This window comes from Oreochromis aureus, linkage group 3 (genome assembly GCF_013358895.1).
Source record: "Oreochromis aureus strain Israel breed Guangdong linkage group 3, ZZ_aureus, whole genome shotgun sequence".
Taxonomy (NCBI): Eukaryota; Metazoa; Chordata; class Actinopteri; order Cichliformes; family Cichlidae; genus Oreochromis; species Oreochromis aureus.
The window spans coordinates 91,679,402-91,751,490 of NC_052944.1; the positions used below are offsets into that span (position 1 = coordinate 91,679,402).

At 43.1% G+C, this 72,089-nt stretch overlaps 1 protein-coding gene across 1 annotated transcript; it reads right to left on the minus strand.

Annotated features, from left to right (window-relative positions):
- Nucleotides 1–40,152: 40,152 nt before the first annotated feature.
- Nucleotides 40,153–57,253, minus strand: LOC120434635 (myelin-oligodendrocyte glycoprotein-like). The gene is made up of 5 exons (XM_039602878.1): nucleotides 57,112–57,253; nucleotides 44,965–45,303; nucleotides 44,691–44,792; nucleotides 41,407–41,454; nucleotides 40,153–40,262 (listed from the first exon to the last, which is right to left on the minus strand). The coding sequence occupies exons 1-5, from the start codon at nucleotides 57,146–57,148 to the stop codon at nucleotides 40,153–40,155; spliced, it is 636 nt and encodes a 211-aa protein (XP_039458812.1). The 5' UTR covers nucleotides 57,149–57,253.
- Between the last annotated feature and the right edge of the window lie 14,836 nt (nucleotides 57,254–72,089).

Here is a 72,089-nt window from a genome sequence, read left to right on the forward strand (position 1 = left end):
CGAGCACCCAGCCCTGGACACAGAGAACCACAATGCACCGGTGGGTGGGGGCATCAGCCACTGGCAGGGAGTATGGTGGGGGGAGACAGGCCCCCCCACCTCGAGGGGCCTGAGATGTTCCCAGAGAGATGGAGACCCAACCTGAAACATAGTGTTAGGGTTCAGAAATTGAGGAGGAAGACCAAAAATAATGACCACTGATCCTGCCGGGTGCAATTAAACGACATTTTAATGAATACACATGTGGAGTCCAACACTGTGCAGATTCAGTGTTGAACTGTCTTACAATAGTCAAAACCAAGGCTTTATAGGGTTGGGGTGATACTGCTCCCCCCCCCCTCTCAGACACAATACAGCATACGTCAATCCAAAACCACAAATGTTCAGTTAACTTTGACATAGTTTAAAAAGAACATTGTCTTCGCGTCGAAGCCAGGTGTCTTCCTGTTGTCCCCGGACGCTCGCTTATGTCTGGAACATCGGGCACACGTTCTGCACAAACTGTCACTCATGCAGGCACAATTTTGCAGTCGCAAGCAAAACATGATTAAACTCTTACCTACTCAAATGAGTCTATCTAATATGTGTGTATGTATGTGGGTGTATGTGTGTCAGCTTCAGCTGCCCTTTGTTTCACCTCTCAGCTCCCCAGCTAGACCTTGTAACCTTTCCACTAGACAGAAGGCCAGCACGTACACAACTGAAACTATGTGTGTGTATGTGTGTCTCGTCCTTAAATGCTCTCTCATCTCGCCCTTTGCACTTCTGACCTTTCACCAGAACAGAGGCTCATCCTTACATGTAATACCCCAATTGGAACTATATATGTAATATGTTGAGTAAATGTTTTAATCAAGAGCCTCTACTAAAAGCTTAATCCAAAGATATAAATGCATAATAAAATAACCTGCTCTTAGCTTGCACTCAGACTCTGCTTTCAGTTTCACTTTTGCAAAGCATGGCGTTTCCTGTCTCCTTTTGCACAGAGTATATTTCCTGTCCCTGCAGTCTGCACAGAAACATTTAAGATTATAGGAGCATTGAAAAGCATTTAGAATTATAGATTCAACTCAACAGTTTAAAGTGGTTCTTACTGGACCTGTAATAAAAGCTTAATTGGGTGCCAATATGTTTAAACATCTAAATGCAATATCAATATTAATAATTAATGGAATAGTAATAATGATCATAAAATAGCAGCAAATAATAGCAGCATAATATTTTACTATTCCTGACAATAGACATAGACAAACAGGCACACACAGACACAAACATGCATTCCCACCCTCATGCACACATATACAAATACTCGGCACTTGCCCAACATGGAGACAAACAGAAATGAACACTGTACACACACTCAAACTCGCCAAACATACTCTATACCCCAGGTCCAGGTACTATCATCCCCATAGGGGTAATCTGCCCCCAGACCCAGGAGATGTTTCCCTTTGCTCTGGAGTGGAGACAAGCAGACCAACCCCAGTCCTGCAGCAGCAGGGGGGCCCAGCATCCCAGACCAGACGGCCAACTCCTTCTCCCGGGCCCCCGCCCCAGATGGCAAACAGAGAATGGGGTGTGAAGACACCATACCTCACTCCGCCCACTCATATGTGGTGGTGATGCGTGCTTTTCTAAATTGCATTTAAAACATGGGAGGGGCATGGTGCTCTCTGTATCAGCTGTTTGTAACTCTCAACTCTTTCAGCTTCTGGAACAAGTTTGTGTGAGCCGCAGTCAAGGAGCCACCAGAGGACACCTGCTAACCATCGGCATTATGGGTAGTGTAGTAGGAGACACTCACCTGACATGAAATACTGCCGGAAATGAAATAAAAGACCTCCAGAAACCACAAGAAGAACCAGGAGAACCAGGAGAGCTTTGGCCCAGGATGGAAACCGTTCTGTGGAGAAACACAAAGAACAACATGACCTTTGACCTCTTAGTGAATGACAGTAATTCATTTAATGAATGGGCCTCTGCATCACTCAAAGAGCCAACAGGCTCTGACAATGTTAAAATAATAAAGTTTTATCTGAGTGATGTCACATGTGTCTACAACAGGTGTTTGTTGCTGACCTTTGACCTGCAGCTGTACGTCTGCCAGTCTCTTGTAGCCAAATCTAATGTCTGTGGCAGAACAGGTGTAGGTGGCGCTGTCAGACAGTTGGAGGTTGGTCAGGTTCAGGCTGAGGTCTCCAGTTTGCAGAGCGTCAGTCTTCATGGATGTTCGGCCGCTGTAACGCTGGTTTTGATCTTTCAGTTCGTCTCCTTGAGGCTGACGCTGGTGGACGGTTGGAGGACTGAGGTCGGAGCGACTCCACACCACTGTGGGGTCGAGCAGTAGATCTGTGGGAAACTGACAGGGCAGGACAAACGAGTCCCCCTCATACAGCTCCACAACTGAGGCATGCTGGGAAACTGAGGACACACAGACAGAGACTCCATGAGTCACTTTGAGGTAAAGATCAAGTTTAGACACATTTACAGAAACCAGGAGACAAAACGACAGAAACATTCAACATTTTAACAACTCACAGATAAAAAAGGAAGAGGCAGGAAGTCCAGAGAATAATAATAATAAATATAATAATAATCACAATGATCCAATAGCAACAATAAATCATTGATCAGACGAGATCGAGCATGCTCAGGGTAGTATGGTGGTAAGCTACACTGTTAAAGTCTTTCATTTTGATCATGTGCAATATTTATGTGCTGTTCCTTTTTTCTGTTCAACATTTTTTCTTCCTACATGTTTTATGTTTTCTCTCCCACAAATCCAGCCACTTTTAATTATGCCCAACTAACTTTCAGTCATATAATACTGTCTCTCATTCACACAACAATATCCACACGAGATATTTACTTCCCTTTGAGGAATGTTATCATTTAAATTGGTTAGCTGGAATATTTGTATCAGAAATCAGGCAAAAAGCATTCAAGTAATGGACTGCCTCAGCAGACTTGAAGCAGACTTATGTTTATTATAAGAAACCTTTAATTGATGTCAAAAACACAGCATTAAAGTTGCCTCAGATTTCCCTTTGGATCTTCTGCGAAGTATAACTTCAGAAAAAAGGAGTAGCTATCCTCATTGACAATCGAATTAAAGTCACTCACAATAGCACAATCAAGAACCAAAGGATTCTTTGTAATTATCAACATCTTTATTGAAAACCTTCCACTGACAATAATGAATTTTGAAGTTTCCATCCATTTATATGGCTCAATAAAGAATACCACATCATTTTCCCATAGATTCTTCAGTATACTTAATAACCTGCCTATCTCAAAACTCATAACAAGAGGTGACTTTTAATGCTGTGTCTGACCCAGTGATGAACAACTACAAAGCAACAAGCAACACCCAAGCATTGCACTCAGCGTTCATTTTAAAACAATATATGTCTAATTTTCAGCTTAGTGATAGTTGGAGGATTCTTCACCCACATGAACAACAATATTCAAGTGCATCACACTTTCTCTAGAACAGTTTTTTTCTCATTAGAAACTCTCTCCATTCAGACATTTCAGAAATGCAAATTCTACCAAAGACGATCACTCACCAGGTCCCGGAATCTACTACCAGATAGCATGTTAATAAGTCTCTGCTAAGTGACCAAGAATTTATTGATTTCTCAGAAAGGAGTGGAAATCCTTTCTGGAAATAAATGATTGTCTGAACACCTCTTTGGGAAACTGGCAAAGTAGTTTTAACGGGATTAATTACTTGATATTGCTCGCATTGAGCGACTCAGACTTGATAAATTCCAGCACAATAATAAATCAAGAAAATATCTCTTAAACATAGTAGCAAAAAACATTATCAAAGACTCAGCAGGGAAGCCCTTCCACAGTTCAGCAGATATAAAAAAATTATTCATGGACTTTCAAAAAACAAAAAAACTGTACTCTTCAGACCATAAGCCAAATAATGATGATATTCATAAATTCCTTGGGGGAATGTCCCTTAAGAGGGTCACTGACCCAAGTGATTAGGTAGATGATCACTAGTAGGTCAACAGCCCTCTTAAGGGACAACTGTCACTGGGGCTTAAAATCTTGGACTCTCCACCATTTGGTCTTAGAACTTAAGAAGCTTCTCAGATGAGAGGTGAAATGTCTTCAAGAAATGCCCCGCTGGAGTGGCTTTGTACAGATGGCAATACCCAGATCACACGGTGGTAACTGGCTCTCCAGCCTTTGAAGTTCAAATTGGTGCATAGACCGTTTACAGGCCAATTTCTTCTCCCACTCGTGGCCAGAGATGGGCAGTAATGCGTTACTTGTAACACGTTACTGTAATCCGATTACTTTTTTCAAGTAACGAGTAAAGTAAGGGATTACTATTGCAAAAACGGTAATTAGATTACCGTTACTTTCCCATAAGAACGCTGCGTTACTGCGTTACTAAACCGTGATTTTTTTTTTTTGCGAGAATGTCTCATGACAATGACGTAAGCGAGTGCGACGTTCGTGACAACAGCTGTGTGCAGATCAACAATGGATAATATATCGGCTGTGTCCGAATTCAGGGGAAGGATGCTCATAAGGACACTACCTACCTACATCACAAGGTAGTGTCCTTAGACGGACGGGTAGTCAGGAAGTGAGCGGCTTGGACAGCCCCCCTTTTTTCTCCATAGAAACTTTATTGAACAATGAGTATCCAACATAACAGAAGGGCTGTGGACAGCCTCCTAGCCTTCAACTCCGCCCTTACTTGCGTGTTTTTCCGGACGCTAGCGCCACAGCGCGAAAACTTTAAAATGGACCCAGAAATGTCGCTCCGTTGTTTGGACAATTTTATTTCTCGAGGAGCTAGAAAAACCTTATCGTCGTCGCCCGCAGGTTTTGTACCTTAGGCTCATCAGAGACAATCATATCCAGGTAAAATAATTTCCTTTAATCTACACGCATTTAGGAATTACTTAGCTAATTACACGGATAATTGAATTATTGCTGGTGTTGTGCCAAAAAAGTGTTCGCCTGCCAAAACTGATTTCCAATGTTTCCGAGTGTAATATGTGTAATATCTTTATGTATGTTGGTAAATAGACTTCGGTGAACATGGTTTACTAAGGGGTTTTATACATACAATAATTACCTGTTGTTCAAGTATCTTTATAACTCTGGTTATAATGTAGGTACAATTGATATATTTGTTGCGCTGTCTGCTGTCCTCTTGGCCAGATTACTCTTAAAAAATAAATTTCTAATGTCAATAAGATTTTTTTTTTAACTGGATAAATAAAGGATATATAAAAGTCACTGCCAAAAACTCATTGCAGCTTCTACCTTGTTACTGGAATGTTGCTGGTGGCTCAAAGTGACTTGATATCACTAATGAGGGAAACATTTGACATATGTTTCACGTATTATAGACCAACAAGTTATTCATAGCAGGTTAAATACGAGCAATCAGTTTAGGGCAAAAACCGGAAATCAGTTTTTGGCAGACGATCATTTTTTGCCACAACGTCGGTCATTCTCACACATGTACTGTATCATACAAAATTTATAAACTAAATATCTTTGAAACGTATAGAATCTAATCTTTTGTTTGTTTTTTACATAGCACTTTATCAAACTGTTGTCTGCTACAGAGTTACAAGTATTATACTAATAATATAGCATCCACCATCTCCCGCTTGCATATTTCTGAAAACATCTTAGTGGTGTGGCAGCCATGAGTGAGCCCTGCAAACCCTGTGGATGGATGATGCCGTGGACAGTGGGAGGAAGCATCCTAAAGCTCTCTTTGCAGACCACCCTGTGTGATTCTCCACTCGCCGACCAGAAAAGACAAACCGCAGGTCTCAGTTGCAGCAGCTCATCCACGTCTGATCTTCAGCAACACTGCCAGAGACTTCCTGTAATACAGGATGGGGGTTAATAGGACCACACTCATATGAATATGATGTGTAAATTGATTTATTCTTGTATATCCACGCTGTAGCGGCCCAATTCTTCACCCCAGTGAAGAGGTGATCGTTTTCTCCTCGTTTTAATAAATTAAGCCGTTTGGTCTTTGTTCCCCACAACATATCACCAATTCGAAAAAATCAAAATTAGCTGTATGTAAGCGGCAATACATGAAAAACCGCAGGACCCGCGATACAAGCTGGTTTACGGTTATTTAAATAAAAGAAACATGTCTATGCAGATGCCCAAAGCTTAACAACACGACCACTATAACAATTTAACTTTTGTACAACCAGATTTTCATATACTTACATTTGAAAGTGTTTTCCTCTCCTGCTTCGACCACCATCGTTATCAGAAACAAATCTCCTCTATGACCTGCAATGAATCCTGGGATATAGTAGGACATGAAGGATACATCGGACCATCCTTAGGATTCAGGGCAAAGTAGGACGCATTTGTCGCCACATTTTGAGTGCTCTTTGAATTCGGACAGCCTTTATCGCGTTGCCGTGACGTCATTGCCTCCAAATATGGCATTGGCGCATCCTTCCCCTGAATTCGGACACGACTAACCCTCAAATTCGCGGAGAGGTAGGACGCATTTGTCGCCACATTTTGAGTGCTCATTGAATTCGGACAGCCTTCGTCGTGTCGCTGTGATGTCATTGCATCCAAATATGGCGTTTTAAGCATCCTTCCCCTGAATTCGAACACAGCCATCGAGTGGGGAGAGAGTATGAGCATGCAGCGTTTAAAGCGTGGAAGTACTGACCTTACTTTGAGTTTGATTCCATAAAAAGTGACAAAAACATTAGCGTCCGTTGTGCGTGAGAAGAAAACTTCTTTTTACAGCAAAAAAAACCCCTAAACAAGCACCGAGTGCACTACCACGGAATGGGAAATTCACAGAGAAACTCACGGATTCTTCCACTGACCACTGCGGCACACCTGCACCAGCGTAAACCTCCGCCTACCCCACTCCTGCTTTACAGGTGAAAATAGAGCAACAGGACCGCTAGTCTTTGATTTTATTTATTTTCTGCTGTGTTTTACTTGCATCGATTTGAAAGACTGAGTGTAAACACAAAAAATATTTTATTTTATGTGCTGGAATGTGCAGAAAATAGGTTTAAATGTTAAACAAATTTCTTCCAGTCAGAGAATGTTGCAAATAATTTAATTTTTGCTTGATGCATAAAGTTAAAAGATTAAAACTGATAAAACGAGTTTAAAAAAAGAGACTTTTCCATTTGATTACATTTTGTATGATGGATTATGCAGAAAAAGTAGAATTGGGCTGAAAGATCTATCACTTTATCACCTATTCAGGTTGTAAATCGTGTTTTTAAAAAGTAACTAAGTAACTAAGTAATTAATTACTTTTGAAAATAAGTAATCAGTAAAGTAACGGGATTACTTTTTTGGGGAAGTAATCAGTAATTAGTTACTGATTACTTTTTTCAAGTAACTTGACCAACACTGCTCGTGGCACAGTGGGAGGAGTAGGTCCAATGCCAATATATTCCTTACGACCCTAACTGTTGCCAAGAAGATGATATTTTTAAACTGAAAATCAAAATATAACACAAACATTGCACTCGAAAAATCTTCAAACAGATTTTATATCCTTAAAAAAATGTCTGTCTCGCCACATATGAAAACCTCAATAAATAAACTACTGAAGTTGTTTGTCTGTGAAGGTTCTCAGTCATCCAGGTCATCGTAGACTAAGGAGCTTGGAAAGAAAAGCGTCTGGACTTCTTTAAGTTGCTTGAAGACATTTCACCAGAAGTCCAGACGCTTTTCTTTCCAAGCTCCTTAGTCTACTGAAGTTGTTTGATTTCCAATACTCAAAACACATAATACTGCAATTAGAACTGATATCTATATATGTACTAGTAATAAGGCATTAACTATATTATTACTATAATTATTACTATTTGAAAAATAAATCATTGTCTTTTATCAGTGTGAGGAGACTCAATCCACAAAGATTAAATCTACTAATCCACATGTACAGTGGCTTGCAAAAGTATTCGTCCCCCTTGAACTTTTCCACATTTTGTCACATTACAGCCACAAACATGAATCAATTTTATTGGAATTCCACGTGAAAGACCAATACAAAGTGGTGTACACGTGAGAAGTGGAACGAAAATCCTACATGATTCCAAACATTTTTTACAAATAAATAACTGCAAAGTGGGGTGTGCGTAATTATTGATTAACTACACATGAAATCAAACACTGTGAACTCTGGACTTTAGATCAGAAACAGATGAAGGTTTTATGACAGTCAGAGAAATCAAAGTAAAGTAAAACATTAAACAACATAACAGCACTGACTGAACAAGAGGAGAAATAAACACGATCCAGACGCACACTGAGGAGGCAGCAACCACAATAAACTCACAACACAAACTGAAACGAGTCACAGGAAATAAACCTGAGACAGGAACACAATGAAAAAGTCCAAACAGTGAAGCAGCGATGAAACAGAAACACTGTTCAGTAATAATCAACCTCAGAAACACAACAACCAATCCCAGCGACCACCACAGACACACAACTGTATTTCTAGCTTAAAATCAAAGCTGAGTTTGTAAAAGTTTCTTTGTTCAGCAAGAACCGACTTTTATTCATAAAAGTTACAGAAATGAACAAAACTCATTAAAATACAGAGTTTAACAAATCAGCTGTTCAGTAATTCGACTCCAAAGAGGCCACACAGCTGGACACCACCCCTGCAGACACAGGTGGAGACGCAGCAGGACACCACCCCTGCAGACACAGGTGGAGACCAAGGTTATTATCGTTAACGAAAACTAACGAAATAACGAAAACTAGAAGTGAAAAAACATTTTCGTTAACGGAAATAAAAATAAAAACAAAAAAAGGAAAACTAACTAAAACTGTAATGAGTGTTCACAAAACTAACTAAAATTAACTGAATTTATAGCAAAAATGTGTTTAGTTTTCGTTGATGTGTGCGTGTCATACAATAGTCAAGGGTGAAAATGAAGTTTAGTTTCCAGGTTTTTTTTCTTGCTGTGTCTCATTATGCCAGCAGGTGGCAGTACGTTAGTCGAGTCGTCTGTGTTGGTGCTCCGTCCACGCGCAGAATCATGTCAGGAAAAGTCTGGAGAAAGCACCAGCTTCCAATTTGGGATTACTTTGAATATGATTGTGTTTTGGATAAAGCAAGTGTCTTGTAGTGGAAAGAGACAAATTATGAGGGACATTTCTAAAGGGAAAAAAATCCCACAAACCTTAAAGTGCACTTGAAAAGCTCACACAAGAAGGCTAACCTAGCTTACCTTGAGAAGGTAAGGGAGCACATTCAACCCTCATCCCCAGAAACAGAAGCTAACCCCAGGCAAGGCAGCGTGATGCATCCCGAGACAACAGGACTGGGATATCTACATAACTGTGTGAGTCAATTGCCTTCAAAAGGTTTATCAATTCACTTGAACCAAAATTACGAACACCGGTGCTGCAAGAGTTAATAGTCTCATTATGGCCAAGATATACATTTTATAGTTGCCTGGTATCAGCGGTTGTTCATCTGCCTTTATTTATTTATTTAAAGAACCCATAGGTGGGAATGTGAGTTGTCTGTCTCTGCGTGTTAGCCCTGCGACAGACAGGCGACCTGTCCAGGGTGCAGGGTATGGTAGCTGGAATAGCAACATACCCAAGGATAAGCAGAAGAGAATGACTGATATGATGAAACTGGGATTTTGTTACACTTAATTATTGCAAACACAACTAAAACTATAACTGAAACTAATCAAAACTAAACTGAAACTAAGGATTTTCAAAGAAATAAAAACTAAACTAAACTAGCAAACAATTGGTAAAAACTAATTAAAACTAGGGATGCAACGATACCAATTTTTTCAAACCGATCCGATACCGATACTTGGATCTGAGTACTCGCCGATACCGAGTACAAAAACCGATACTTCTACCACACACAAGTTAAACTTAACCAGTAGTAAAGAAACGACCCCAGACAACTCTTTAACACAAACGAAACGTTTACTGAACGTAAGGGCAGAGACAAATACTGTACAACACATCCCTTTTTTAAACTCAAATGATATTCCAATTCCTTAACCAAATGAAATACACTGTATAAATGAAATAATTCCCTTTCAAATTATATTAAACAACCCAACTTATGTTATCACCTTTTGGTAAGTGACTCACTAATATATACTCCAAAACACGTTATATAAATCCACTAAACATACAATATTCACACATGGGCCCCACACACACTCACATTCACACTTGTTGCAGGCCTGTTTGCTGCTCACGCGGACGATGGAGAAAAATCCTCTTCTCCCCAGTAAGAGCACAAAAGTCTGACTTACAGTTCCGTTGCTCGGTAGGTCGCCGTTCACCAGTCCCACACTAAATCCACTCCCTGCGGACCCGATGCTGTCTCTGCTACAGCGCGTTAGCCAGTCACTGTCCAGCTCTCCGACAGTCCTGCCTCCGTGGCGCAACCAAGCAGTCCGGGCTAGCCTTTGGCCTCGGCGGTCATGGCTGGAAACACAGTTTTCCACGGTGGTGCGACCGTTGAAACAAAAAGTCACTTCACCCACACTCTGTTGCGAAGCTCTCACACGGTTAGCTTTCTAGTCACACACTCTTTTGTGCTAGTTAACCTCAGCAAAACTAGCCGAGTCTCTCACTATGGTTCAGCTAACCTCGTGCATCTCTCCATGCTGTTCTCTTCTGTGAACTGTGAACACCTTATGTGGCGTTCAAGTCCATGGGAATTATGAGTATCTACTACCAAATTCCCATCCGGGCTACATTAGTATCGGTTCATGGTATCGGTTGACTTTTACGAGTACGAGTACGCACACATTTTACAGTATCGGCACCGATACCCGATACCAGTATCGGGATCGGTGCATCCCTAATTAAAACTAATATAAAATTGAAAATCTGAAGTCAAAACGAAATAAAAATAAAAACTAATGAAAATTGCAAAACTATTAAAACCCTGGTGGAGACGCAGCAGGTGGAGACTTGTGAGTGAGCAGGCCGCGGTGCTTTACAGTCTCTAACATGTTGTCATGTTTCCATTCGTGCTCCTCAGTGATCTGCACTCAGGGCCCCGTGATGATAAACTCAGCTCTGAGTTTTAGGAGCTTTTCTACATTTATGAGAAAGAAAAAAGTGAAATCTCGCATTTACAAAAGGATTCAGAGCTTTTCTACAAACACCTGAAACTGAGCTCAGATGCCTCCCGTTTCTCTCGATGCTCGCTGGCCTGTTTCTGCGCCCTGATTGGATAAAAGCTGTCATGAGTCATTCTCTGCTGACCTGTCAGAGATCAGAACACGCAGCAGTAACTGTAACTAAACGATGGACAAACACCACAGTTCAAGTGTCTGAGCGCCACAGCCGCGCTGACCACACTCCTCTGTGCTCGCCTCTAAGGTGGGAGGGACCAAGGAGGAGAGGGAAGGAGGCGAGGATTTACGTAGTGAGGAATAAGGAGGTGGCAGCACACACACCACCTGTGCTAAAGTGTGTGTAATGGAGACCAGGGGGTCCATTACCCTTTCCTGCATTTGTATTAATTTGAGTGATTGTTATTTAGAAAATACATTTAAAAATACATTTGAGGTTAGTGATTCTCATCAGGGTCCTTAGGTAGTATTTAAGTGAACTGCTTGTGAAAGGTGCAGAGACAGGAGGACTGGCCATCATACCTGTGTCAGGAAAAAGAACCTGAGTTAGACCTGTTCACATTTTATCTTTGTTCTGTAACCTAAATTATTTGTATATGTATTAAGAGAAGTATGTTAACAGTACTCATCTTTCCTGGTTGCTTCTTTTGCAGGATGTTGGGTTCTTTGCTGTGCTGGTGTGTAAACGTGTGTTCTCTTTAATAAAGTCTCCCAGTTTGTGGATACATTTTATTCCAGTCTCATGCCATTTTGTTTGAATTGACACATGACCGCCGGCCAACACTGACGGTGTAGCTCAGCTGGGACCTGCTGTGAGCTCCTCCATCACCTCCATGCTTTCTACTGACTGAACGTCTGGCACCAGCAGGAAACAGGCCTCCGTCACCTGCAACAACACAGGAAGTGGACACTTCATACTTCACTAGCTGGGCCCACGTCCTCATGTTAGGTTTGACAGCGTTTTAGTAGGTAAAGGTGAATGCTTGGGCATGAATTGAGCTGCGGTTTGGGGAAGGCCTCTGAGGGGACTGGCGACGGCTCCTGTGCCTGGCAGATCCCCGTGCACTAAATAGAAGTGAAGAAGTTAAAGTATTGAAAACAAGGAGGGAGGGTGGGGCACGTAAACGAGAATGAACAGCTCGCAGAACTGGGGGAACCTATATAGATGACAACCGGAAGGAGAGTGTTTGGAGGCGTGGTCCAGCTCCTGAAAGTCCAATACATAATCTCCAAATGTGAGTGAAGCGCAGCAGCTGATGGAGATGAACGTTTCTTCACAGATGTGAAAATGGGAACGAAAACAAAGACAAAGTGCAGTTTAGTGCTGTTGTGGAAATTTTAAATAAACTGCAAACACCTGGTGAGCGTCTATTGAAGTGGGTTTAATTACATATTACAGTGTGGAAAGAAACGCTCTGATAAAACGCCAAAGTGGTCTCTAGAGATGGCCGCCGCCCTGACCTTCCACAACACATCACGTGAGTCTATAAATTCAGTTCAGCTCATCCTTGAAACTTTCCCTTCAAACAATTACAAGTATGCTGTCACCTCCCTACCTCCCAGAGGCAAACCCCAGGCCCCACACACGCGACGCCTGGATGTCTCAGGCATAATCACAATGGCCTCACTGTGTGTGTGGAAACATAAGACGCAGATGTGAAGCTATCCTAAGTGACAAAGTGATATTGTTAAAATATGTGATTAATACCTTCGTGCCGTTCTATTTGCCCCATCCAGATGTTTACCATCAAGGACAGTGAATATGACTGAACCTGTGGATAAATTAATAAAACAAACATAAGCTAACTTTGATGTTAGTGCTTCTTAAAGTCTGGGGTAAAACCCAGAAGTAGCCATGTGTTTCCACACCGCCACCATACATCAAACACTTCTGAGCTAAATTTACAACAGAGTGATAGTCCTTGTTTTCTATCACATTTACCTCTGAAAGAACAACTTCATTCTCTGGGTGCTCCCAAAATGTTAAAAGCATAGTAAAATCCCTCAGTGAATTAAAATGACCCCCAAATCCTCAGGCACTGACATGCTAGAAAAGCAGTCTAGCTGCCATACAAAATGTACACTAGTAACCGTTAGTCAGGTAGCTGTGAAACTTGCATACTGTAATTACTTCAGTCACTTTTAATCAGGATCAGGACTCTAAACGAATTTGTGATGTTCAGAGAGTCATGTAAATGTATCATTACCAATGACCACCTTAAGTTAAAAACACACTAAACCTCTTAGGCAAAACCAGCCTGACTGTTTAGTCGAGTGTTGTCTGTGTTCCATGGCTGATCCCTCTTTGGTGACACAGAGTCTGCTCTGCGGTCACTGAGTTGGAGTTTGTCACGCTCTTGTTGGAGGAGGCCGCTCTTCCACCCCTCACTCTCTTATTCCAACGCAGGTGTATGATGAGAGGGCAGAGCACGTCATACACCCTGGTTGTCTTCCTCAGTGTCAAACGCAGCAATCTTTCTAACCCTCTGAGTTATTGCTGTGGTTCTGAAATCTTCTTGTAATGACTAGCAGGACCACAAATGGTATCAACCTTGACCTTAACCTCTGTCTGGGTTGTCAGCTGTGCCTGGAATGGTCCCCGCTTCCTGCTAGTTCTCTGAAAAAAACTTCTCATCCAGTCTCAGTTGGGAGTTCGGGATACCTCCTTTAATAGAAGGAAAAACTTCTAACCATTTGGAAAGCACATCAACCATCATCAAACCACATTTTACTTCCAGCGAACTTTACTTATGGGTTATCAAAAGCCTTATCTGAGCATGGATGAAAATGTTTGACCCCTTTCTGATTTCCTATTTTATGCATGTTTGCCACCAATGTTCCCTCTAATTTTTCATGTGTCTGAGCGACCACAAACTCCCTGAGCGATCCCTTGGACCACTGTGACCAACAGCAGACATGTGCACTGTGGTCACGCCAGCATCGAATCCATCCAAGTTACATGGTTTATTAAAATAATCAAATTACAGCATTTACATTTATGTTAAACTACTTTTAATTAACTGCTTTAGCCCACTTACAATGAAAATTAAAAAAAAAAAAAAAAATCTTGTTCATGACCTGTGTAGTATGTTAACACTATTGGAAGTAAAAATAACTTGAACACCATTTTGAAAACACAACTTTCTAGTTTTATTTATTGTATTTTTTTTTAAATAAAGCTCCGACTTTTATTATGAGTCTGTGGTCTGGGAGAGCGTCCTGTAACTCTCTGTCTGCAAAATACAGTATATAATGACCAATGTTGGGCAATTAATTATATAGTTACTTCTTCAAAAAAGTTACAGAGTTTTGCAAACAACAAAGTATTTTGCAGCTGTTTACCTAAAAATGCAGCCAAGGCGTTTTTTTAAATAAACATTTCAAACTATTTACAGAACAATCAGCTGTTCTGCATCAAATCTGATGCCACACAAATTATTTGTGCCACTCCAAAAAATAATTTCTGTCCACTATGAGATAAAGGAGAACAACAGCCTGATACCTGCAGGCCTGACAACAGGAGATGTATCACTGCTGTAACACCTGTAACATTCAGCAGTCGCCTCATTGTTCTGACACACACAACAAAACTATTGACTACACTACACACTAACTACACACTAACTACACAAGATTTGTGCTAAACGTTGCAAATCTCTCACATCTCAAAACACCACCGTCACTCCTAAAACTTCCCCCCTTCCTAAACAACTGTTTCCATATCATTTTTTGATTGGTTGACATGGTACATTTTTCGACCAATAGGAAAGGGTGGGGGGGTTGGTTTTGTTTTTGCTCACAGGCGGAGAGTGCTTTCGAGCGTTTTCCTTATAAAATGCTGTTTTTGCCATTTCTTCCCGCAGTAAATATAAACAACGATAGTATTGTTTGGCGACCGTGGCTCAGGGGGTTGGGAAGGGCACCTGTAACCGGAAGGTCGCCGGTTCGATTCCCGGCCTCTCTGTCCTGGTCGTTGTGTCCTTGGGCAAGACACTTTACCCTACCGCCTACTGGTGTTGGCCAGAGGGGCCGATGGCGCAATATGGCAGCCTCGCTTCTGTCAGTCTGCCCCAGGGCAGCTGTGGCTACAACCGTAGCTTGCCTCCACCAGTGTGTGAATGAATAATGTCATTGTAAAGCGCTTTGGGTGCCTTGAAAAGCGCTATTTAAATCCAATGCATTATTATTATTATTATTATTCAGGAAGAAAACCAAACATTGCATATATTTTTATCATAACTCTGGTTTTACGTGGCCTATCAACACAATTTAAAAACTGGTATAAAGTCCACACTTTTCCGTCAATTGTTCCGTCTGTCCTGTTCACATCTCCAATGGTTGTACACGTTGTCATTAACATGTCTTCATTCCACATCAACCACGCCGCTTTGCTGGCTAAAACACCGGTGTCGGTACAAAAGGACGCTGTCATAGCCTGTCAACGACGTTGATTAGCTGCGTATATACTGTAGCGGGCCAGGGCTGTTCGGGATTTGTTCTGACAGTTATGTTTTGTTGTCATGTTTCCATGGTTACAGGTGAGGCGCTCTCTCGGGACTGTGTGTTTTTCCGGGTGAGAGAGCGCCTTTTCTTTTGTGTTGTTGTTGTGCTAGTGCTGCTCTGAGCAGTTTGCTAGCGGCTGTGTTCTCCAGTAAAATCCAAATAAACGGCTGTGCTCCCTGGCTAACACGGCGGGAAGCAAGACCGAACAAAACCTCTGTCTCCTCCTTGTCTGAGCTCGCCACATTCGTGTCAGAAGTGGGATTGCTCACCCTCGCCGTAATGGAGAGAGACATTCGGAGGCTGGAGCAAGCTGTCGAGGAGAGCATCCGCTGCTTGGGAAGCTGGCGATTGAAGAGAGAGGAAGCGAGCGGCCATGTAAGTCCCCCGATGGGTCCCGATGGCGCGAGCGCACCGCGGCGGCGGCCCGTCACGACAGACGCTAGGGCAATGCTTCATGGGCTGCCTCTGTCAACCGACACACAACCGCGAGCAGTTATGCCTACAACGCCAGCTAAGGTGCCGAAATACAACGGTTTAACCCCGCTAGAGCCCTACCTCTCACAAGTTCGGCTAGCCGCAAGGCATAGTGGCTGGAGCGACGAGGAGGCTGCTACACACCTAGCACTAGCATTGGAGGGAGATGCACTGCAGATACTCCTTGACCTAGCCCCGGCAGAGCAGCATGAGCTCCAGGCCCTCACCACGGCACTCGAGAGGCGATTTGGGCAGCGGCACTCCACTGATCAGAGCAGAGAGCAGCTGACCAACCGGAGCTGTCGGCCGGGGGAGAGCCTGGGCACCTTTGCAGCGGACGTGTTGCTGTATGTTCGTCGTGGCTACCCGGAGTTCCCAGCAGCAGCCCGTGAGGAGCTTAGCCTGCATGCTTTTCTGCGAGGACTTTCTCCAGAGCGACTACGCCAACACGTCCGCCTGACCATACCTCAAACTCTCCGTGAGGCGCTCCTTGAGGCTGAAAGGGCCGAGCTGGTGCTCACCTTGCGACCTAACCAGCAGGTGCCCCCCCCAAACTACCCCCAAAGCAGAGCCGCAGACTGCGACGGGGAGGGGGGGGTCGCGGAGATATGCCAGCTGCAGCCCTCAGTGCCCCAGAGGCATCCTCGTCGACCGACCAACCGCTGCTACAGGTGCGATGAGCCTGGTCACGTGGCGCGTGACTGCCCAGCATCTGCCCCGAAGGCCAGAACTACGCAGCCTCAGGGAAACGGGGTGAGAGCGGTGTAGCGAGGGGACCACCGCTCCAGCTTCCTGTCCCCCTCCAAGGGCAATGCACGGTGGTGGGCCGAGTTGGGCACCTCAAGGGACTCTACCTGAGCTGCTGTGTTGAGGACCAGCCATGCAGGGGCCCTGGTGGACACGGGGTCTACCATTTCCCTAATATGACCTGGCGTGCTCCCTGGAACATCCGGGCCACTGGTGAAGGGTTGGTTGCCCACCGACACCCAGCTGATGACAGTGACGGGGGAGAGAACTGATATGCGGGGGAAGAAACCATTGCGGATCCGGGTGAGGGATCTGGAGCTGGTGCACGACTTCTGGCTTGCTGACATTCAAGACCAGTGCATCATCGGCCTTGATCTGCTGACCCGCTGGGGGGCCTGCGTCGACACCGCAAAGCTGGCTATCACTCTTGGCACAGAGACTCTTGCCCTCCAGTGCGGTCAAAAGCAGGGAGCGGAGGGGAGCAGAGCCAGAAGAGACAGGCGTTGGGCAGCTGGCGCTCAGCAGGTTTTGGGTGCCGGTGACTCCGGGTCATCTCTACTCACCTCAGCCCCAGCCTCTCAGCCCGACAAATCTCCCTCAACCGAGACAGCCGAGGCTGTTGGTGACCTGTGGCAGCGCAGCAGCGTAGGTCTCAACGTTGACCAGCGCCAGCGGTTGAGGTGCCTCCTGGACGAGAATGTGGACATCTTTGCCGCCAGTGACAAAGACTGCAGGCAGACGGGGCTCGTCCAGCACACCATCGACACCGGCTCTGCTCAACCCATCCGTCTGCGTCCACACCGGCTGCCCCTCTCAAAACGGCAGGTGGCGGAGGAAAAGATCCGTGAGATGGCTGTGGCTGGGGTGATCGAGCCGTCCAACAGCCCATGGGCGGCACCCGTGGTCCTGGTGGGAAAGAAGGATGACAGCCCGAGGTTCTGCGTGGACTTTTGCCGTCTCAATGCAGTCACCAAAAAGGACTCGTACCCGCTCCCACGGATTGACGAGGCCCTGGATTACGTTACCGGCTCCAGGTGGTTCAGCTCCCTTGACCTACGCAGCGGTTACTGGCAGGTGGAGCTAGCCCCCAAAGTAAGGCCTAAGACTGCATTCACCATTGGACAGGGGCTGTGGCAGTTCAGGGTCATGCCATTTGGGCTCTGCAATGCGCCAGCGACGTTTGAGAGGCTGATGGAGAGGGTGCTCGTGAACATCCCTCGTAGCCGCTGTGTTGTGTACCTGGATGACCTGTTGGTGCACGGTGGCGATTTCGACAGTGCACTGTCTCACCTGAGCGAGGTCTTCAGTGCCATCCGTCGAGCTGGGCTGCGGCTCAACCCTGCGAAGTGCCGGCTGTTGGCGAGAGAGACCACGTTCTTAGGCCATGTGATCAGCGCTCAAGGTATCACCATTGACCCCGCAAAGGTGGCTGCGGTCCGGGACTGGCCGACTCCCTCGAACATCAAAGAACTGCGGAGCTTCCTGGGCCTGGCCTCCTACTACCGTCGGTTCATCAAGGGGTTCGCGATGATAGCCAGCCCCCTCCACCGCCTGACTGACAAGGGCCAGACGGGGGTGTCGGGACAGGACCCCGAAGTGAAGGCCTACTACTCCCAGTACAACAACCTGGAGACCCACGACGGCCTCCTGTACTGGAGATGGCGGGCCCCCGGTCAGGGCAGAGATCTCCTGCAGCTGTTGGTGCCTTGGTCGCTGCGGTCGCAGGTGCTCGAGCTTGTCCACGGCTCGGTGGGGGCCGGCCACTATGGGAATGCCAAAACTTTCCGCCGTCTCAGGGGACGGTTCTACTGGCCTGGCTGTAGACGGGATGTGGAACTTCACGTGCACTGCTGTGACACCTGCACGGCACAGAAGGGCCCGACTCAACGCTCCACTGCCCCCCTTCAGCAGTACCTGGTGGGGGCCCCAATGGAGCGAGTGGGAGTGGACGTCCTAGGGCCTTTCCCTGTTACGGAGTCAGGGAACCGGTATGTGTTGGTGGCTATGGACTATTTCACAAAGTGGCCGGAGGCCTACGCGTTGCCGGAACAGAGTGCAACGACGACGGCGGAGAAGCTGGTGGAGGATATGTTCACCCGTTTTGGGGTTCCGGCTGAGCTCCACAGTGACCAGGGACGTAACTTCGAATCGAAGGTCTTCGGGGAGATCTGTCGGCGGCTGGGGGTGGAGAAGACGAGAACCACACCGCTCCACCCGCAAAGCGATGGCTTGGTCGAGCGCTTTAACTGCACGCTGGCCACCCAGCTCGCCATTCTCACCAGCCGTCACCAGCGGGATTGGGACCGACATCTGCCCCTGGTCCTTTGGTCGTATCGGACTGCGGTCCAGGAGTCCAGCCAGTGCACACGTGCCGCTTTGATGTTTGGGCGGGAGCTCCGGACGCCTGTGGATCTGGTGTTCGGGTCCTCCCCCGAGCCGGAGATTGACGGTGAGCCAGAGATGGACTACTACAGGAGGCTGAGGGAGCGGCTGCTGGTGGTTCATGACTACACCCGCCAGGCCCAGGCCAGGGCGGATGCGACAGAAAAGAGCCTACGACACCAAGTGCCGGGGGTTTCGTGCCTGGCGCCAAGGTTTGTCGCCTGGCGACTTGTATATATATTTATTCTTATTCTTCTTATTCTTCCTATTTTTATTGTTGTTCTTTTGCACTGAATGGAACTGGAGCCTCATCGTCTCGTCTCTCTATATACTGAACTGTTGTTACGGCCCTGGGCCGGCGGTGTACGTTTGTTGTGCTCTGTCTTTAAGACTCCACAGGTCTTAAAGACAGAGCTGGCGGCGGCTGATTGGTTCCTGATCATGTGGCTCTTTTCAAAATCCCTCACCAGCATTTGTGCCGGGGCAGCCACTGACAGCAGCAGCGGACCCGACCCTGGCTTTCAAAACCTGTAACATTCGTTTTTGAGATTCTCGTGACTCACCGAGCTTTGTATATAGTGTGTATATTAGTTTTCACTTGTAAATAGCACATTGTAAATAGCACTGAAACAGAAAGGGTGAGCTGCCTTATTATTTTTTCCTTGTACTGTTTTCTCCTGTTTATTTCAGTTAGGTGTAGTGTTTGTCTTTTGTTTGGTTTTTGTTTCACATAGGGTTTTAGACAACACCTCCTCTCCTGACTTAGCTTGTTTTGTTTGTTATTTTGGCCTTGTTCATCCAGGAGTTTCACATTGAATCTGCTGGATCCATGACTGGTCAGAGCATCCTGTAATGACAGCGCAGGGACTGGACCTGAAGGTTAGATTAAGGTCAACATTATAAACTAATCTTGTGTTGGTTTGTATACAGAAGTCCAAAGAATACAAAAGTCCACAGAGAAACCAGGAGCACATGAGGGAGAATCACAAGGAAGTGGGAACATCAGCTTTCACAGTGAACAAAGGAAAAATCTGTGAATCACTGACAGTATGTTGGGCAGCTGAAGTTTTACCAGGCTTGTGTTCAGCAGTAGAAATGCTCATGGGGAGTAACTGTGGGTTAAGAACACAGTGGGTCTAAACACTTTTTTTTGCTCTAAGGTTGCAGTGACAGTTGATTTGTGGACACATGGAGGTTTTAATGTCTATTATACTCCCTACAGGAAGTGCCCCACCTATTTTAATGGTTCAGCCCATATAAAGTTAGCTGGGGGAGTTCGGCTCTTAGTTTTTCTCATCATCACATGTTCTTTATCCGTCTCCACAGCAGCACTAACTAACAGTTTGTAGCCTCAGTATCTGAATGATTTCTCACATGTTATCTCACCATGTAAACCACAGCAGCCACTGGGGACATTTACACACTTCTTACAACCAGCAGATTTTACAAACACAGTTTATTAGAAAACATGTTTTACCTTTGACTGGTACATAAATATGAACATTTCACAGGTTAATGTTGGGAAAACGAGACAGAACACCATCACAGACTTTTGATATAATATTAACAGAAACAGGCTCTTTGTAAAAAAGTTCATCTGGATTTGAACATAGTTTCATACGTCGGGAATATCAGGCTGAAGTTTTCTGTATTTAAGCGTTAACATGTCTGAAACTAGTCTGATGATTTTTAAAGAAAGTGTCTCGTGTAGAGCTGCAACGATTCATCGAGTAATTCCAATAATTCGATTATAAAATTCTTTGCTTCCATGTTTCACAGACCTCCAATAGAAACGTGTTTATGAGCAGCGTGTGAATAAAAGTCTGAGCACATTAAGCCCACACAGCCTCCAGTGTTAAACACAAACACTGATAACAGCAGCAGTGATGATGATGTCACAGTTTAACATGGAGGTGGAGTCTGTTTACACAGAGAGGCGGAGTCTGTTTACACACTAAAATAATGGAATGTTAACAATCTATTCAAATCTGGCTCACATCCACCCAAGTCTTCAAAGTCGACTTCATGATTTATTGATGGAAACTGAGAAAAAGCCTCAAACTTAGAAACTAGGATTGGAACAAGTGTGCTGTGGATCATCAACATGTAGAAAGGAGCACATGAAGGTTTCAAATATCAGCTCACATCTGACCTCTGACCTCACTTTCAAGGTCAACAGATGGATCTGAAGGTCAAAGTGATAATAATGCTCTTTAGAGCCATTTAGGAGCTCTGAGCTCTTTTTCAAGGTCAAATAAGGTCAAACTTCCATCAAATGTCTCATGTTTCAAACTCTGTTTATAATTCTACTGTCTTTGTTTCTAATGGAACATTTACTTTATTAAACAATGAAATAGTGACATGTTCTACATCCACTTCAATCACAATCATAGAAAATGTCAAATAAATGTGCTTGTGTTGTGTCCATGATGATGTTAACAAACAAACTGTGACAGAGCCTCAGACGTGATGAAGAAGCTGAATCAGCAGAAAGAGCAGAGCAGGAAGCAGCATCATCCACACAGGTGTGTCTCAGGTGAGTCCTGCTCCCACACTAAACACATCCACATCATATTAGCATGTGCTAACATGTGCTTCTGCTTTATTTCAGTCTGATATGTTTCCAGTCAATATGTCTGCTGTGTGTCTCTCAGCACTTGCACTAAATCTTGCCGTGTGTCTGTGATACTGCGTGATGCTAACAGACTGTAACGTCAGTGAGTCTGTGAGTATCTCTGTCACCTACAGCTTCCCCTGTGGAGCTCATTTCAAATGCTCAGGTTTACACTCAGGAACAGGAAATGCTGCGTCTGCAGTTTGTCTCCTTCAAACTAAAGTGTCTCAGACACGTGCAGCACGTGAGCACAAAGATGTTTTTGGTCACGTGGTGGGCACGAGGAGCTCTCAGTGAGTTTGGAGCTGAAACATCTTTGACTCCCAGAGTTCAACTGTGAAAGTGAAACAAGCAAACATGGATATTTAGGAGCCTCAGACGGTGTGATGATGATCATGAACCCAGGAAAGAAACAAAGAGAGAAAAGAACAGATTGGAGATCAGAGCTGAACACACACTTTTTTAAAAGCATGCAGGAGCCGTGAGGACGAGCACGGATTCATTCATTCATATCTGCACTGTAATCTGAACTCTCTCTCCCTCTCTTTCTAATCTCATGTCTGAAGGTGAGAAGGACACCGTCTCCCTAACAGAAAAGCTTCTCCACCCACACAGCTGAAGAAGAAGAAGATATTTACAGTGTGTACAATGGCATCACTCTTCCACACACAGACAATCACTTGTTGATGCAGCGTGGTCCAGCTGGGAGTAAGGAGGTAGGAAAGCTGAGCCAGTGTTCCCGCTTTAAAGAAGGCACCTTCAGCCAATCACTGACTCCACCCACAACTCAGCATAGTGACAAATACTCAGTACAGGCTAAACAGCACCACCCTCAGGCCAACATGGAGAAAAACATTCACACTGAAACAAGACAAATGATGATCTGGGCTCCAAACATTCATATCCAACACATGTAAAGCCTTCAAACGTCATCTGCTAATGTTTCTGTTTATTCTATGATTATTTTAAAATGAGCTCACAGCCACCTGTCGTCCTGCTGAGCTCCACCAAGGGGCCACTTTAAGGACCTGTCAGATAATCTTATTAGTCAATCATTATCTTATCATTTTACAATTCTCTTTAAACTTTCAGCAACAGCCGTTTAACTTCAGTGATCCTCAGAATGTCTTTGATATCCAGGAGTTTTACCCACGTCCAGTGAAAAATGACAATCTGGACAAATGAAAAAATCCACACTTTTTCTTCTTTTAAGTGTCAGCTAATTTCAAATGCAGCGTTTCTATCAGCTCAACAAACATCAGCAAACACACAAACTGTTTGTGTGCAGTTTGTCTCACAGTGTGTTGCAGCTAAAGGTCCAGCTGCTGTATTTCACAGGGAGAGAAAAGAAAGAAAAGAAAAGCTGCTGTAGGAGAGGAACCCAAGCTTTGGCATCGCTCTGAAAACTATCGCTGATCCTTTTACTCGCTGGCTTTCAAATAAAAGTTGAAATGAAATTTGTGGCGTTTGCAGGATCTAATCAATCACACAGGATCAGGGGATAAGACAGCAGAGCAGCTGATTTTACACCTGAAGATAAAACTGTAATATTAGAAACATATGAAGATATTACACACACAATACAGACTGCAGCTCAGACAGCTGCTGGAGACAGATGTGTGTGTGTGTGTGTGTGTGTGTGTGTGTGTGTGTGTGTGTGTGTGTGTGTGTGTGTGTGTGTACTTTAACTCCTTTATTTCACACAGACAGCTTCAGCATTTGTTCTGCTTTCTCTGCTTTTATTTGAATGTAACAGAAAAACACGACTAGAATTTACACAAACGTGTTTACAGGCTGACTTTAATGTGTTTCTACACATGCTTGTCCTCTGGTCATGTGATCATGTGGTTTGTAGGAACGCTCCTCCTCCTCAGAGGATCCAGCTGTGCTTCCTCTCCTCTCTCCTCCACCTGTTACAGTGAGGGAACGTCCTCCATGATGGAGGAGCTGCTGGAAAGTGCTGAGAGTTTCCTCCAGAGTGAGACCTCTGTCACAGTTCAGAGGATCTACGGCAGCAGAGACCTTCATGGACACTAAAAGTCTCAAACACACAACAACAACATCACACTGACTCCACTCTGACATCACTGATCAATAATCAAAGAACACACAGATCAAACTGATTGATCAGCCATCAGAGGAGTCGGATCAATGGAGCTGCTTCGGTTCCTGATGTCCCCTGTTTGATCCTGGACCTGAACTCTCCCTGCAGAGGAGACACAAGACAGTCAGACACACACACACACACACACACACACACACACACAGATAAACAAACAAACCTTTGACTTTGAGAAGCACTTTTTTGTCTCTCCAGATTGTCCCACAAACGTCACATCTGTATCTCCCACTGTCTCTCTCTGTGGGGTGTTTCAGGGTCAGACTGAGGTCTCCAGTTTTCAGCAGGTCTTCATTCATCTTCGTTCGGTCTCTGTAATCCTGGTGCTGTACTTCAGGCTGGTCAGAGCCGTTCTCATACAGGTGGACTATGATCAATGGTTCAGGTTCAAGACGTTTCCACTCCACTGTAGCACCTCCAGGCAGGTTTTGTGTGGTTCTGAAGGGCAGCTGGACAGACTCCGCCCCCTCCTCCACCTCCACCTGACAGACTGAGAGGACAACAAACACAACATGAGCTGTACAAAGTGTGATTGGTGTTGACAGAGCAGCATCATGTGACTCTTGTTCTGCACTAAATGAAGCGATGGAGTGGCGCCTCCTTCAGGCAGAGAAACAGCTCATGGAGAAAATAATTATTAGAGCAAAAACAAGGTGGAGCTGCAAATAAGGCCGAGAGGAACGCTGCAGAAAACTGTTCATGTGTGAATTCATCACTTCATAGATTTATTTGAGCACTAAAATCAGAGCTGCTTCTATTTCTAATATGACAGCTGTACATTAGAGCTGGAACACTTTAAATGTGAGCCATAAAAACATGATACTCTACAAGTGCATTCAGCTCTGACACTGTCACATCATGAAGGAGACGTGGAAATCACTTTGTTACACCACTCTACAAACTCCTGCAGAGCGGGCCCGTGGTGTTGTGAGGGGCCTGACAGCAGTGACAGGAGAACTGTGTTGTCTGCATATTTAACCAGGTGACAGTTGGGCTGTGTGGATTAGCAGTCATCGGTGTAGAGGATGAAGAGCAGGGGGGAGACCACACAGCCCTGGAGACCGGAAAGACAGTTGTTGATCTGAACTTTCTGAGTCCTGTTGGTCAAAAAGTCCAATATCCACAGGATTAGCTGATCATCCAGGTGAAATCAGGAGGAGCAGGAGCAGGATATGAGGCTGCAGAGTGTTGAACGCTGATGAGAAATCAGCAAACAGAAGTCTGGTGGAGGAGCTCCAGATGTTTGTGGATGGAGTCCAAGATGAAGATTTTTGCATCATCGACGCCTCTGTGTGCACGGTAAGCAGTGGGTCCTTCAGGGGATCAGTTGCTCTTACGATGTGCTGTTTTATGATCTTCTCCATGGCCTTCATCACCAGGGGGGTGAGGGCCACAGGACGAAGATCATTCAGAGACTTTGAGCCATCATGGACTCCCACTCCTTCCATCCAGCAGCTCCAAAATGTCTGCTCACTCATCTTCTTACTGTCTGTGCTCTTCTTTCATTTCACTCATTATATATGAACGGCTCCTAAATCACACTGGATATGGATTTTCTGTCCATCCACACTAATTCTCTTCATTCTCACCTGATTGTTTGGATGCTCTTTGATAGCACATTGAAAATCCTCACAGTGACTTCTATTGCCACACTGACTGGACAAATACAAAGTTGAAGGCTTCATGTGTTTGGCACCAATAATACTTTGGTAGGTCTGAATTGTGTTTTGAACCATCTCTCAGGACCAAAGTCTTTTTGCTTCATTCACAAAGAGCTGAAGGCTTTTTACCTCACAGTTTGTGCTTTGATATTATTGGATGATGGACTATGGAAAACACAAATGTGCACTTCTTAATGGCTCATATGTGCTGTGAAAGAGCTCTTTGTCATCTTGAAGCCTTTTCAATAGTTTTTCTTTGGCTGTTTGTAAAGTTTTCTGTGTGAACTCTCAGGAATCTGGAGCAGTCTAATAGAAGTCTACTGGGGTATAGAGGGAGGAGCTTCTGTCAGACTCTTTCTGATGAGGAACTGAAGCCGCTCTCATGGTCTCATCAAATCCATCAGACTCTGCTGAGAAAAACAGTCATGTGACCTCTCAGAACAAACAGCCTGTTAGTTTCCTGCTGCCTCCATCACTCACTTTCATTCACTCTCAATCACACTAACATGTTAAAGCAGCGCTATAGCTCACCTGGCTGAGCAGGTGGACTGAAGGCGGGCTTACTACAGGTGCCTGTGTGTCCCTCACTCTCCCCACTTTCCTGTCTACTCTCTGCACCTATATAATAAAGGCAAAATGCCTCCAATAGAAATCTTTGCAAACACAAAGTCCCACAGCAGCCCCGTGTTCTCCGGCTAAAATGAGAGTTTTTGTCAGTGGAGTCTGGTGGCTTTAACCACACAAACATTACAGCTGCGCTCAAATATCACAAAAGAGCTGTGACAGCAGAGAAACACATGAAAATCCTCCAAATATCATCTAGAAATAGAAATCTGTCCACTGTGGGACATGTGAGGCTGACATTAATATGTCTTAAAGTGGGAGATGAAGAAATGATTCCAGGGCCCAAATCATTGAGACAAACATCAATCCACACTTCACTTTGTTTCATGTCTCTAAAGTGGGAATATTTCAGTGTGATGAACAAACGGCCTCCAACAAATAAAGCTGATTTTCTTTTCCTGTCTTTTCTCCAGCGGCCTCAGCTTCTTCCTCTTTCCCCTGTCTTCTTCTGCAGACGCCTCTCTGTAGCTTCAAGCTGTTTCTCTTTACAAGGAGAGCTACAAACCTTTGCATCCAGCCACAAACACCCCATGGGCTCCTCTGGATCATCACACTCATCATTTTCACAATAAAAAGCCTCATATTTATGGCTGCTCCACCCTGACATGTGACAACATCCAAATGACTGGATCAAAGTGTTTGAATGATCTCAGCAGCTTTAAAACTATTGATATTTATACATTTACATTGATTTGGACTAAACTAACAAAACTATTGATTTGATCCAAACTCAAATCATGCCAGAGGCTTTATTTTGAAGTTAGGATCATTTTAATGGTCTTCTTAGTCTGTTCATTTAAACACACAGTTGCTCCGCCTGACATTTTTGGCTTTTAGATCAAAACATCAAAGAATTTATTTTATTTGAAAGAACTGAAAATAGATTCAAACTAAAAGCTTTTAGAGAATAAACTCCTACGTGACCTCTGACCTTTGACCTGTATCTACAGCACTGACCTCTGACGTTCAGCTCCACCTTTCTCTTCAGCAGGATGTTTCCCTCCCTGCTGTAGACGGTGCAGGTGTAGGTGTAGTTGTCTCCATCTGTGGGGTATTTCAGGGTCAGACTGAGGTCTCCAGTTTTCAGCAGGTCTTCATTCATCTTCGTTCGGTCTCTGTAACCCTGGTGCTGTTCTTCAGGCTGGTCAGAGCCGTTCTCATACACGTGGACCTTTGTGTCATAGACCTTCCACTCCACTTTAGCGTCTTCAGGCAGGTGAAGTGTGGTTTTGAGGGGCAGCTGGACAGACTCCACCCCTGAATCCACCTCCACCTGGGGGACTGAGAGGACAACAAAGCACAACATGAGCTTGGATGGAGACATTTGTGTTGAGTCTAACAGGCTGAATGCTGCTGCTTCACTGGGAGCTCACTGTTAGATAGAAAGTGGTCAGTGTGAAGAGGAGACGCAGCAGAAAGATGAAGACTGACAGGAAGAAAGCAGTGAACAGACTGTTGGAGCTGCTGTTAGTGGGACAGGACTTTATTCAGTCTCTGAGGACCAGATTTGACTTGATGAAGCAGAGAAACACAGTCTGAGTGTTTCTGTCACACTCACTTCATCACACAGCTCAGTTTGACAACATTTGGAAGAATTTGATAGAAGCCTTCCTTTAGTAAAAGCACCAATAAAACACCATGAAAACACCTCACTACACACAAAACTGCAGTACTGGCAAATTGGACATAAAGTATGAAAAGTCAAAGTACTTATTGTGCAGAAAAATGTTCCCATCAGTGTCTATGGATCAATATTTATGCTGCACATGTTTAAGGCTGAGCTCATTTCAAATCCTTTCTATTGTGTTGAATCTGCAGTAATGCATCATATTCTATAAAATCATATGTTTGTAGTGGCTGTCCTGTGAGGACCACGTATCTCTAAATAAACAGCTGTTAATGAGCTCACAAACACAGGCCTACAGCTGGATTTGAAAAAGTCCATTCAATAGAAAATCAACAATCACAGCTGGAATCAATACTCCATTCATACAAAACTGCTCAAAGAAGTCCTGACATTAATTAATGCTTCAATCTCTAATAATTTGATATGTATCACAGGCCTTCAAGCTGACAGTAGGTAAAGCGTTACTTAAAAAGCCATCTCTAGACCCAGCTGTCTTAGCTAATTATAGGCCAATCTTCAACCTTCCATTCATATCATAATATCCTATTAGCGCGATTAGAGCACGCTGTAGGTATTATGGGTACAGCACTGCAGTGGTTTGTATCATATCTATCTAATAGACTCCAAATTGTTCATGTAAATGGAAAGTCTTCACAAACTGAGGTTAATTATCGAGTTCCACAGGGTTCAGTGTTAGGACCAATTCTGTTTACATTATACATGCTTCCCTTAGGCAGTATCATTAGAAGGCATAGCATACATTATCAGCTGTTATCAGTGTTGGTCAAGTTACTTGAAAAAGTAATCAGTAACTAATTACTGATTACTTCCCCAAAAAGTAATCCTGTTACTTTACTGATTACTTATTTTCAAAAGTAATTAATTGCTTAGTTACTTAGTTACTTTTTAAAAACACGATTTACAACCTGAATAGGTGATAAAGTGATAGATCTTTCAGTCCAATTCTACTTTTTCTGCATAATCCATCATACAAAATGTAATCAAATGGAAATGTCTCTTTTTAAAACTTCTTTTATTAGTTTTAATCTTTTAACTTTACGCATCAAGCAAAAATTAAATTATATGCAACATTCTCTGACTGGAAGAAATTTGTTTAACATTTAAACCTATTTTCTGCACATTCCAGCAGATAAAATAAAATATTTGTTTGTGTTTACACTCAGTCTTTCAAATAAATGCAAGTGAAACACAGCAGAAAATAAATAAAATCAAAGACTCAGCGGTCCTGTTGCTCTATTTTCACCTGTATAGCAGGCGGAGGTTTGCCCTGGTGCAGGTGTGCCGCAGCGGTCAGTGGAAGAATCCACGAGTTTCTCTGTGAATTTCCCATTCCGTGGTAGCGTACTCGGTGCTTGCTCGGAAGTTTAGGGTTTTCTTCGCTGTAAAAAGAAGTTTTCTTCCCACGCAGTGAACAGCGGACGCCAATGTTTTTGTCACTTTTTACGGAATCAAACTCAAAGTAAGGTCAGTACTTCCACGCTTTAAACGCTGCACGCTCATACTCTCTAACGCACTCGATATATTATCCATTGTTGATCTGCACACAGCTGATGCCACGAAAGTCGCACTCACTTACGTCATTGTCGTGAGACACTCTCGCAAAAAAATCACAGTTTTAGTAACGCAGTAATGCAGCGTGCTTACGGGAAAGTAACAGTAATCTAATTACCTTTTTTGCAATAGTAATCCCCTCCTCTCCGTGAATTGCTACCTTATCGTGGTGGAGGGGTTTGTGTGTCCCAGGGATCCCAGGGGCTATGTTGTCTGGGGGCTTTTGCCCCCTGGTAGGGTCTCCCATGGCAAATTGGTCCTGGGTGAGGGACCAGACAAAGAGTGATTCAGAAGACCCTTATGAAGAGAATCTCGAGGGAACAGTTTACCCTGCCCGGGATAGGGTTACCGGGGCCCCGCCCTGGAGCCAGGCCCGGGGAGGGTGCCTGAGGGCGAGTGTCTGGTGGCCGGGCCTTAGTCCATGGGGCCCGGCCGGGCACAACCCGAAGAGGAGACATGGGCCCATCCTCCCGCAGGCCCACCACCTGCAGGAGGCGCCATAGGGGTCGGGTGCATTGTGTGCTGGGCGGCGGCCAGGAGCGGAGGCCCTGGCGGACTGATCCCCGGCTGCCAAGACTGGCAATAGGGACATGGAATGTCACCTCTCTGGTGGGGAAGGAGCCTGAGTTAGTGCGTGAGGTTGAGAGGTACCGGCTAGATATAGTCGGGCTCACCTCTACGCATGGCTTGGGTTCTGGAACCAGTCTCCTGGAGAGGGGCTGGACTCTGTCTCAGTCTGGAGTTGCCCCTGGTGAGAGGCGGCGGGCTGGGGTGGGTATTCTAATATCCCTCGGCTTGCTGCCGATGCGTTGGGGTTTTCCGGTGGATGAGAGGGTTTGTTCCCTGCGCCTTAGGGTCGGGGAGCGGGTCCTGACTGTCATCTGCGCTTATGCGCCGAGTGGCAGTTCAGAGTACCCAGCCTTCTTAGAGTCTCTGGGGGGGGTGCTGGAAGGTGCCCCATCTGGAGACTCTGTTGTCCTGCTGGGAGACTTCAATGCTCACGTGGGTAACAACAGCGAGACCTGGAGGGGCGTGATTGGGAGGAACGGCCTCCCTGATCTGAATCTGAGTGGTGTTTTGTTATTAGACTTCTGTGCAAATCACAGTTTGGCCATAACGAACACCTTGTTCGAACATAAGAGTGTCCATAAGTGCACGTGGCACCAGGACGCTCTAGGCCGCAGGTTGATGATCGATTTTGTAATCGTATCACCAGACCTGCGACCATATGTTCTGGACACTTGGGTAAAGACAGGGGCTGAGCTGTCAACTGATCACCACCTGGTGGTGAGTTGGATCAGGTGGCGGGGAGGGGCGCTGGACAGACCCGGTGCACCTAAACGCGTGGTGAGGGTGTGCTGGGAACGTCTAGCAGAGGCCCCAGTCCGCGAGATCTTCAACGCACACCTCCGGCAGAGCTTCAACAGCATTCCGAGGGAAACTGGGGACATTGAGTCCGAATGGACCATGTTCAGCGTCTCCATCGCCGGGCTGCTGCATTGAGCTGCGACCGCGAGGTGGTTGGTGCCTGCTGTGGTGGTAATCCCGAACCAAATGGTGGACACCAGAGGTGAAGGGAGCCACCAGGCTGAAGAAGGAGTCCTATCGGGCTTGGTTAGCCTGTGGGACTCGGAGGCAGCCGACAGGTATCGACAGGCCAAGCGGAATGCGGCTCGGGCAGTGGCTGAAGCAAAAACTTCGGGTGTGGGAGGAGTTCGGGAGGCCATGGAAAAAGACTTTCGGACTGCCTCGAAGAGATTCTGGCAAACCGTCAGGCGTCTCAGGAGGGAAAGCGGTGCTCTACCTGCATTGTGTATAGTGCTGGCGGAGCGCTGCTGGCGTCGACTGAGAAAATTGTCAGGCGGTAGAAGGAATACTGAGGACCTCCTTAATCCCACTGACACGTCTTCCGAGGAGGAAGCAGAGTCTGGGGATGAGGGAATGACCCGCCAATTTCGGGGGTGAGGTCACTGAGGCAGTTAAACAACTCCTTGGTGGCAGAGCCCTGGTGTTGATGAGGTCCGCCCGAGTTCCTGAAGGCTTCTGGACGTTGTGGGGCTGTCCTGGTTGACACGCCTCTACAATGTTGCGTGGAGATCAGGGGCAGTACCCTGGACTGGCAGACCGGGGTGGTGGTCCCCATCTTTAAGAAGGGAGACCGGAGGTGTGTTCCAACTACAGGGGATCACACTCCTCACCCTCCTGGGAAAGTCTATGCCAGGGTGCTGGAAAGGAGAGTTCGTCCGCTAGTCGAACCTCGGATACAGGAGGAACAATGCGGTTTTCGTCCTGGTCGCGGAACACTGGACCAGCTCTTTATCTTCTCAAGGATACTTGAGAGTGCATGGGAGTTTGCCCAACCATTCTACATGTGTTTTGTGGACTTGGAGAAGGCATTCGACCATGTCCCTCGGGGTGTCCTGTGGGAGGTGTTGCGGGAGTATGGGGTGTCTGGCCCATTGCTACGGGCCATTCGATCCCTATACAACCGTTGCAAGAGTTTGGTTCGCATTGCCGGCAATAAGTCGGACTCGTTCCGGTGGGTGATGGGCTCCGCCAGGGCTGCCCTTTGTCACCGTTCTGTTCATAATTTTATGGACAGGATTTCTAGGCGCAGCCAAGTGGCGGAGGGCTTTCGCTTGGTGGCCTCAGAATCTCATCTCTGCTTTTGCGGATGATGTGGTTCTGTTGGCTTCATCAGGTGAAAGCCTCCAGTTCGAACTGGAGCAGTTCGCAGCCGAGTGTGAAGCGGCGGGAATGAGGATCAGCACCTCCAAATCTGAGGCCATGGTTCTCAGCCGGAAAAGGGTGGAGTGCCCACTCCGGGTCGGGGATGAGTTCCTGCCCCAAGTGGAGGAGTTCAAGTATCTCGGGGTCTTGTTCGCGAGTGATGGGAGAAGGGAGCCGGAGATCGACAGGCGGATTGGTGCTGCGGCTGCAGTGATGCGGACGCTGCACCGGTCCGTCGTGGTGAAGAGGGAGCTGAGTGTAAAAGCGAAGCTCTCAATTTACCGGTCGATCTCGTCCCTACCCTCACCTATGGCCACGAGCTGTGGGTAGTGACCGAAAAAAGAGCGAGATCGCGGATACAAGCGGCAGAAATGAGCTTCCTCCGAAGGGTGGCTGGCCTCTCCCTTAGAGATAGGGTGAGAAGTTCGGCCATCCGGGAGGGGCTCAGAGTAGAGCCGCTGCTCCTCCACATCGAAAGGAGCCAGTTGAGGTGGTTCGGGCATCTGACAAGGCTGCCTCCTGGGCGCCTCCTGGGTGAGGTGTTCCGGGCATGTCCCACCGGGAGGAGGACCCGGGGAAGACCCAGGACACGCTGGAGAGATTATATCTCTCGGCTGGCCCGGGAACGCCTTGGTGTTCCCCCGGATAAGCTGGAGGAGGTGGCTGGAGAGAGGGAGGTCTGGGCTTCTCTGCTTAGGCTGCTGCCCCCGCGACCCGGTCTCGGATAAAGTGGATGAAGATGGATGGATGGATGGATGGCAATAGTAATCCCTTACATTACTCGTTACTTGAAAAAAGCAATCGGATTACAGTAACACATAACCGCCCATCTCTGGCTGTTATGCAGATGACACCCAACTCTATCGTTGCTAAACTCTGCATCCACCTCACTAACAGACATTATTCTCTGCTAACATTATCCAAGTTTACAGCTCGTGGCTAAATCCCACAAGGTCACCTCCACATCCCTCCCCCACAGTCTCCTGATTGGTCTGAATGTTCTTGATTGGCTCACTAACAGCCAATAAAATCTCATCTACAGAATTACAGTAGTAGTTAGGAAACTGTACATGCTGCTTTTAAGTGCAGAGCAACAAACTATTTGAACTGGTCCAACTTTATTAACACAGACAAAGATTTGTGGATCAGCTGCTGTTTGCTGCTATAGATATAATCCAGCTGATGTGGGAGAACTACATGTGACACTTTGATGCAGCCATGAATCTGACTGATTTCTTTCCATTTTCAAAGGTTGATGCATCAGTTAAAGTCCTTAAAAAGCTCAGAAATAAAGAGAAAGGTTGGTGAAAGCAAAGAGAGGCACTGGCAGCATTTAAGACACTAAACAAGAGAAACAGATCAGAGAACATCAGACTGAATAAGTGGAATAAAGTGAAACAGAGAACTAACGCTCCCTAAGAATGGAGCTGTCAGAGGAAGAGAGCAGCAAACTGAAAGTCTCTGTTAGCTGCAGAGCTCTGAAACTTCACACAGCTTTGGATGATAACATGGAGAAAGGATGTGGAGATTTTCACAGTTCTGCTAGAAATCATCTTCTAGTTATTGTGACTCAGATATGACTGATTATAGATGAGGACCAAAGAAGGTTTTTACTGAGATTTGAACTGACTTAGCTTAGCCTGTGTTTTAGCCACATGCTAAACAAACACATGTTCAGAAACTAGAAGATGTTACCTTTCAGATGAAGTCTCACACATGAACTTTGCTCCTACAGTTCATCTGCTGAAGCTTTTACATTTGGCTGGAAATCAAAAACCAAAACAGCCACAAACATCAGACATGCTAACACTGTAACATTATTGGATGGAGCCCACTGAGACTGAACCACCATCATGAGTCTGACCTCTGACCTTTGACCTGTATCTACAGCACTGACCTTTGACTTTCAGCTCCACCTTTCTCTTCAGCAGGATGTTTCCCTCCCTGCTATAGACGGTGCAGGTGTAGGTGGAGTTGTCTCCATCTGTGGGGTATTTCAGGGTCAGACTGAGGTCTCCAGGTTCCAGTAAGTTTCTCTTCATCTTTGTTCGGTTCTTGTATTTATCGTCCTGTTCTTCAGGCTGGTCAGAGCCGTTCTCATACACGTGGACCTTCTTGCCATTTTGTCCTTCCACTCCACTTTAGCGTCTTCAGGCAGGTGAAGTGTGGTGTTGAAGGGCAGCTGGACAGACTCTTCCCTGAATCCACCTCCACCTGGGGGACTGAGAGGACAACAAAGCACAACATGAGCTTGGATGGAGACATTTGTGTTGACTCTAACAGGCTGAATGCTGCTGCTTCACTGGGAGCTCACTGTTAGATAGAAAGTGGTCAGTGTGAAGAGGAGACGCAGCAGAAAGATGAAGACTGACAGGAAGAAAGCAGTGAACAGACTGTTGGAGCTGCTGTTAGTGGGACAGGACTTTATTCAGTCTCTGAGGACCAGATTTGACTTGATGAAGCAGAGAACACAGTCTGAGTGTTTCTGTCACACTCACTTCATCACACAGCTCAGTTTGACAACATTTGGAAGAATTTGATAGAAGCCTTCCTTTAGTAAAAGCACCAATAAAACACCATGAAAACACCTCACTACACACAAAACTGCAGTACTGGCAAATTGGACATAAAGTCTGAAAAGTCAAAGTACTTATTGTGCAGAAAAATGTTCCCATCAGTGTCTATGGATCAATATTACTGCTGCACATGTTTAAGGCTGAGCTCATTTCAAATCCTTTCTATTGTGTTGAATCTGCAGTAATGCATCATATTCTATAAAATCATATGTTTGTAGTGGCTGTCCTGTGAGGACCACGTATCTCTAAATAAACAGCTGTTAATGAGCTCACAAACACAGGCCTACAGCTGGATTTGAAAAAGTCCATTCAATAGAAAACCAACAATCACAGCTGGAATCAATACTCCATTCATACAAAACTGCTCAAAGAAGTCCTGACATTAATTAATGCTTCAATCTCTAATAATTTGATATGTATCACTGGCCTTCAAGCTGACATGACAGTAGGTAAAGCGTTACTTAAAAAGCCATCTCTAGACCCAGCTGTCTTAGCTAATTATAGGCCAATCTTCAACCTTCCATTCATATCATAATATCCTATTAGCGCGATTAGAGCACGCTGTAGGTATTATGGGTACAGCACTGCAGTGGTTTGTATCATATCTATCTAATAGACTCCAAATTGTTCATGTAAATGGAGAGTCTTCACAAACTGAGGTTAATTATCGAGTTCCACAGGGTTCAGTGTTAGGACCAATTCTGTTTACATTATACATGCTTCCCTTAGGCAGGATCATTAGAAGACATAGCATACATTATCAGCTGTTATCAGTGTTGGTCAAGTTACTTGAAAAAAAAAGTAATCAGTAACTAATTACTGATTACTTCCCCAAAAAGTAATCCTGTTACTTTACTGATTACTTATTTTCAAAAGTAATTAATTGCTTAGTTACTTAGTTACTTTTTAAAAACACGATTTACAACCTGAATAGGTGATAAAGCGATAGATCTTTCAGCCCAATTCTACTTTTTCTGCATAATCCATCATACAAAATGTAATCAAATGGAAATGTCTCTTTTTAAAACTTCTTTTATTAGTTTTAATCTTTTAACTTTATGCATCAAGCAAAAATTAAATTATATGCAACATTCTCTGACTGGAAGAAATTTGTTTAACATTTAAACCTATTTTCTGCACATTCCAGCAGATAAAATAAAATATTTGCTTGTGTTTACACTCAGTCTTTCAAATAAATGCAAGTGAAACACAGCAGAAAATAAATAAAATCAAAGACTCAGCGGCCCTGTTGCTCTATTTTCACCTGTATAGCAGGCGGATGTTTGCCCTGGTGCAGGTGTGCCGCAGCAGTCAGTGGAAGAATCCGCGAGTTTCTCTGTGAATTTCCCATTCCGTGGTAGCGTGCTCGGTGCTTGCTCGGAAGTTTAGGGTTTTCTTCGCTGTAAAAAAAGTTTTTTCTTCCACGCAGTGAACAGCGGACGCCAATGTTTTTGTCACTTTTACGGAATCAAACTCAAAGTAAGGTCAGTACTTCCACGCTTTAAACGCTGCACGCTCATACTCTCTAACGCACTCGATATATTATCCATTGTTGATCTGCACACAGCTGATGCCACGAACGTCGCACTCACTTATGTCACTGTCATGAGACACTCTCGCAAAAAAAATCACAGTTTTAGTAACGCAGTAACGCAGCGTTCCTACGGGAAAGTAACAGTAATCTAATTACCTTTTTTGCAATAGTAATCCCTTACATTACTCATTACTTGAAAAAAGTAATCGGATTACAATAACGCATAACCGCCCATCTCTGGCTGTTATGCAGATGACACCCAACTCTATCGTTGCTAAACTCTGCATCCACCTCACTAACAGACATTATTCTCTGCTAACATTATCCAAGTTTACAGCTCGTGGCTAAATCCCACAAGGTCACCTCCACATCCCTCCCCCACAGTCTCCTGATTGGTCTGAATGTTCTTGATTGGCTCACTAACAGCCAATAAAATCTCATCTACAGAATTACAGTAGTAGTTAGGAAACTGTACATGCTGCTTTTAAGTGCAGAGCAACAAACTATTTGAACTGGTCCAACTTTATTAACACAGACAAAGATTTGTGGATCAGCTGCTGTTTGCTGCTATAGATATAATCCAGCTGATGTGGGAGAACTACATGTGACACTTTGATGCAGCCATGAATCTGACTGATTTCTTTCCATTTTCAAAGGTTGATGCATCAGTTAAAGTCCTTAAAAAGCTCAGAAATAAAGAGAAAGGTTGGTGAAAGCAAAGAGAGGCACTGGCAGCATTTAAGACACTAAACAAGAGAAACAGATCAGAGAACATCAGACTGAATAAGTGGAATAAAGTGAAACAGAGAACTAACGCTCCCTAAGAATGGAGCTGTCAGAGGAAGAGAGCAGCAAACTGAAAGTCTCTGTTAGCTGCAGAGCTCTGAAACTTCACACAGCTTTGGATGATAACATGGAGAAAGGATGTGGAGATTTTCACAGCTCTGCTAGAAATCATCTTCTAGTTATTGTGACTCAGATATGACTGATTATAGATGAGGACCAAAGAAGGTTTTACTGAGATTTGAACTGACTTAGCTTAGCCTGTGTTTTAGCCACATGCTAAACAAACACATGTTCAGAAACTAGAAGATGTTACCTTTCAGATGAAGTCTCACACATGAACTTTGCTCCTACAGTTCATCTGCTGAAGCTTTTACATTTGGCTGGAAATCAAAAACCAAAACAGCCACAAACATGAGACATGCTAACACTGTAACATTATTGGATGGAGCCCACTGAGACTGAACCACCATCATGAGTCTGACCTCTGACCTTTGACCTGTATCTACAGCACTGACCTTTGACTTTCAGCTCCACCTTTCTCTTCAGCAGGATGTTTCCCTCCCTGCTGTAGACGGTGCAGGTGTAGGTGGAGTTGTCTCCATCTGTGGGGTATTTCAGGGTCAGACTGAGGTCTCCAGGTTCCAGTAAGTTTCTCTTCATCTTTGTTCGGTTCTTGTATTTATCGTCCTGTTCTTCAGGCTGGTCAGAGCCGTTCTCATACACGTGGACCTTCTTGCCATTTTTGTCCTTCCACTCCACTTTAGCGTCTTCAGGCAGGTGAAGTGTGGTGTTGAAGGGCAGCTGGACAGACTCCACCCCTGAATCCACCTCCACCTGGGGGACTGAGAGGACAACAAAGCACAACATGAGCTTGGATGGAGACATTTGTGTTGACTCTAACAGGCTGAATGCTGCTGCTTCACTGGGAGCTCACTGTTAGATAGAAAGTGGTCAGTGTGAAGAGGAGCCGCAGCAGAAAGATGAAGACTGACAGGAAGAAAGCAGTGAACAGACTGTTGGAGCTGCTGTTAGTGGGACAGGACTTTATTCAGTCTCTGAGGACCAGATTTGACTTGATGAAGCAGAGAAACACAGTCTGAGTGTTTCTGTCACACTCACTTCATCACACAGCTCAGTTTGACAACATTTGGAAGAATTTGATAGAAGCCTTCCTTTAGTAAAAGCACCAATAAAACACCATGAAAACACCTCACTACACACAAAACTGCAGTACTGGCAAATTGGACATAAAGTATGAAAAGTCAAAGTACTTATTGTGCAGAAAAATGTTCCCATCAGTGTCTATGGATCAATATTACTGCTGCACATGTTTAAGGCTGAGCTCATTTCAAATCCTTTCTATTGTGTTGAATCTGCAGTAATGCATCATATTCTATAAAATCATATGTTTGTAGTGGCTGTCCTGTGAGGACCACGTATCTCTAAATAAACAGCTGTTAATGAGCTCACAAACACAGGCCTACAGCTGGATTTGAAAAAGTCCATTCAATAGAAAATCAACAATCACAGCTGGAATCAATACTCCATTCATACAAAACTGCTCAAAGAAGTCCTGACATTAATTAATGCTTCAATCTCTAATAATTTGATATGTATCACTGGCCTTCAAGCTGACATGACAGTAGGTAAAGCGTTACTTAAAAAGCCATCTCTAGACCCAGCTGTCTTAGCTAATTATAGGCCAATCTTCAACCTTCCATTCATATCATAATATCCTATTAGCGCGATTAGAGCACGCTGTAGGTATTATGGGTACAGCACTGCAGTGGTTTGTATCATATCTATCTAATAGACTCCAAATTGTTCATGTAAATGGAGAGTCTTCACAAACTGAGGTTAATTATCGAGTTCCACAGGGTTCAGTGTTAGGACCAATTCTGTTTACATTATACATGCTTCCCTTAGGCAGGATCATTAGAAGACATAGCATACATTATCAGCTGTTATCAGTGTTGGTCAAGTTACTTGAAAAAAGTAATCAGTAACTAATTACTGATTACTTCCCCCAAAAAGTAATCCTGTTACTTTACTGATTACTTATTTTCAAAAGTAATTAATTGCTTAGTTACTTAGTTACTTTTTAAAAACACGATTTACAACCTGAATAGGTGATAAAGCGATAGATCTTTCAGCCCAATTCTACTTTTTCTGCATAATCCATCATACAAAATGTAATCAAATGGAAATGTCTCTTTTTAAAACTTCTTTTATTAGTTTTAATCTTTTAACTTTATGCATCAAGCAAAAATTAAATTATATGCAACATTCTCTGACTGGAAGAAATTTGTTTAACATTTAAACCTATTTTCTGCACATTCCAGCAGATAAAATAAAATATTTGCTTGTGTTTACACTCAGTCTTTCAAATAAATGCAAGTGAAACACAGCAGAAAATAAATAAAATCAAAGACTCAGCGGCCCTGTTGCTCTATTTTCACCTGTATAGCAGGCGGATGTTTGCCCTGGTGCAGGTGTGCCGCAGCAGTCAGTGGAAGAATCCGCGAGTTTCTCTGTGAATTTCCCATTCCGTGGTAGCGTACTCGGTGCTTGCTCGGAAGTTTAGGGTTTTCTTCGCTGTAAAAAGAAGTTTTCTTCCCACGCAGTGAACAGCGGACGCCAATGTTTTTGTCACTTTTTACGGAATCAAACTCAAAGTAAGGTCAGTACTTCCACGCTTTAAACGCTGCACGCTCATACTCTCTAACGCACTCGATATATTATCCATTGTTGATCTGCACACAGCTGATGCCACGAACGTCGCACTCACTTATGTCACTGTCATGAGACACTCTCGCAAAAAAAATCACAGTTTTAGTAACGCAGTAACGCAGGCGTTCCTACGGAAAGTAACAGTAATCTAATTACCTTTTTGCAATAGTAATCCCTTACATTACTCATTACTTGAAAAAAGTAATCGGATTACAATAACGCATAACCGCCCATCTCTGGCTGTTATGCAGATGACACCAACTCTATCGTTGCTAAACTCTGCATCCACCTCACTAACAGACATTATTCTCTGCTAACATTATCCAAGTTTACAGCTCGTGGCTAAATCCCACAAGGTCACCTCCACATCCCTCCCCCACAGTCTCCTGATTGGTCTGAATGTTCTTGATTGGCTCACTAACAGCCAATAAAATCTCATCTACAGAATTACAGTAGTAGTTAGGAAACTGTACATGCTGCTTTTAAGTGCAGAGCAACAAACTATTTGAACTGGTCCAACTTTATTAACACAGACAAAGATTTGTGGATCAGCTGCTGTTTGCTGCTATAGATATAATTCAGCTGATGTGGGAGAACTACATGTGACACTTTGATGCAGCCATGAATCTGACTGATTTCTTTCCATTTTCAAAGGTTGATGCATCAGTTAAAGTCCTTAAAAAGCTCAGAAATAAAGAGAAAGGTTGGTGAAAGCAAAGAGAGGCACTGGCAGCATTTAAGACACTAAACAAGAGAAACAGATCAGAGAACATCAGACTGAATAAGTGGAATAAAGTGAAACAGAGAACTAACGCTCCCTAAGAATGGAGCTGTCAGAGGAAGAGAGCAGCAAACTGAAAGTCTCTGTTAGCTGCAGAGCTCTGAAACTTCACACAGCTTTGGATGATAACATGGAGAAAGGATGTGGAGATTTTCACAGCTCGGCTAGAAATCATCTTCTAGTTATTGTGACTCAGATATGACTGATTATAGACGAGGACCAAAGAAGGTTTTTACTGAGATTTGAACTGACTTAGCTTAGCCTGTGTTTTAGCCACATGCTAAACAAACACATGTTCAGAAACTAGAAGATGTTACCTTTCAGATGAAGTCTCACACATGAACTTTGCTCCTACAGTTCATCTGCTGAAGCTTTTACATTTGGCTGGAAATCAAATAAAAACCAAAACAGCCACAAACATCAGACATGCTAACACTGTAACATTATTGGATGGAGCCCACTGAGACTGAACCACCATCACGAGTCTGACCTCTGACCTTTGACCTGTAGCTACAGCACTGACCTCTGACTTTCAGCTCCACTTGTTTCTCCATCAGGATGTTTCCCTCCCTGCTGTAGACGGTGCAGGTGTAGGTGTTTGTGTCTCCATCTGTGGGGTGTTTCAGGGTCAGACTGAGGTCTCCAGGTTCCAGGACCTTCCTCTTCATCTTCGTTCGGTCTCTGTAATCCTCATGTTGTTCTTCAGGCTGGTCAGAGCCGTTCTCATACACGTGGACCTTCCTGTTGTTTTCGTCCTTCCACTCCACTTTAGCATCTTTAGACAGACAAACTGTGGTTTTGCAGATCAGCTGGACAGACTCCACCCCTGAATCCACCCCCACCCAGGGGACTGAGAGGACAACAAAGCACAACATGAGCTGTAGTGAAGGTTACTAATGTTCTCCTTATGACCTGTTACAGTGGACTTATTTCTGTGCTTGTCCTGTTAGACCTCAGTGTAGACACAACATTTTACTACAAACACTAGAACACACCAGAGTTATTAAAGGAAATTCACTGCAGTGGTTTGAATCATATCTGATAGATTGTAGTTTGTTCATGTAAATGAGGAGTTTCCTTCAGACACAAAAATTATTTACAGATTTGTATGATTACCTTGCAGATGATACATATTTGATTTTTACCATTAACACCAGTTAAATCAGTTACAGGCGTGTCTTAAAGAAAAAAGGCCTGGATGATCTCTAATTTACTGTTTTATAAATGGATATAACCAATAACCTTCTACAAATAAAAAAGGCCAAATCGGAGTTCTAGGTCTAAACAAAAACACTCAAAATCCTAATGATCCTAAAAAATTGTGGAAAATGATAAAATTTTATTACGGGGCTATAAAGACCAAGATGCCAGATTTTGTTTTTAAATGCCTTGTGTGCTTTACTGAAAAATGTAACATTTTAAACCGCTTAATACATTTTGTTTTTTCATGGCCTTTATTTGAATCTTTACATCAGATTTCAAACAGCTTAATGAACAGGAGGCTCTCTGTAACCACTCAACCTCTGTGGTTCAGTCCTTCAGCTTTTCTCCTCTGAGTGTCCTGGAGGTCCACAGGACCTAAAATCTGTTGGATCCAAATAAATCTGCAGGACCAGATAAACTTGATCCTTATTTTCTTAATAAGATAGCAGAACTGCTAACTTATATTTTTATTTCAGCCTTTGAACAGCGAAATCTCTGAAATATGGAAATCTGTCCATGTTCTCCCTTTGCTGAAAATAGTTGATTCTTGAGATGTTCTGGACAAAAATTAAACTCTTTTCCAACATCAGTCAGGATTCAGAAAATTAAACAGCACAAAACTGGTGCTATTAAAGTAGTAAACGGCATCACGGACGAGCTGTTGTTTGTCTTGACTTGTCGAAGGTTTTTCATACAGTTTGCCTGTCATTTTAATAAACAGACTAAACAATATTGGTCTCTCTGTAAATACTGTAAGTCTCTTTTTAACTCATCAGTTAGAGTACTTTATGTTTTACATATATATATATATATATATATATATATATATATATATATATATATATATATATATATATATATATATATATATATATATATATATATTTATAACCACTGTTCTTTTCTCTATAAATAAATAAACTCCATCTTTATGCAGATTGTTTATCTCATTCAGTCTTACAAGCCTCTGAATTTCTGAAGTCTTTGATGTTGTTCAGTCCTATTTAACTGAAGTTGGTGTTAAATGCAGAGAAATCCAAGATCATGTTATTCTTAAACAGCAAAGAGTTGTTACCTACGTTTCCTAAGATCAAAACCATTCAAGGGATTGAAAATAAAATGGTCACATCTTATAAGTATCCAGGAATTATTATAGATCAGTATTTGTCGTTGAAACCTCACATTGAAAGATTGGTTTCCATGCTGAAACCTAAACAAAGTTTCTATTTTGGGAATAAATCTTGTTTTTCTCTCCAAGTGAGAAAAAAACTTCATCTCTGTAACTTTTTTTTATATTTATTGGATGAGAGTAATCAGCTTTTATGAATCCTGTCACTAAAGAGGTTTGATTCTGTCCATTATTGTGCTTTATGTTTTATTGCTGGCTGTGGAAATGTGTACATCACTGTTCTCTGTGTGCTGATGCTAAATGTCCATCTCTGTATATCTACAGATTTTCCTGTTTGTTTGCTTTTTACCTATAAATCCCTGCTCGGGCTGGTTTAAGTCATTTTTTAAGAAGTGAGAAAACATTGATTTTGATTCTTTACTTGTTATATTGTCATGTGTTGTATTTGTTGTAACTTCTGCTGCCCTCTGCTGGTCATTCTTGGAAAAAGAGTTTAATCTCAGGCTACGTTCACACTGCAGGCGAAAGCGCATCAAATCCGATTTTTTTCGCCCCTATGCGACCCATATCCGATCATGGTATGACAGTGTGAACGGCACAAATCCGATATTTTCAAATCCGATCTGGGTCACTTTCGTATGTGGTACTGAATCCGATACATATCCGATGTTTTAGAAAGCGACTGCTGTGTGAACGGTCAAGTCGCATTAAATCCGTCTTTTACGTCAGTGACACAAGACAGACGCCAATTATTAGCGCCGGAGAAGCGCCCGATAGGACATCGCGAACGATTTCCTACCATCCGGTGAAACTGTTAGGAAGACCACGTTGGAGAAATGTGAACATTTTATTTTTACTGTATTTTCTGCAGATTCGGATGAAGGCCCTGATGAAGGCCACAAGCCGAAACGCGTTGGTCAATTATTAAAGCTGTTCTTTGTTTCTCAAGTGTTGCTGGAGTTCCTGCTTTTTTAATTCTTTCATCTTCTCCATGCACCTTGGAAGCAGGTGAAGTTGTGCCAGGATTTTTTGCTGTGATTTACCTTCCTTTGTCTGCAGATTCTGACAGAAATCTGCAACTATCCTTTGAAGCACCGCTCCTCTAAAACAGCAAAAAGGATCATTATTAGGTTATTTGCATTATTATGTAAATAACAAAATAACTTAAAGCAAAAATTTGGAAACATAAAGTCCGAAGTCTTTATATTAAGGGCCATCAGTCAAACAATATTGTTTGCTCTGGGTCTAAACAGAGCGAGTTGTGTGTGACATCTTCTTTTGCGCATGTGGGCCGCTTTGAGCGTTCACACTAGAGCGTGTTTGATGTCGCATTTTATGTGTAGTGTGAACAAGCAGACAAAAAAATCGGATTTGATCAAAAAATCGGAATTGAGCATTAAGACCTGCAGTGTGAACGTAGCCTCAGTGAGACTTTAATGTGGATAAACTGCGTATAATGAAAGAGCAGCTTGTCCACATGCAGCCTCTGTGTCAGATCAATGCAGTGAAGCACACACACTGTTTAGTAAAGTCATGTTGTGGAGCTGTTTCACTGATCAATGACTGAGTCTGAAGGAGGTTTTCTGACTTCTGGAACAAACCTGGAAGTTTCTCTTCAGCTCTCTGTATCAGCTGTTTGTAACTCTCAACTCTTTCAGCTTCTGGAACAAGTTTGTGTGAGCCACAGTCAAGGAGCCACCAGAGGACACCTGCTAACCATCGGCATTATGGGTAGTGTAGTAGGAGACACTCACCTGACATGAAATACTGACGGAAATAATATATGAGACCTCCAGAAACCACAAGAACAAGAACCAGGAGAACCAGGAGAGCTTTGGCCCAGGATGGAAACTGTTCTGTGGAGAAACACAAAGAACAACATGAACTTTGACCTCTGACTGTAATTAATTTAATGAATAGGCCTATATATCAATCAAAGAGACAACATGTTTATTCTGAGAGTGTTAAAATAATAAAGTTTTATCTGAGTGATGTCAGATGTGTCTACAGCAGGTGTTTGTTGCTGACCTTTGACCTGCAGCTGTACATCACTCCGACTCAGTTCACGTCCAAATTCTCTGATGGAGCAGGTGTAGGTGGCGCTGTCAGACAGTTGGAGGTTGGTCAGGTTCAGGCTGAGGTCTCCAGTTTTCAGAGCGTCAGTCTTCATGGATGTTCGGCCGCTGTAACGCTGGTTTTGATCTTTCAGTTCGTCTCCTTGACGCTGACGCTGGTGGACGGTTGGAGGACTGAGGTCGGAGCGACTCCACACCACTGAGGGGTCAAACAATCTCTCTGTGGGAAACTTACAGGGCAGGGTGAGCGAGTCCTCCTCATACGACTCCACAGCTGAGGCATGCTGGGAAACTGAGGACACACACACAGAGACTCCATGAGTCACTTTGAGGTGAAGATTAAGTTTAGACACATTTACAGAAACCAGGAGACAGAACGACAGAAACAGTCAACATTTTAACAACTGACAGATAAATAAGGAAGAGGCAGGAAGTCCAGAGGAAGTGGAGGAACGAGCTGATGTGAGGCTTTAAAAGTGATTAATACAAGTTTGTTAAAAATCTGTCAACTTAGTTGTGGATGAGGTGGAGGACACTTGACTGAGAGCTGAGTAGAGAGAATGACAAGAGTCCAAATATGATGAGATGATGGAGGACTTTTTTAAGTCTGTTTCACATAAAAATGTGTAATATTTGTTTTATTTCTTTTTTTTTTTTTAAGTATGTTTATTGAGATTTTTTGATATAGGAAAAAAAAGAGATACAAAAAAAACAAGAAAAAAAAAACAACAGACAACACAACAGCAAGGGCAAAAACACACAAATAAGGCAAAAGATTACACTGCAACAACAAAAATACACTGGCAATAAACAGAAATAAAACGCTAAGGTGGTAGGCTGAGTTATTGGTGATCGATCAAACAGGACTTTGTTTTAATACATGATCTAAAAATGGTTGCCACACATCAAAGAAATTACTAAGTTTGTCCGCTAATGTATACCTAATTCTCTCCATATGTAGTAGAGCAGTCAGTTCTGTGAGCCACATTTTGAATTGAGGTACAATATCCGACTTCCAGAGAGTCAAAATAATTTTTTTAGCAATTACCATTCCGAACAAAACTGTAGTTTGTGCAGCAGAGCTGAGGTGTAAAATGGAAGAGGAAGATCCAAACAATGCAATTATTGGGTCCGGCTCTAATGTGCAATTATAGATATCAGAAAAACAATTAAAAATATTCAACCAATAGTTATGCAATTTGGGACAAGTCCAAAATAAATGAGTAAGAGAGCCTTCTCCAAGTTTACAACGATCACATATCGAACTGATAGAAGGAAAAATCCTGTGCAGTTTAGTTTTTGAATAATGAAGTCTGTGAAGCACTTTGAATTGAATTAACTGATGCCTTGCATCGGCAGACATGACCTTTTTGTACCCTTCCTGCCAGTAAGCAAGAGTTCTAGCATTTGCAGCCCAATAATAAAACTGAAACAGTGGCAAAGCAAATCCACCCTTAAGTTTAGACTTACATAAATGAACTTTTGATATCCTGTGAGTTTTAAAGCCCCAAACAAATGGTAATACTACTGAGTCGATCACTTTAAAAAATTGCTTATTCAAAAAAATAGGTAAGTTTAAAAATAAATATAGAAATTTAGGAAGGGAAACCATTTTGATTACATTAATGCGACCTACCATGGAGATAGGGAGAGCCCTCCATTTCTCAATGTCCTTTTTCAATTTTTCAACTTGTTCAAGATAATTCAACTTAAAGATCAATTTAGGATCCTTAGGCAAAATAACACCCAAGTATTTCAATCTGTCTGTAATTTTAAAAGGCAAAATTTTCAAAAAAATCAACATCCAAGTTTGCAGTTAAAGCCACAAACTCACTCTTCTGCCAATTAATTGTATAACCTGAGATTTCCCCAAACAACCTCACCACATCTAAAAGTACAGGAACAGATCGCTCAGGATTTGACAAGAACAAAACAACATCATCCACATATAAGGAAATGTAGTGCTTGATATTCCCCAATCGGACAGGGTCAATAGAGGGCTCATTCCTAATGGCTACTGCAAGAGGTTCAATAGAAATTGCGAAGAGCAAAGGGCTCAAAGGGCAGCCTTGTCGTGTCCCGCGGTGTAAAAAAAGAAAAAAAAGGCGCTGATCTATCTTAGTTAGTAAGAATGGAAGAAGAGGGATGCCTATATATCATATCAACCCATGATATAAACTGTTCGCCTAAACCGAACTTCTCCAGTACCCGGAGCATATAGGCCCACTCGACCTGGTCAAACGCCTTTTCAGCATCTAAGCTCAGTACTGCGATCTTGGAAGCCCCCCAGTGCCTATGATACATAATATTCATCAATCTTCGAACATTAAAGAAGGAAAACCTCTGGGGGACAAACCCAGTTTGATCCGGATGGATAATTGATCCAACATGTCCATTTAATCTGTTTACCAAAATTTTACTGAAAATTTTCATATCCAAACAAAGCAATAGGTCGATAAGAGGAACATTCTGTTTCATCCTTTCCTTCTTTCAATAACAAAGAAATATTAGCTTCATATAGCGTACGAGGAAATGCTTGAGTATGGAAAGAATGCTTAAACATTCTCAATAAAAGCGGGGCCACCTTTTCAGAATATTTTTTATACAATTCAATGCCAAACCCATCTGGGCCTGGGGACTTTCCATTGGAGAATGACTTAATAGCTTTCGAAACTTCTTCAATAGTGATATCTGAGTTTAAAGCCTCTCGTGCAGCGTCATTCATTTTTGGGAGATCCAACTTCTCTAACCAATCAGAAATATTGCCCCAAGCTTTTGACATATAGAGCTCTTCATAATATTCTCTAAATCGCTCATTAATAGCTTTAGGGCTAATTAAAATTTCACCTGATCTTGATTTAATTTTGTGTATAGCCCTACTGGCCTGTAGGCCTCTCAGCTGCCGAGAAAGAAGCTTATGAGGCTTATCTCCATACTCAAAATGCTTCTGTCTGATCCTAAATAGCTGATCTGTTACTTGACTAGATAAAATTGTGTTATACTCAAACTTCCTTTTAATGATGTCTTGAAACAAAGAGGGACAAGAAGAAACCTTATGGTCCTGTTCTAACTGTGTTAATTCAATTTCTATTTCGAACAGGCGTTTCCGTCGTTCTTTTTTTAACGAAGATTCAAATGAAATAATTTCTCCTCGCATTACCACTTTAAATGTTTCCCATAGAATCGAATCAGAAACATCTTGTTTATCATTAGTTTCCAAGAATTCTGATATTTTAGTTGTCATAAATTGGCAAAAGGATGTCTCAGACAGGAGTGACGGGTGAAAACGCCAGTTACCCTGTTGTTTCGTACCACAGAAGTCCAGGACTAAAGAGGTTGGAGAGTGATCCGAGATCAAGATGTTGTGATAAGTTTAGCATACAACTTTAGACATCAATTTAGAATCAAGCAAAAAATAATCTATTCTGGAGTACGATTTGTGCACTTGTGAAAAATAAGAGTAATCTCTACCAGTAGGGTTACACAGTCTCCAAACATCAACTAGGTTAGTAGAGCTCAACATATTATTCAGAACAGTCGAAGCGTTAAACAACTGGGAGCTTTGAGTGGATCTATCCAAGTGTTTATCAAGTACACAATTAAAATTGCCTCCTAAAATTACATGAGTATCAGCGAGACTAGGTAATAAATTAAATATTTGTTGAAAGAAAGCTGGGCTATCAAGGACCATATAAATTCAATAAAGTAACGTGGGTTGCATGAATATGGCCCGTCACCAGAACAAATTGACCATTCGGAGCACTAACCGTGGACTCATGTCTAAATGGAACTGTTCTACAGATCAATATAGCCACTCCACGGGCTTTACTGGAGAATGTCGACTGAAAAATCTGATTAGCCCAGGAGCACCTGAGCAACCTCTCTTTAGTCGGTTTCATATGGGTTTCCTGAAGATACACAACATCAGCAGCTAGCGATTTTAAGTGAGAAAAAACCTTAGCTCGTTTGTGCACATGCCCAAGTCCTCGCACATTCCAGCTCACAAATCTAATGCCACCACTTAGCGATGAATTAGGATTCACTCCAGAAATAATAAATAGCAGTGTACACATGAATTGCCCTTGTATAACATTAATAAGTACAACATACCGACAACACAAAAAACATAACCCTCTTCCCCCCCATCCCACTTTCCCAGACAAAGAAAAAACCCCGCATACTCACAGAGGGTCCGCATGACCATTACAAAATAAACGGTCCAAGGTGACGAGCTTTTATTTCTTAAAAGGGACATGAAACACTAAACACAGAAAGGCTAATTTCCAGCACCGAGCCTTGAGGAACTCCACATGGAGTTCTGACCGTTAACGAGGAGAGAAACCAGGAAGGATATCATGGTGAACCACATCAGGTCCAGAACTGAGAACCAGAAGAATCAACAGAAATCAGAGTTGTTTCTGTGTTGTAGGGAACAAACGTGAGAGAGATTTCTAGGAATATTTCTGCTGTTCATGTGTAGGATTAACTGAGAAGCAGCAGACTTTCAAAGTTTAAGATAAAGATGAGCTCAGACAGGATCCAGGAGGTCTTATCACCTGGAATAAAACTCTGGGGTTGTTCTTCTTTCTCCCAGTTCCTCTCATTTCTTCTGCTTTGTGTTTCTTTATCTCTGCTGTATCACTGAGCCATGGAGGGCATTATATTTCTAATGTTTCACCTTCAAAGGGCCGATGTCATCAAGGACAGATTTCCATGTACATACTGAAATGATCTAAGAGTCCCTGAGATCAGGGCTATGAGGGCAGAGACAGCTAAGAAGCTGCTGCTGACTTTGAGTTTAGACGCTGAGATGGATGCAGGTTTGTGAGCAGGAAACAGAAGCAGGGATGGAAGATAAGATCCTCGTGACCACAGACAAGAACATCAAGCATGTCAACAGTATTTAGAGAGATGCCAGAGAACAGCACACGCTCAGGTCACTGCAGAGTTTCACCTGCAGATAAAAATATTTGGTGTCCACTAAAGGAAAATCAGCAGGACTGTGATTTTACAGCATTTGTATAAGTGCACTTTCATTTAAGCTTAAATACATTTGAGTTTGTCAAAGGGCCAAAATAACAGGAACACAAACAGACTGGTGTAAATTCAGCTCACACAGACTCTTTGTGTTCACTACATGCAGACCAGCTGTGCTCATATGTGCAGTTACAGCTCATTTAGAGGCAGGAATATCCTGCTATGTCCCTGTTAGGACCTGCTTCTTTGCTGCTCACCACTCAAACAGCTTCATGACATTAGCAGTAAGAGCAGATGTGGATCCACAGCAAACATGTATGTTGGTCAGAATCAATGAAAGAAGCTCAGAAAGCTCTTCAGTAAAGCCAGTGTTAGAAATGAAACACAGCACAGCATGCTGGGTAATTACAAGGACTGCCATCAGACACAGGGAGGCACGTCCCCCTAACTACTCATGCTGATTAACACAACACACACATGTCACATGCACTTCTCTCCACGACCACTAGATGTCTCCACACTCTGTGCTGACTCCAATGAACGATCAGAGCTGCTGAGCCTGTTTGCAGACAGAGGAGGAGCTCCTGGTGATCCGTGTGGGACTAAAAAGCTCTGATAACGTCCACCCAGCAGCTGATAACAGGGACATTTGGTGCCATGTCAGAGCTGCACAGTCAATCATCAGTTTGGCTCTTTAGTTTGAAGAGTTCAAAGCAGCAGCAGAGAATCTAAAGTGTGTCACACAGCACCAAGTTTCCTTTGGTCACATATGAAATGTGAGTCAGAGCTTCAGCTACACAACAACACACACACAGCAGCTGATTGTAACATGAGCTCATCTGAAAGCCACCAAGAAGAATCCAGTGATTTGAAGGTGTGAAACTATGAGGAAGCTGAACGCCTCCTCTTTCCTCAGGAGTGATCTGTGGCAGTCTGCCATCATGTTTGGCTGCACACACTAAATGTGAGCTGTAAATCTTAGTTTGTGCCCACTGGTCTCATCTGCACAGCTGTAAGCCTCATGAGGCAAAATTCATTCAGGTTAATACTGTAATGTTACATTATTAGTGTATATTGATTACATAGATTCATAGTAACTGATAACAATTCTAACAGCTAATTAATTTACATAATGTGAGCAATAAAAACTACTCCTCATCTCCAGAGTTGGGCAGTAAGTACTTAAGTACAATTTTCATCTGCACTTTACCTGAGTAGTATTTTTTCTAACTACTTTTACTTTTACTCCCTAGAATTTTAAAACACATATCTGAACTTTTTCCTCACACTTTCAAAACAGACTTGATACTTTTGATTGAACTCATTTGAGTTTCATCACTGCGAGCCTTCAAACATGAAACTGATTTGAGCCTGAACAGAAACACATGAAAGGAAATCCTGTTCATATATTGATCACCAGGAGATGTAGCATAGAAAGTTGTGTGGCAACATCAGGGGTTAAAGTGGTTCACCTGAACGACTGCAGGTGTTGTAAGTTGCAGTCCTTCATCATCTAGACAGCTCTTTCCAGGTGATGAATTTAAAGTAAAGAACAGCGTGTGACTGGTGCACAGTGGCTATGGATTCATGGTCACAGTTAGCTTACATCAAGTGTAGCAGAGATTCATATGAAGTTTAGCTGATGATGCTGAGATTCATTGAATGAATCCCACCTTCATGCCAACTTTATACCATCTAGTAAACAGACAGCATAAACAGTGTACTGTCAGTGCAGAGGATGAAATCAGCCAGGACAACTCATGAAACATCTGCTCACATCTGGTTGAATTCAGATGTGTACATCCACAGAGAGCAGCAGGTCAGCTTATCACAGCCTGTACACTAAGAAAATCTACTGGAGCTCTCAATAGAAATTATTGTGAGTTATGATTCTTTTCCCCACACTGAGACATCAGAACGAGTTTCATTGTTCCTCCACCTGCTGAATCCACTTTAACTGACTGTGCACATTTTCTGTTTAGAGGCAAAGTCACCCTCTACAATGTAGCAACAGGAAATAGAAATATATATTTATTTTCGTTCTTTTTCTTCAGATTGAAGCTGAATATGATTAGTAGGTCTGCCACGATTACGTCGACTATCAAAATCGTAGACGACTAATTTAATAGTCACCGCATCGTTTGAAGCTTTGTAAGATCCTGAAAGACGCAGGAATAAGTAGCAGGATTTAAGAGTGTAATAACAGACCGAAACAGAAGATGGCAGCACTGCATGTACAAAGATGCCAGCTGCCGTTAAACCCCGAAGAAGAAGAAGCTGTCCCCAGTAGCCTAGCTGTGTCCAAATTCAGGGGCTGCATCCTTCGGAGGCAGCATTTGTAGGACGATTACGTTACAGCGTCACGACAAAGGCTACGTTCACACTGTAGGTCTTAATGCTCAATTCCGATTTTTTAATCAAATCTGATTTTTTTTTGTCTAGTTGTTCACACTACAAATAAAATGTGAGCGCAAACACGCTCTAGTGTGAACTGTTCACAGCCCTCAAAGCGTCCCGCATGCGCAAAAGAAGACGTCACACACAGCGCGCTCTGTTTAAGGAAGTAAAAATGGAAGTTACCGCCACCATGCTTTCTCGTTTGTCTTCTCCAGTGCTGATAATTGGCGTCTGTCTTGTGTCAGTGACGTAAAAGATGGATTTAATGCGACATGATCATTCAAACAGCAGTCGCTTTCTAAAACATCAGATATGTATCGGATTCAGTACCACATAAGAAAGTGACCTAGGTTGGATTTGAAAATATCGGATTTGTGCTGTTCAACATGTCATACCATGATCACATATGGGTCGCATAGGGTCAAAAAAGTCAGATTTGATGCGCTTTCGCCTGCAGAGTGAACGTAGCCAAAGGCTGTCCAAATTCGAAGACTCCTCCAAACGGAGGAACAGCAGACTCCCAGCAGATCGTTTTCAGACCCCCTGCAGTCTTTCGCTACTCAGGTTAAACATGATATATAAGTCCCTTAGATAACTTAAAAATCTTATTGTTTGGCTTTTTCCAGTGTTTTATTTGTTCCTGAGTAAATCGGTTTGGCTGAGATTAAAGTTATATAGTTTTCACATAGCTGAATAAGAGTCCAACAAAAAACTGATTAACTGTGAGATGGTCGAGAATTTACTCCAGTGTCCTGTTATATATTAGACAGCAAGGAGCAGACAGCTGAGTTTATTAAACTTCACTGAGACAATCTGCAAATTTCATTAAAAGTTTAATAATATTAAATCTTAGTTTAACTATCATTTTGTCTTTATTTTTAGTTAGCACAAACCTTAAACCCTATCATTAGCTGTAAGCTAACGATAGTTATATAAGAGCAGATGCATGCTGGTGCAGCTTATAAGCTGTACGTTTTACGTCCAATGGATGCATGATCTGATTAGTCGACTAATCGCAAAAATAATCGGTGACTAGTCGACTATCAAAATAATCGTTTGTGGCAGCCCTGATGATTACAATAAACAAATGTTCGACTGAAGTTTGTATTCACGTCTACTGATATTATTTTATCATTATATCAATAAAGCACAAGGTTCAGTTAGCATTGCACAAACGTCCTCCAAAGAGCTACTTTTACTTTCTTACTCCGAGTACATTTCAGAGCCTCTACTTTTTTTACTTTTACTTGAGTAAAGAAGTGGAATCTAGGGCTGTGCAATAAGACCAAAATCTCATTTCCTGATATAAGACATCTATAGTCCAGACAATGATATAAATCACAAAAATTTAACATTTTCAGTAAATTCTGTGAATCTCGGGCAGCTCGACTTGCGTCAAGTGTTTTCAGCTGGGCGTCGTGTGCCTGGAGTCGAGTGTTTTAACCAATGCACCGATGAAACTATACATTTTTTGACATAAGTTGTAACGCCATTTTCTTTGTGAGTATTTATTACACAGCGTGCTGCAGGGGAAAGCCTGTTCTAACGTTTGAGTCTAAGGTTTATTTTTTAGCACCTGACGGCTCTTTTTTGCTTCTCATCCGTAAACACTCTGCATACTCTTTCATGTGATTCAGTTTATTTTGAAAGGTCTCAGCAGGATCTTGAGCTTTAATGTGAAAGGTTTATGTGAAAAATAAACAAGCGGACGGCGGAGCCACACACTGGGTTTACCGTCGTTGTTGTTAATGACAACGCATAAAAACAGACACTTGTCCATCCATAGTGTGGTTATATTAAATATAAGAGAAAGAGAGAACTTTAAGAAATTAATATAGCCACTACAGTGACCATCAAAACAATAAAAAAATATTGCCGTAAACAGTTTACTTTGCGACACCATGAAACAAACGATAACGTAATATGAAACGATAGACGTTTTTATATCGTCATCCGATATATATCATTATATCGTACAGCCCTAGTGGAATCAGTACTTCTACTTTTGCTGGAGTATTTTAATAGTAGTGTTTGTAGTTGTACTTAAGTACTGAATGTCTGTACTTTGCCAACTCTCCTCATGTCCTGATGTGTTTACCTGTCCAAGCTGCACAGGTGAGTCTGACTCTGTGAGCTCAGCAGGATTCAGCCTGAAGCCTCTGCAGTGAGACAGCACCCTGACCCTCACACTCAGCTTTTTATTCTGCTTCTTATTACACTTAATGGTCTGTGTTTGATATGTGACTCACTTATATATTTGTTATTGTTTTAATCCACAGCTCAGACTGTTCTTTTAAATTAAACCAATTGTTTCCTCCTCTTGCTGTCAGTGTGGTTACTGAACATGAAGTCTGATCTCTGAGTGAGAGCAGCACAGACTGAATACCAGGATAACAAACTGACATACTGTTTTTTTTTTAAATAGTTTATTACAGCTTTACATCATGAGTTAAGGTAAAAGACCAACAGCAGACCATAGAGGAGATGTGAAAAAAACAAACAAAACAGAAATGTGTTTAACATACAAATATAAAAGTGTGTTCAGGGCTCGCAAAATCGCTAGCCCGACGTCCCGGGGCTAGCGATTTTTCCAGTCGGGCTACCAAAATCCATCTCAGCCCTGCCCGTCGGGCTATCATACGAATGAAATATGTGTCAATGCTTTTGCATTCTTTCACAAATGTAGCTGAGTAATTATGTCATCGGCATCGATGAGCCACTGTCATTATGTGACATATTGAAATCGCGTTTGAATTTGCGCTTGTTTTTTGCTTTCACTTTCACTTTGCGATTGCGCAAACTGTGTGTAGAGAGCGGCAGCACTGACTGGTAAGTCAGAGATTAATTGCGCACCAATTCCTCTGACATCGTCTTATCAATCGTTAGCTTACTATCAAACATGACAAGTGAAATCTCCTGCAGCTTAAACATGTGATAGAGGTTGATTGCGCAGAGAATTGCTGATCGTTATGTAAGTATGTGTGTAAGAGCAGATGGCTTTAGGCAGGTATTTTAGTTCTGCAGAGCCAAAAAAGAGAGGTCAGGGTGAAGAAGGGGCAGCCAAATAAAAGCCTACCACAAAACGGAAAAGTTATGACAAATCAGACTATGAGGCAAAAAGAAAGCTCAGCTTTTTTGGTTTCATGGACAAAAGAATTTATGTGGCTGGAATATGACAAGCTAAATAACATAATGTTCTGCTGGGTGTGTTGTGAGTTTCCCTCAATTTCTGAGTCGACAAGCGCCTTTGTTACTGGGACCAGTCATTTTAAGAAAGACCCCATCAGAACCCATGAGAAATGCAAGAAATACATTATTGCTCAGTCTGCAATATCTTTCCCAGAACAAACACCAATTGCAAAAAGCATACTAAAAATAAACCAAGCACAACAAGAAGTCCTGAAAAATCTGTTTAGAACAGCCTACTATGTTGCAAAGAGTGAACTACCACTGGCAAAATTTAGCAGTCTTTGCAAACTTCAAAAAGCAAATGTCCTAGATCGTGGTTTCACTTGCCTCTTACCCGTGATTTCAGTGGAAATTTCAAATTCAGGATCTGACACAGACTGATTCATGTTGTACACAGTTCTTGCAAGTTCATAGAAATTTCTGTTCAATTAGAACCAAATATTTGAGTTGATGGTTGAAATTGTTGTTGTAATTTGTGTTTTAAATATTTTTAGATTGATGTTTTGTTTCCTTTACAATATTATACATTAAAGTATAATATTGTAAAGGAAACAAAACATCAATCAAAAAATTGTCCTCTTCTTTTTTTTATTCAGGCTACTTAAATTTATTTTGGGCTACCAAAAACTGAAGAGTGCCTGCCCGAAGGGCTACCAGGGATTTTGAAATTTTGCGAGCCCTGGTGTTATAATAACGTGTCTTATAATGCCTGTTAAAACCTGCCTGGTGACAGATGACAGTGACACACAGTAATCTGTGCTTTAATTCAACCTGAAAGCTGCTGCTGATTTAACAGCAGATTTAATGCAGCTATAACTATTAATTAATAGATAATATTTGAACTATTCATTTGAACTTAATACTTTAAATATTATTTCAGCTATTAAGGGACCCGTGTATTTCCTGAGCAAACACTCTTCTCCTCATGCTGTTGCTGTGCTGTCAGGTTTAAAATGTAACAATAAATATTTCTATTTCTTCAGTAATAATACCTGGATCACATCTACTCTTTATTCAAAACCCACTACTCTCTGATAACAAATGCAATAATAAATTATTAATTTGTAGTAATTCCCTTTTTCCTTAAAGAGAAGATATGCTGTTCAAGGATTCTCAGCTCGGTATTGAAAAAAAGTTGATTTAAACTCAGGTACACCGTGTTTATTTCCGGTTTGCTGTCACCGTTGATCAGGTGCACCTGTGCTGTGTTTAGTGCGGAGAAACGGAGCTCAGAGGGCTGAATGAGCTCGGCTCAGACCGGAAACAGCGCAGACACGAGGCTACTTTAGCATGGTTAGCTAGCTCTGCCATACCGGAAGTGTCCAATCTGTGACTACAAAGTCCACAGTCTGTTAGTCTGGTCTGTTTCTAACCTTCCCTCATACTTTTACTATTAAAGCCTCATCATTAAATCTGTATTTCCAACACTGTGTGAATTTCCATGACGTCAGAGGCGCGAGCTGCACCTGAGTGTAACACTTCCGGTCACAGAGGACTGTCTGCGGAGCTGCTGCAGGTTAAACAGAGACTTTCTTACCGTTCATGAGGAGCAGGAACACCACCAGCGTCTTCATCCTCCTTTAAAAACAACTCAAACCGACACAAAGTCCCGTTAAATCCTCTGCTGACCCAACGAACCCACACCTGGACACACCTGCAGCTCCCAAACACGCCCACGCACAAAGGTTACTTTCTGTTTAACAGGAAGTCTCCGTGTGTGGCAGATATCAGATAATAAAATGTGTGTGAAGTAGATTTTAACTAAAACGTTTAAATGTGGCACATGAACACAAACAGCTGGATCATTGTGGTCTGACAGGCCTGTTAAAGAAAGTCTGAGGCTCAGTGATGTTTGTGGGAATAGTTCATGGAGCTGTGGATCACCTTCATGCAGGAAGTGAACTTTCTTATGGTGAAATTATAAAAATATTTCCATTTAAAATATGTTTTATAAAAATAAAACATTATTATAATTATTATATTATTATAATTTAAAGCTTCAGCCTTTATAGTGGTGAGAGAGTGAAACTGAACACATCCTGTTAAAATCTGATTCATGAGGCAGTAATAAGATCTGCCACAGATTAATAACATTATGTGAGTTATGGAATAGCCTCAATAAATTAAGAGTAATATCATCAATTTTCATTAACTTCCACTTAAGTCATAGTTTTCGAGATCAAACATAACCTAATATAAATGTGATTTATGATATAAATGCTCATGTACTGATGAGAAAAGAAGTCAAATGTGACATTTTCACATTTAATTGTCTGTGTTGAATCTTTCAAAATTTACTCTGCTAAACATTTAAGTAGTAACAATGGGAGATGTTGACATCAGTGGGAATCTGTTTTGCGATTTTTTTTTATTTACTTTTACTGTTTAATCAGTAAAAACATAATTAAAACTATGAAATTGTTGTCATGCTTTTTATGAGTGTGATGTGATTTGTGGTAGATCCTCTGTTTTTGTATCAGAGCCTGTGAGCAGTCATTGAACCAGCAGCACACATGCTTCATTCCAGCTTAAATGGGAAGATAAGATAATAACATAAGATAACCTTTGTTAGTTCCACGCATGGGAAATTTGTTTTGTGACAGCAGTGGACAGTGCAAAGTTGCATAGAAAAATTAGAGAAAAAACACTGGAATAATATATTAATAAGATACTGTACACAATAGAATAGAATTAAAATAAAATAAAATACTATATACAATCGAATAAAATAGAATACAAATGCTATATACAATATGAGTATAATACAACGATGCCAGAGAGAGAGAGTATGGCACTTACTGTTATTGCACATGTGTGGATGTGTGTGTTTGATCAGTTGAAGTCTTTGTTGTAGAGTCTGACAGCAGTGGGGAGGAAAGACCTGTGAAATCTCTCCGTCCCACACCATGGGTGCCGCAGCCACTGAAGGAGCTGCTCAGTGCTGTCAGAGTCTCCTGCATGGGGTGGGAGATGTTGTCCAACAGGGATGACAGCTTAGCCACCATTCTCCTGTCACTCACCACCTCCACTGGGTCCAGAGGGCATCCTAGAACAGAGCTGGCCCTTCGGATCAGCCTGTTCAGTCTCTTCCTGTCCCTGGCAGAGATGCTGCCACCCCAGCAGACCACACCATAAAAGATGGCTGAGGCCCCCACAGAGTCATAGAAGGTGTTCAGGACTGGGCCCTTTACTCCAAAAGACTTGAGTCTCCGCAGCAGGTACAGCTCTGCCCTTTCCTGTAGAGGGCGTCTGAATTATGAGACCAGTCCAGTTTATTGTTCAGATGAACACCAAGGTACCTGTAGCTGTCCACAGCCTCAATGTCAGATTTCAGTGTCAGAAGTCAGATTTCCAGCTGGGAAAACCAGAGAAGCTCCACCAGCCTGGACTTCAAGATGGTGACAGCGTAGTAAAACCTTAAAGAAGGATCTTTGTTGGTTCTTGGAAGATGTTTCTGCTCTCATGTGATACCTGGAGAGTCTCAGGTATGTCACTCCTAGAGGGGCTGTCACCTTGGAGGTGGTGCTGAGGGTTATAGACCAACTATTGGTCATGTGACTCATCACATAACTAACATGTGAAACATGGCGTGGGTCATTACCATCACAGGTGTGACTTGCCTCAGCCTATCATGTGACCTGCTGAGGTCACCTGGTTGTGAGTGGGTGTTGAGGCGTCTGGGAGGATCTCAGACTGCATTATAGATGGCAGACAGTTGGTGTTGTAAGCCCGCCCTCTGTTCAAAGATGGTCGCTCACAGATCCACTGTGAGCGACCATCTTTGAACAGAGGGCGGGCTTACAACACCAACTGTCTGATGCTTCTTTCACTCCTCTTTCAAACCATCTGTCTTCTCTGTCCAAAATGTGAACATTGGCATTCTCAAAAAAGTGACCTTTGACCTTAGATGCAGATGGACCGTCGACTCTTGTCCCGTGGAGGTGGCTCTTCTATGTTGTGTGTTTATGAAGTGGCTGTTTGGTCTCTCCTGTAATGTTTGCATGCCTCAAATATTAATGACGACACCTTCAGTGTTTATCAGTTCCATTCTTTAATTCTCAGGCTTGCAGCAGCAACACGGTCTGCAGCGCTAACTTGTTCCTCTAACGTTTTTCGTTCTCTTTTTTTTTACTACTCCTTCCGCCTTACATTCGACCTTCCAAAATAAAATATCTGTAAACATCACATCTCCACTGTAGAGGTCTGAGCATTCCTGTACACTGTACAGCAAACACCACATTGATAAGTTTGTGTTCTGGAGTTTTGTCTTTGGGATGAACCAGTTTGTGTCTGAGTGTGTTGCTGGGTCTGAAGTACACTGGGATGTCGTGCTTGGAGGAGACTCTCCTGAGTTTCTCTGATAAACCTGCTACATAAGGGATGATGGTGTTGTTCTGTCTGTTGCTCCCTTCTCTGCTTGCTGTCTCAGACTCCTTCTGTTGTGTCTTCACTAGTTTCATAAAGGCCCAGTTTGGATAACCCCATGTTTTAATGTTCCTTTTCTTTCTCTTCCACCTTAGAGGAAACGTTCCCTGTTGCCTTCAAGCCGTTATGACTGAAAACCTGCACAGACTTAGTAAAACTTGTAATCTGTAGAGTAAATCATTTAAAGCGCCACCTTTTCACTGATTCTTTTATTTACAGACTATTTTAAAGGTCGCATTCTGCATGGCCGTGCAGTGGTTAGCACTGTTGCCTCACAGCAAAAAGGTCTTGAGTTCAATTCCACCATCAGGCCAGAGCTCTTCTGTGTGGAGTTTGCATGTTCTTCCAGTGTTTACGTGGGTTTAAAGCTTCAGACTCTAACGTGCAGCCATCACCTCAGAAATAAACAGCAGCACTAAGTTGCTCAGCATTAAATAATGATCACATTAAAATGTTTGTTTACTGCTTTGTGCACTAAATCAGCAGATTGATGATTTTCTGCTTTAATCTCGTTTTATTTGTTACAGATGCTGCATTTTAATTTCATCTTCATCTCAGATTTAGTGTCAGGAACAGAAAATATTGGAGAAAATCAGTGAAACAACACGACTGACATGACAGCAGGAAGAAGTGAGGCCTTAAAGGCGGAGCTAACAGATCATCACTGGGATGAAGTGTGTGCTGACGTTCCTGATCAGGCACACAGTGTATCTGAAATCCATCCTGAGAATCACATCATAAACTCTGTCCTGTTAGGAAATGTTGCTTAAAGATGAGGAGAAAGAAAAGCTGTGGATGACTAAAGGTCTGCAGAGGACACGCAGGAAGAAAAATCCACTTTAGAAGCAGTTTTTACTGCAGAGAAGCAGAGACAGTGAAGGCAGCAGGATCCCTCCTTCATCAATGTTCACAAATATCAGAGAAATGATCTGTGAAACAATGTGATCTGTTTATTGATCAATAGAAATGATTGGATGAACAGCAGTGTGGTTGGAGGAGAAACAGAACTACGACTGATGCGGTGATGGAGACGGTTGGAGGAATAAGAGAAGCTGTTGAAAATGATGAGTGTTGTTGTTTTTCTATTGATCTACAGAAGCTTTGATCCCATCGATCACAGTCAGTTATTGACCACAGTGGAGAAGTGTGGGATCAGCTGTGTGGAAAACAGACAACAATGTGAGCAGATTAACGACACAAATGAATCCATCAGAGGCTGAGACAGTCTGAGCATGTGCAGAGGAGGGAGGGTGGAAAATGAAGGTGGAGCTGCCAGGCAGGAGGAACAGAGGAAGAGCTCACTTTGTGTCTCTGAGCTGTGAGGACAACACTCTGAGCAGATCAAACTCTCACTGTGTCACGCTCGCTTTGCTCTTTCACTTTATTAATGATGGTTTTTCCTCTGGGGGCAGCAGGTCTGCTGACATGAAGATTTGGACTTTGTCACAAACTCTTCCTTTAAAAGCTCAAAGCACACAAAGGATGCGAGCAGAGGCAAACACTCATCAGCCCGAACATTTCATGGAACCAAAGCCATCAAAATCTACTGAAACAGGACAAAAACACTGTGAGATCAGGAAATCCAAAGCGTCCAATCAGGTTCCCCACAGTTCATTCCTGGTTCTTTGCCTTTACCTGCTCTCACAAACTAAACACTGTGTTTATATAACCTGTCCTGTCTGACAGCTTTTCACATCTGAATTATGATCTGAATGTTCTGTTGGAACAAACATGTTTGTCTTTGCAAGACCAGAAACTCTCTACAGGCTCCTGTTGGTGCTGTTTATCTCTTTATTTATTCATTTCTATTATGTGCAATATAACACTGTGAGAGCTGACAGGCTGAAAACAGAAACAGGAAACTCTTTGTGACACTGTGATAAATGAAGCCACAGCTTCAATGAAATGTTGCTCTTATTTTACACTTTGTTTGGAATAATCTGGATGTAAACCACCACAGCAGACCCAATGACACATGTGTACTTTGCAGCAATGCTTTATTAAGGCACACGGCTGCTGAATACACACATGAACGGCTTCAGCGTCCCAGCCAACACATCTACAACAACGAGTAATGACAACAGCTCAGCCTGTTACACTGACGAGGCGTGATTGCAGATGCCGCGCAGGTGCATCCATCTCACCTGCAGCAGCATTGCAGACCAAGCCTTGCCACATACCCCCATCGCCCTACTGAGGCCGGGGAGCCATCCGGCTGAACCTACTCCACCCCCGCGAGCATGCGAGGGAATCGGCCTTCCCCGGCACCCCAGGCCCTGGCCCAGCGACGGGGAAGTGTCCATTCCGGGGGCCGCCCGCGCACCACCAACCTTCTGAGCTACAGCCACAGGATGTAGCCATTTTTCATACATGCACTCGAGCCATCTCAGTTATTTAAGAAATACATATACTTGTTTAAATGCATTTGTTATGCAGAAATCTGTATATAATGTTGTTACTTGCAGTACTAGTTGTGTAATCTTATGTTGAATGTTTTCAACCAAGCCTTCTCTCTTCGTAGCTTCAGCTTGTTCAGATTGCTGCGGCTCGCCTTCTTACTGGAGCTAGAAAATTTGATCCTATCACTCCGGCTCTTGTTGATCTACACTGGTTACCAATCAAATATCGCATTGAGTTTAAAATCTTGCTACTCACATTTAAAATCCTGAATAACATTGCGCCCAGTTACCTCACTGACCTCCTCAATCTGTACACTCCTTGTCGTGCATTAAGATCATCAGGTCAGTTACTCCTGATCCAACCTAAGTTCAGACTGAAGACCAGAGGCGATGGTGCCTTTGCTTCAGCTGCACCCAACCTTTGGAACAGCCTCCCTGCTTCGATTCGAGCCTTGGACTCTATCCAATCCTTTAAATCAAGATTGAAAGTTTACCTATTTGACCAGTTAATACTCTTTTAAACTTTATTAAATTTATTATTTTATTATTAATTTTACTGCTGTTTTATCTTCTCAGTAGATGTTTTGTATTTGAGATCTGACCTTCCCTCTTTATTGAGGTTTGACACCTATTTTATTTAACTCTTCTGGTCTATTAGTGCCTCCATCCTGTCTGTGCTAGTGCCCGATCTGTAGCCTGTTACCGACTGATGTTGTTTCTACGTGTTACTGTGAAGCACTTTGGTGTGCCTTCAGGTTTTTAAATGTGCTATATAAATAAAACTGTATTGTTCAGCATGTTTTCTGCTGCGTTCTGTAAAAAGTGAGAGCAGAAGGTGAAAAGTGGTTCTCAGACTGGCTGATCCAGTTTGAGCATCACTGCGTTAGCCGGGTCCTTCTGACTGTACTGGGGGCTGTAATTCACAAAACCAGTGAAAAGCAGAGAATCTGACCTGAAACCAGCGACTGAGCCCATAAACTCATCACTCTGTTTGCTTTACCTTCTCAAATAAAGGTGGCGTCATAAACATGTGTTTGTTTATTTATTTATGCTGGGTACTACGTGTTAAGGTGGTAAGAATTCTCAGAATAAACATATAAAAACATAAATAAAATAAATATTTAAATTCTCTTTGAATTGAAGCATTTAACATTCTTTGTGTTTAATCTGCATTGACTTCATTATATTGCATAAATGTCTGTTACAAGCTTAAATATAGAGTTGAAAAAATGTAACTGCAACCAGGCTATTGATCAAGTATCGATTGATCAATTAATGGCAGTTAATTACAGAAAATTGTGCAATTAATTAGTTGTTTTTTTAAATCTATTGACAGCACTAATAGTAATATTATAATATTTTCAGTCATAGGATCAAATTTGGAGCCTCTGTTCTAAAAACGTTTGTTTTTATTGTCGTGCTTTTTAAGGACAAACAAAGAGACTAAAATGTCACATTAGTGATTTTATTATTAATTTTATTATATTCTTATTAACTGGTTTTATCCCCAAAGTCAACACAAAACAAGTGTAAACATGAATCAAATCCTTACAAACATGTAAACTGTGTCATTATGTTACTGAAGAAAGCTTCTTTACCTCCATCACAGTGAGAGGAGAACATCCACCCAGCCCACAGACACCGTCTAACTCTGTGTTCATGCAAACAAACTGCTTCAGCTTCTGTGTGAAGCCTCTGATAGAAGCTCTGGCACCATTAAACCTGTTTCCATAGAGCAGCAGGATCATGTTCCTTACAGCAGCACAGCTTCTTGGACGTCCTCCACCTGCTGCAGGCTGACGTGGTTGGATTTGCCTGCTTACATGTAACAAGACGACATCAGAGAGTCTTGTAGAAAAGGACACGAACACATATCAGGACCAACTTAAAGTTTTATTGGAGGATGTTGTTTAGTTTTGTTTGTTGTAAATGTTGAGTCAGATTGAACTTTGTTCTTTCTAAAACCTCCAGTTTGGAGCTGTTAGTGCAGAAGTCTCAGTCAGTGGTCTGAGTCAGTGGTCTGAGTCAGTGGTCTGAGTCAGTGGTCTCAGTCAGTGGTCTCAGTCAGAGGTCTCAGTCAGAGGTCTGAGTCAGAGGTCTCAGTCAGTGGTCTCAGTCAGAGGTCTCAGTCAGAGGTCTGAGTCAGAGGTCTGAGTCAGTGGTCTGAGTCAGTGGTCTCAGTCAGAGGTCTGAGTCAGTGGTCTGAGTCAGAGGTCTGAGTCAGAGGTCTGAGTCACAGGTCTCAGTCACAGGTCTCAGTCAGAGGTCTGAGTCACAGGTCTCAGTCAGAGGTCTCAGTCAGTGGTCTCAGTCAGAGGTCTCAGTCACAGGTCTGAGTCACAGGTCTCAGTCAGTGGTCTCAGTCAGAGGTCTCAGTCACAGGTCTCAGTCAGTGGTCTCAGTCAGAGGTCTCAGTCAGAGGTCTGAGTCACAGGTCTCAGTCACAGGTCTCAGTCACAGGTCTGAGTCACAGGTCTCAGTCAGTGGTCTCAGTCAGAGGTCTCAGTCAGAGGTCTGAGTCACAGGTCTCAGTCACAGGTCTCAGTCAGAGGTCTCAGTCAGAGGTCTCAGTCAGAGGTCTGAGTCACAGGTCTCAGTCACAGGTCTCAGTCAGTGGTCTCAGTCACAGGTCTCAGTCAGTGGTCTCAGTCACAGGTCTCAGTCACAGGTCTCAGTCAGAGGTCTCAGTCACAGGTCTCAGTCACAGGTGTCAGTCAGTGGTCTCAGTCACAGGTCTCAGTCAGTGGTCTCAGTCACAGGTCTCAGTCACAGGTCTCAGTCAGAGGTCTCAGTCACAGGTCTGAGTCACAGGTCTCAGTCACAGGTCTGAGTCACAGGTCTCAGTCACAGGTCTCAGTCACAGGTCTCAGTCACAGGTCTCAGTCACAGGTCTGAGTCACAGGTCTCAGTCAGTGGTCTCAGTCAGAGGTCTCAGTCAGAGGTCTGAGTCACAGGTCTCAGTCACAGGTCTCAGTCAGTGGTCTCAGTCAGAGGTCTCAGTCAGAGGTCTGAGTCACAGGTCTCAGTCACAGGTCTCAGTCAGTGGTCTCAGTCACAGGTCTCAGTCAGTGGTCTCAGTCACAGGTCTCAGTCACAGGTCTCAGTCAGAGGTCTCAGTCACAGGTCTCAGTCACAGGTGTCAGTCAGTGGTCTCAGTCACAGGTCTCAGTCAGTGGTCTCAGTCACAGGTCTCAGTCACAGGTCTCAGTCAGAGGTCTGAGTCACAGGTCTCAGTCAGAGGTCTCAGTCGAGGTCTGAGTCACAGGTCTCAGTCAGAGGTCTCAGTCGAGGTCTGAGTCACAGGTCTCAGTCAGTGGTCTCAGTCAGAGGTCTGAGTCACAGGTCTCAGTCAGAGGTCTCAGTCGAGGTCTGAGTCACAGGTCTCAGTCAGTGGTCTCAGTCAGAGGTCTCAGTCACAGGTCTCAGTCACAGGTGTCAGTCAGTGGTCTCAGTCACAGGTCTCAGTCAGTGGTCTCAGTCACAGGTCTCAGTCACAGGTCTCAGTCAGAGGTCTGAGTCACAGGTCTCAGTCAGAGGTCTCAGTCGAGGTCTGAGTCACAGGTCTCAGTCAGAGGTCTGAGTCACAGGTCTCAGTCACAGGTCTCAGTCACAGGTCTCAGTCAGAGGTCTGAGTCACAGGTCTCAGTCAGTGGTCTCAGTCAGAGGTCTCAGTCACAGGTCTCAGTCACAGGTGTCAGTCAGTGGTCTCAGTCACAGGTCTCAGTCAGTGGTCTCAGTCACAGGTCTCAGTCACAGGTCTCAGTCAGAGGTCTGAGTCACAGGTCTCAGTCAGAGGTCTCAGTCGAGGTCTGAGTCACAGGTCTCAGTCAGAGGTCTCAGTCACAGGTCTCAGTCACAGGTCTCAGTCAGAGGTCTGAGTCAGAGGTCTCAGTCAGAGGTCTGAGTCACAGGTCTCAGTCAGAGGTCTCAGTCAGAGGTCTGAGTCACAGGTCTCAGTCAGAGGTCTCAGTCAGAGGTCTGAGTCACAGGTCTCAGTCAGAGGTCTCAGTCAGAGGTCTCAGTCAGAGGTCTGAGTCAGAGGTCTCAGTCAGAGGTCTGAGTCACAGGTCTCAGTCAGAGGTCTCAGTCAGAGGTCTGAGTCACAGGTCTCAGTCAGAGGTCTGAGTCACAGGTCTCAGTCAGAGGTCTCAGTCAGAGGTCTGAGTCACAGGTCTGAGTCAGAGGTCTGAGTCACAGGTCTCAGTCAGAGGTCTCAGTCAGAGGTCTCAGTCAGAGGTCTGAGTCAGAGGTCTCAGTCAGAGGTCTGAGTCACAGGTCTCAGTCAGAGGTCTCAGTCAGAGGTCTGAGTCACAGGTCTCAGTCAGAGGTCTGAGTCACAGGTCTCAGTCAGAGGTCTCAGTCAGAGGTCTCAGTCAGAGGTCTCAGTCAGAGGTCTCAGTCAGTGGTCTCAGTCACAGGTCTCAGTCAGAGGTCTCAGTCAGTGGTCTCAGTCACAGGTCTCAGTCACAGGTTTCAGTCAGTGGTCTCAGTCAGAGGTCTCAGTCAGTGGTCTCAGTCAGAGGTCTCAGTCAGAGGTCTCAGTCAGTGGTCTCAGTCAGTGGTCTCAGTCACAGGTCTCAGTCAGAGGTCTCAGTCAGTGGTCTCAGTCACAGGTCTCAGTCAGTGGTCTCAGTCACAGGTCTCAGTCACAGGTCTCAGTCAGAGGTCTCAGTCAGTGGTCTCAGTCACAGGTCTCAGTCAGTGGTCTCAGTCACAGGTCTCAGTCACAGGTTTCAGTCAGTGGTCTCAGTCAGAGGTCTCAGTCAGAGGTCTCAGTCAGTGGTCTCAGTCAGTGGTCTCAGTCACAGGTCTCAGTCAGAGGTCTCAGTCAGTGGTCTCAGTCACAGGTCTCAGTCAGAGGTCTCAGTCAGTGGTCTCAGTCACAGGTCTCAGTCAGTGGTCTCAGTCACAGGTCTCAGTCACAGGTCTCAGTCAGAGGTCTCAGTCAGTGGTCTCAGTCACAGGTCTCAGTCAGTGGTCTCAGTCACAGGTCTCAGTCACAGGTTTCAGTCAGTGGTCTCAGTCAGAGGTCTCAGTCAGTGGTCTCAGTCAGAGGTCTCAGTCAGAGGTCTCAGTCAGTGGTCTCAGTCACAAGTCTCAGTCACAGGTCTCAGTCAGTGGTCTCAGTCACAGGTCTGAGTCAGTGGTCTCAGTCAGTGGTCTCAGTCAGTGGCCTCAGTCACAGGTCTCAGTCAGTGGTCTCAGTCAGAGGTCTCAGTCAGAGGTCTCAGTCAGTGGTCTCAGTCAGAGGTCTCAGTCAGAGGTCTGAGTCAGTGGTCTGAGTCAGTGGTCTGAGTCAGTGGCCTCAGTCACAGGTCTCAGTCAGTGGTCTCAGTCAGAGGTCTCAGTCAGAGGTCTCAGTCAGAGGTCTCAGTCACAGGTCTCAGTCACAGGTGTCAGTCAGAGGTCTCAGTCACAGGTCTCAGTCAGAGGTCTCAGTCACAGGTCTCAGTCAGAGGTCTCAGTCAGAGGTCTCAGTCACAGGTCTCAGTCAGTGGCCTCAGTCAGAGGTCTCAGTCACAGGTCTCAGTCACAGGTCTCAGTCACAGGTGTCAGTCTGTGGTCTCAGTCAGTGGTCTCAGTCAGTGGTCTCACTCAGTGGTCTCAGTCAGAGGTCTCAGTCACAGGTCTCAGTCACAGGTGTCAGTCTGTGGTCTCAGTCAGTGGTCTCAGTCAGAGGTCTCAGTCACAGGTGTCAGTCTGTGGTCTCAGTCAGTGGTCTCAGTCACAGGTCTCAGTCACAGGTGTCAGTCAGTGGTCTCAGTCACAGGTCTCAGTCAGTGGTCTGAGTCAGTGGTCTCAGTCAGAGGTCTCAGTCAGTGGTCTCAGTCAGAGTAATCAGCATGACGTCTTTATTTAAAAGAAGTTAAACATGAGGTTCTCAGAGGTTCTGCATCACTTTCAGTCATTCTCAGGTTTCCTCATAAACATTAGTGATGAGTCAGAACATGTCTGTGCTGACTCAGCAACACTCGTGTGTCCTCTGTGTTTGTCACACATGTTAGATTCATATAAAACAGGCTGACTGAATGTTGTCTGACTTCTGTGTTTATCTGGCTCTGTTTCAATGAACTACTAATAGTTCAACCATCTGCCAATAACAGGCTGTAATAAGTAAAAATGTCTCTGAGACATTCATTTAATACGGCCCACTTTAATCTGATGGTTGTCTCTGCAGTTAGTTTTTAATCTGGAGATGCAAAGTTCATTGAAATTAAAGTGAGCTAAGTTAGCTTAACTAAGTTAACTTAACTTTATGTGCAATTATTCCTGAAGGGGTGAAAAACTTCTGTGAGCTCAGTCCTGGAGTAAAGTCAGCACCAGGACAGAAAACTGAACGACTAAACCTGCTACACAAATAAATCCTGTCCGCTAATATGCTCTTTGCTAATATGCTGTTAGCTAATGTGCTGTAAGCCAAAATGGTGTTAGCTAATATGCTGTTAGGTAATATGCTGTAAGCTAATATGCTGTTAGCTAATGTGCTGTAAGCTAATGTGCTGTTAGGTAATATGCTGTTAGCTAATGTGTTGTAAGCTAAAATGTTGTTAGCTAATATGCTGTTAGCTAATGTGCTGTAAGCTAACATGCTGTTAGCTAATATGCTGTTAGCAAATGTTCTGTAAGCTAATATGCTGTTAGCTAATATGTTGTAAGCTAATGTGTTGTAAGCTAAATTGGTGTTAGCTGATATCCTGTAAGCTAATATGCTGTTAGCTAATGTGTTGTAAGCTAATGTGCTGTTAGCTAATGTGCTGTAAGCTAATATCTTGTTAGTTAATGTGTTGTAGGTAGGCTAAAACGGTGTTAGCTAATATGCTGTTAGCTAATGTGCTGTTAGCTAGTGTCCAGTTAGCTAATATGCTGTTAGGTGATATGCTGTTAGCTAATGTGCTGTTAGCTACTGTGGTATAAGGTAAAATGGTGTTAACTAATATGCTGTAAGCTAACATGCTGTTAGCTAATGTGTTGTAAGCTAAAATGTTGTTAGCTAATATGCTGTTACCTAATGTGCTGTAAGCTAATATGCTGTTAGCTAATATGCTGCTAGCTAACATGATGTTAGCTAATGTGCTGTAAGCTAATATGCTGTTAGCTAATGTGCTGTTACCTAATGTGCTGTAAGCTAATATGCTGTTAGCTAATGTGTTGTAAGCTAAAATGCTGTTTGCTAATATGCTGTTAGCTAATGTGTTGTAAGCTAATATGCTGTTAGCTAATATGCTGCTAACTAATATGGTGTTAGCTAATGTGCTGTAAGCTAATATGCTGTTAGCTAATGTGCTGTTAGCAAATGTTTTGTAAGCTAATATGCTGTTAGCTAATGTGCTGTTAGCAAATGTTTTGTAAGCTAACATGCTGTTAGCTAATGTGCTATAAGCTAATATGCTGTTAGCTAATATGCTGCTAGCTAATATGGTGTTAGCTAATGTGCTATAAGCTAATATGCTGTTAGCTAATATGGTGTTAGCTAATGTGCTGTAAGCTAATATGCTGTTAGCTAATGTGCTGTTAGCTAATATGCTGCTAGCTAATATGTTGTTAGCTAATGTGCTATAAGCTAATATGCTGTTAGCTAATATGGTGTTAGCTAATGTGCTGTAAGCTAATATGCTGTTAGCTAATGTGCTGTTAGCTAATATGCTGCTAGCTAATATGATGTTAGGTAATGTGCTGTAAGCTAATATGCTGTTAGCTAATGTGCTGTTAGCTAATGTGCTGTAAGCTAATATGCTGTTAGCTAATGTGCTGTTAGCAAATGTTTTGTAAGCTAATATGCTGTTAGCTAATGTGCTGTTAGCAAATGTTTTGTAAGCTAAAATGCTGTTAGCTAATATGCTGTTAGCTAATGTGCTGTAAGCTAATATGCTGTTAGCTAATATGCTGCTAGCTAATATGGTGTTAGCTAATGTGCTGTAAGCTAATATTCTGTTAGCTAATATGCTGCTAGCTAATATGGTGTTAGCTAATGTGCTGTAAGCTAATATGCTGTTAGCTAATGTGCTGTTAGCAAATGTTTTGTAAGCTAATATGCTGTTAGCTAATGTGCTGTTAGCAAATGTTTTGTAAGCTAATATGCTGTTAGCTAATGTGCTGTAAGCTAATATGCTGCTAGCTAATATGGTGTTAGCTAATGTGCTGTAAGCTAATATGCTGTTAGCTAATATGGTGTTAGCTAATGTGCTGTAAGCTAATATGCTGTTAGCTAATGTGCTGTAAGCTAATATGCTGTTAGCTAATGTGTTGTTAGCAAATGTTTTGTAAGCTAATATGCTGTTAGCTAATGTGCTGTTAGCAAATGTTTTGTAAGCTAATATGCTGTTAGCTAATGTGTTGTAAGCTAATATGCTGTTAGCTAATGTGTTGTAAGCTAAAATGCTGTTAGCTAATATGCTGTTAGCTAATGTGCTGTAAGCTAATATGCTGTTAGCTAACTGCTTCAGTCTCACATTTCTAAATAAATCATCATCATCATTATCATCTCCTACCAGTCTGATGTTACTGAACAGCAAACATGAGTTAACCTGACAGCACAGTTTACTGACCTGTTTGAGTCCACAGAGCTTCTGTAAAGTCTGATCGTGGGCAGAAATAAAATGAGTGGATCCTCTGTGGGTCTGCAGTGAGTCTGATGGATCTGAAGGAGAGCTGATCCTGTGGAATCAGGGACTCCGTGGATCTGCTGACTGAGGATGGATCCACCCTGGACTATCTGGGAGTCCACACAGCCTGCTGCCTTTGACTTATGAATGTTTTTGATGTATGTAATAGATTTGAATGTTATTAAAATTCCACACTACAAGATTTAGAAAGTGGGATTAAGTGAAGTATTGTGTACTTTTATCCATATTTTTACTGCATACAGCCGACATACATACTGTGCATACATGTATGTTTCCTTCACACATTCATCCTCTGATGGATGCATCAGAGGATGAATGGGTGAAGCTGCCCCCCACCACCAGCTTTTTCACCTGTGAAAGACTGTTTGTAAAAAATCAGCTTCTGTTGGTTTGTTAGACGAGATAATGATACAATAAATGGTTTAAAGTGTTTTTGTTGACTCCATTTCCATTAATTTACTGAGGAGGTTTGTGCCTCCCTGAGTCAGTGTGTGACGTCACACTGTCAGCTTCCATCAGACTGAAGCTTCATGATGATTCAGATGAAGATGAAACTTTTAGTCAGTGTTTCTTTGCTGTCTGTGTCATAATTACCTCAGAGTTACTCCTCATCCTCAGTATTTTGTGTGTGTGTGTGAGTACTTTAACTCCTTTATTTCACACAGACAGCTTCAGCATTTGTTCTGCTTTCTCTGCTTTTATTTGAATGTAACAGAAAAACACGACTAGAATTGACACAAACGTGTTTACAGGCTGACTTTAATGTGTTTCTACACATGCTTGTCCTCTGGTCATGTGATCATGTGGTTTGTAGGAACGCTCCTCTTCCTCAGAGGATCCACCTGTGCTTCCTCTCCTCTCTCCTCCACCTGTTACAGTGAGGGAACGTCCTCCATGATGGAGGAGCTGCTGGAAAGTGCTGAGAGTTTCCTCCAGAGTGAGACCTCTGTCACAGTTCAGAGGATCTACGGCAGCAGAGACCTTCATGGACACTAAAAGTCTCAAACACACAACAACAACATCACACTGACTCCACTCTGACATCACTGATCAATAATCAAAGAACA

Excerpts from the sequence above, each read along its gene's own strand:
- LOC120434635 (XM_039602878.1), bottom strand. The coding sequence starts at position 57,148 with ATGAAGACGCTGGTGGTGTTCCTGCTCCTCATGAACG. Across the intron at positions 44,793-44,964 it reads TGTACAGCTGCAGGTCAAAG|AACAGTTTCCATCCTGGGCC; the intron begins GTCAGCAACAAA and ends GTTTCTCCACAG. Across the intron at positions 40,263-41,406 it reads GGAGTCTGTCCAGCTGATCT|ATGAGATTTTATTGGCTGTT; the intron begins GCAAAACCACAG and ends GTAATTCTGTAG.